The sequence below is a fragment of the Furipterus horrens genome, unplaced genomic scaffold, assembly GCF_987537825.1.
Source record: "Furipterus horrens unplaced genomic scaffold, mFurHor1.1.pri manual_scaffold_12, whole genome shotgun sequence".
NCBI classification, from domain to species: domain Eukaryota; kingdom Metazoa; phylum Chordata; class Mammalia; order Chiroptera; family Furipteridae; genus Furipterus; species Furipterus horrens.
The window spans coordinates 5,445,236-5,517,043 of record NW_028327182.1 but is presented as its reverse complement, the minus strand read 5'-3'; the positions used below and the strand labels follow the sequence as shown (position 1 = coordinate 5,517,043).

At 46.3% G+C, this 71,808-nt stretch overlaps 1 protein-coding gene across 1 annotated transcript; it reads left to right on the top strand.

The window, feature by feature from the left end:
• The first annotated feature begins 31,991 nt into the window (after window positions 1–31,991).
• FAM124A (family with sequence similarity 124 member A) lies at window positions 31,992–71,577 on the top strand. The gene is made up of 4 exons (XM_090258120.1): window positions 31,992–32,181; window positions 45,336–45,367; window positions 55,645–56,378; window positions 69,900–71,577. Exons 1-4 carry the CDS (start codon window positions 32,117–32,119, stop codon window positions 70,701–70,703), a joined length of 1,635 nt encoding a protein of 544 aa, XP_090114246.1. The 5' UTR covers window positions 31,992–32,116; the 3' UTR covers window positions 70,704–71,577.
• Window positions 71,578–71,808: the final 231 nt, after the last annotated feature.

The following is a 71,808-nucleotide window of genomic DNA, read 5'->3' as shown; positions in this document are numbered from 1 at the left end:
CCAGGCTTCCCTACACAGCCTCCTATGAGCTGCCTTGGTCATCAGTAATCACTGTGGCAGTTCCAGCTCATTCCCAGCGTCTCTCTCTGTCCTGAGAACTCTAAACCTATACTGGTCCAGCAGTACCTTCTGCTGAACAACATTAGATGAAATTGGAAAGACTGGTCTCCAAGTCCCTTGCCCGTGTGACTCATTTTGGCTACTGGAACACAAGAGGAGATTTGAAAAGTGCCTACTCATGGGGGCTTGGGTCCTCATGTTGCTTCTGGGCCGCGGTCCCCAAGTGCAAAAGCCTGGAATTGCCTGCTAGACGGTGCACAACTGTGACTCAGTGGCCCGCATTACCAGAGCCAACCACCAGATGTGCGAGTGAGGCCGTCTGGAACCAACAGTCCCCAGGTGATTTATCAGGGGACCCGGGTGTGCAGCCGTATGAGTGAGGCCATACGGACCAGTAGAGGAAACACCCAGTTGAGGTCAGGCCCAAGTGGCAGCCCAGAGAATCAGGAAATAAGTTTGGGGGTGTTCTGTGTGGAGCGATAACTGATACTGAGCCATAACAAGACAATGTGGTAGGTACCCTTCTACAACCACAGCATTACCTGACTTGGGCTACCACTCACCTCTGACGGCAACCAGAGGAGCAATGCAGAAGCCCAAGTACCAAATCAGCCAGGACTTCCATATAAATTGGCAGTTCCCAAGTGACAGATGCTTTGCGTGCCAGTTTTCCTTCGCAGAGCCCACGCTAGTGCTTATACCTCCCCGCTCAGGACACCGCCCCCCCTTCTCCCTCCCTCACTCTAGACGGCCTTCATCCCGTTAGCCCTGTCTCAGCTGAAGCCACTGGGTTCCCATGGCCTGTCCTGAAACGGGCCTTAAACAGAGCCACTCTGGCCTACACCGATATCTTCCCCATAACTCTGGGTCCCAGGGTGTTACGAGTTAAATGGTGTACCCCCCAAATTCATGTGTTGAAGTGCTAACCCCCGGGGCTGCAGAGAGTGACCTCAGTTGGAACTAGGCTCTTGTTCACATATGTAATTCGCTAAGATGAGGCCACACTAAAGTGAGCCCCTAATCCAATGTGACTGACACGGTCACACACAGGGAGAACGCCTTGTGAAGGTGAAGTCAGAGGTCAGGGTGATGCCTCCGTAGGCCAAGGGGCATGGAAGATTGCCAACAGTTCAAAGTCATGGAGAGACCCGGCGCAGATCCTTGCCCAGAGCCCTGAGACACGACGTGGCCCTGCTGCCAGCTTGACATCCGACGACATCAGACTTCTGGCCTTCAGAAAAGTGAGACAGCAGACTTCTGTTGTTTAAGATCCCTAGTTTGTGGTCCATGGTCACAGCAGCCCTGGCAAACTAATGCATAGAAAGAACCCTCCCCACCTAGAAAAACCTTGATTTCTCTACACAAATGGCTGCTGTCTCTGTCCCAGATCCTCAATTTGTAAGCAATGTCAAACAAGGGGCCACGTGGGACACAGGCCTCGGGTCATGGCAATGAACGAGCCACTCATGTAACTTCTTTTTCCTACGAAAAAAAAAAGCTGATGGATCTGAAAGACATATGCTAAGTGACATAAGTCAGTCTCAGAAGGACAAATACTGTGTGATGCCACTTATATGCAGTATCTAAAATAATCACATGCACAGAAGCAGAGACACAGTGGTGTTATTCAATAGGTATAAAATCTCAGTTAGGCAAAGTGAGTAAGTTGTAGAGGTCTGCCGTGTGGCATAGTGTCTGTAGTTAGAGATTTGTGCATTTAAAGCTTTCTTGAGAAGATAGATGTCATATAAAGAGTTCTTACTACAAAAAGGTGGGACACATGAAAAGCTTGATAGAGGTAGTGGATATGGTTATTATTTCGATAGTGGTGATAATATCACAGGTATATGCATACGTCTAAACCCATCGAATTGAATATATTAATCATGCAGGGTTTTTCTGTGTATCGATTTTACCTCAATAAGCTGTTTTTAGAAAAAATAATTCCTTCAAGTCAGCTAAAAATCTCTTATATAAAGAAACAATGGCATAACTTTTCTTAATTTTTATAGCAACAACTGTCACTTTACATATATTATCAATGAAAGTAATATGCATCATAGGTTTGCCTGTGTACAGATTCTTTCATTCTGGGTACCATGGAGAAACAAATCTTACATATGCATTTATTTATGACGAATCCGAGTCGCACTTTTGACAAATCAGAATTTCTTTAAGAAAATTATTTCCTGTTTCAGCACTTGCTTACACCATGTACATATTGATATTTGAAATACTTCCCTGCTAAACAAAAAAAGAATATAAATGAATTAAGGATTTGACTCCAGAAGTTAGAAGAAAAAATAACAAAGCAAGCCAAGTCAAAGTATAAGAAAGGAAATAATAAGAAGAAAGGAAATAATATAAACAAAGGAATGAATTAATAACTTATTTTTAAGATGCAGTATAATTCATAAATACATGTGAGAGCTACTATTTTCTTTAGGGAAAAAATAAAGCATGAATTTGGCCAATTTTAAGGAGAAAAGGGGAAGAAAGAAATAGAAGCAGAAATGGGGAAAGTACTAGAGATAGAGAGGAAATTAAAGACTTCAGAGTCTTAATTCTGTCTCTAGCTCTCTAAATACATTTGAAAACACGCGTGAGATGGACCTTCTTCCGAGAAAACAGAAATTACCAAAACTTGCCAGCCTTGACATTTCCCAAGGTGAGTTTTTTCAAACCTTCAAGTTTTGAGTTCTAATGATGCTTATACTTTCCCAGAGATTAGAGAAAGCAAAAATATTTTTAAATTATCTTTTAAAAAGCAAGAAAAAGACGTTCACTTCTGCTGAAATTGGAGTACTCAGGAGCAGATTTACTGTCCTGCCTGAAACAGCACCAAAATAAAAATTAAAAAACAGACAAAATATATGAATCGATAGTTTTCAAGACACTGAACATCAGGTAATAAAGCCCAGTGATCCCAGAGAGACAGAAAATCAATTAAATGCACTGAGTTGAGAAAGTTTCCAGGTTACAGTACAGGGAGGAATAGACCAGGTGGAGCCGAGCATCCGAAATGCAGGCGAAAATTCCAAGAGCACAGGAAGACCAAGGCAGTCAGCCTGGCAAGAGCTGGAGTACTACGGATGGAAATTACCATTGTTTTCACTCCATAGGACGTACTTTTTTATCCCCCAAAAGTGGGGGGAAATGTCTGTGTGTCTTATGGAGTGAATATTGCATCACAGACTGTGATGTATATGACCTGACCTGTCAGTGAAGGAGGAAACCGTTGTACAGTCATTAAAAAACTATGGCATTAGCAATGCCTTAGATGGAACTGAAGATGGTGTCACATATGAAGAGAGTGAAGAAAATGATATCAGTGATTGTGAGCACCTGAGCTTCATAAATTCTGACGCTAGCGATGATGAGTTCTTGGGGTTCCCAGAAAACTAGACGAGCACTTGAACCTTAAAGTCTCTCCTCATTTGTTAATGACAGTGACGATGGTTCTTAATACCACTGTTGACTGCTATTCGCTTTACATGGCTGAAATATTATTCTGTTACATTTTATTAAATATTTTAGTACACCATTTTGTTCAGATTTTTTCCCCCTTATTTTCCTCCTCTAAACTTTGGTGTGTCTTATGGTCAGGTGCATCTCATAGTGCAAAAAACACGGTAAGTGTTTTACATATAGATATCCAATAGTTGATCCCTAGCTCACTGACACTCTGTTCAGTTCTTCAATGGTTTTTGTCTGTTGTCTTACTTTGTCTAGTTCCTACTGTTATGTCTTCAACATCGTTAGTATTTTCTGCAATGCATAAAGGGTGGGGCAAGAGTAGGTGTAAAGTTACGGATACAAGAAACACAGTTTATTCTTGAATTATTATTTATTAATTACTGTATTATTTTCTGTATACACAGCTGTAAGCCTCCTTTTGCCTTACCCTGTATGATGTTAATCTCATTCAGTCTTTTTTTATTTTAAAGACTGCAATTTTTATCTCAGTGTATACGGATCTTTTTAATATTTTACATGTCTCTGTTTAACATGTTTGATCTTTCCTTCAGCTCTTTGAGCATATGGCATACAGTTCCAACTATTTCATGGCCTTGTCTGCTAAATTTAATATCTATGTCAATTCTGACTCCGTTTCAATTAATCGATTTTTTTCTCCTCTTTATGGGCCCTATTTTCTTGCTTGTTTGCCTTATAACTTTGCAATTTAATCTCATCTGTGTAAAAGGATATTCACTGAATTCTTATTTAGAGTAGTAAATAATGGAAGTGACATATATCAAGCAATGGATTCAATAGTTATAAAAGTGAAATACTGATATAATGAACTACCAGAAAATGAGAATAAGGTGGTGGCTCTGTGTTTGCAAATATGGAGATCTCTCCTAAATTTAGATTACAAAAAAGCAAGGTTCAAAGAATGGGTGATTAAAATGTAAAGGGTTTTAAGACATGACACATATTGCTCTGGTGTATTCATTTCTTAATTCAAACGCAGAAAATATACTAGTTACGTCTAAGGACAGGAAGTGTAAGGATCCAGAGCAGGGTTAAAGGTTTTTATCCTTAGTTTTCACTGCGTGTTTGCATGGTCTTACCATGGGCATGGTAGTCTTTTTGCTTCTTTGTTTTGTTTTTTAATGTTAATGGCGGTTTTCTGAAAAAATTGAGTAATGGCCCATGTCTGTTTTCTTCCTATTTCTTTTCTGAATGTAAATAAAGAATGAACAGATTAACCACCTAATAATAGGAATAGATCCAAATTCCATGGGGATGGGGTATTGACATTTGAACAATCTGGGTAGTTCTCTTTAAGAGAAAAACAAGAACAAAAACTTTCATTTTTGCAAAGTTTTCAAAAAAAAAAAAAGACCCTGCTCGGGCTCCTCTCTTGGAAGAGGCCATCAAGTGAGGCCTAGAAGCTCTGATTCAGGCACTTCCTGTAGAGCTGGTGCCTCTGAAGGGACCACTGAGATGGTGGCTGAGCTTCTGTAAAGATGAGAAAGGAGGAGGAGGGGAAAGAATTAGAGAGAGAGGAAGGGAGAAAGGACCCCAGAGAGAGAAAGAATAATAAAGGAGTGTTCTCTAATGCAGGCTCTCTGGCGTATTTATGTGATTTTCAAAACACTCTGAACTGTAGTAAAAAAACAATTTATCATGTATGGTGTGTACCAGGGCACGAGGTTCCTCCCACAAAGAAGGTAGAATTGTCCTCATTATTATGGTCCTTTTAATACAGGGGAACTGAGGCGGGAAGGAGCTACAGCTTGCTCAAGTTGGTCAGTGGCAAAACTGGAATCGAATCCAGGCAGTGTGGCCGTAGAGCTTGTGACCTTACTCAGGTTGCTACGCAGACCCTGTGCTACATTATTCAACGACCTTGGAACCGAGAATCCCATTCCAAAAAAAAAAAGAAAGCACATTTAACTCAATACATGAAAAAGACTTCTAGGAAAGCATTTCAAAAAAATTGAAGAGGCTCCCTTACGCGGTAGTGAGTTCCCTGACACAAGCATTCAACAATTGTTACGTAACCCTTTTTATGTTACCCGATTTAAAATGGCAGCACTCACCAGGTCCACCAGGCTAGCCCTAGCTCCCTTCCCTATTTCATTTTTTTCTGCAGCACGTACCACTTTCTACCACATTACATAACTGAACTGTGCAGGTGTTTATTATCAGTCTTCCTCTACTAGAATGGAAGCCCCACGGGGGCCATGTTTCTTATCTAATTCTTTGACTATTGTACCCCAGAACCTAGCGCGTGGTAAACGCTGCGTAAATATTAGTTGAATGAACCAATCAACCAGAAGAACGTTGGCCTCTGTGGGCTCTAAGGCCCCCTACGGTGCTGAAATAAAATGTTGGTGAGCCTATATTTGAGGACTTCCTTCTTCTCCCTCCTCCCAGTCCTCACCGGCACACGATAAAGTCACCTACTCAAGGTTCACTTTCCATAACTCTTACGAGAGAACGTGTGTGTCCTTTGTCATATATCTCAGGCCAGCGCCACACATCCAGCTAACCTCGGCCAGCCCAGCATCTGCTGGCAAGGAACTCTCTAGCCATGATTGACAATTAGATTTTAATCATAGCCTTCTCTTGCTATAAAGAGCCTTGATTAAGTCCATTCACAGCCCTGCAAGGTCAGAAATAATGCGGCGGAAAGAGTAGAGAAATCAGAGGGTCCCGATCATTGACAGAGCCATAACGTAACCTGAGCAACTATTGCTCATTATCCCCTCAATGATTACAGCCCAGGATTGTCACTCTCCTGTCACATGCCCTTCCTCTCGGAGACTGTTCTGCTGTGAGCCTCACGGCCAACCACTGTTCCCAGGAGAGCAGCTGTTGTGAAGACAGGATCGAATTCAGAAAAGGCAAGCCAGGAGTGTACCTGGTCAGGCCGGAGGGAGTGCTTCTCAGTGAAACACCTTTGTGATGAACCAGGGGAATCGGCAGGTTCAGGGCCAACCCATAAGGAAACTAAAGCCGTCCTGCCTGAAGCCTTTACATCGAAACATTTCATTGTTACTCAGCCTTCTGTGATCTAAATAGTTCTCACTGAGTTCCTACCATCTACACAGCACTCTGAGGATAACATGTCTTGAAAGAAATGTAGAACCTGGGACAAAGTAGTGCTTTAAACGAGGTCCCCCCTCCCCCCCCCCCGGTACGTGGTCATGGAGCCTAAGGACAGTGAACCCCATCAGACAGGCACCCGGAGAGTCTTCAGGGAAAAGTAGCTTTGGAGATAAGTCTAAAAGCACTATTTCAACAAGTGGAGATAGAGTGTGAATATATAATGTTCATCTGAACTCAAATGTTCACACCTTAAACTTTTCCACTGCAGTGCGTTGGGCCTCGTTAGTTCCGCCCCAGGCCCTCCTTTGCCTCTTCCCTCCCTGTTTCAGTTTCAGAGGAGGGGGACAGGGGGGACAGTGTGTTCCTGCTCACTCCCTCTGGCTCCGGGAAGTGGAATGCCTGCGCACAGAGGGCGACCTGCAGAGGGCTAGTCACAAACTCCGTGCTTGACACGTGGCCCTGAGAGTGGAGCGCTGCTCTTCAGCCCCAGATGGCAGGGCTGCCGCAGTCTGATGTGTTTAAACCAAAAATAGGCTTCAGTGACATAAGTTTTGCAAGACTATTCAGGCAGGACACCCCTATTTAGATGAGTCCAAAAGGCCCTTTTTTTTTTTTTTTAAATTACCTGCAGCTCCTTGCACCTGAAGCACAGATCACACACAGCATCTGGGTGGAGCCATGGCTTCCTCCATAATCCGTTCCCCAGCAAGGTCCAAACAAGCGGCCTATCACAGGCAACAGAGCCTGCACATCGAGCCGTCCACAGACCCAGCCTTCTGCCCCGACGGCCCACGTTCCCCCACGCCTACCTGTCATCTGTGTCACCCAAGGAAAGACGGGCCGACGCTTGTGTTCTCTAGGCATTCCTTCACCGGCGCTACAATTGAGACATTACCGTCGCCAACTAAACAAATGTGAGGGGCCCTGGTTGTTTTGCTTTTAATTAAGGTAACTCTTGATAATAGGCTGACGCCTAGAACGTGCTCCCAGGACTAAAAACAAATGCACTCTGCAACATCTCTTCTAATTCCAGCAGGAGGGCACCCTAGGGTTTGTGGACATCTTTTGAGGGAACTGCAACTTCTCCGATATTTTTGAGTGCGTTTTTATTTCAATGCTCATATTAATATAAATATAACCTTGGGGTAACCACCTTATAGCTAATTATCTCCCCAGATTTTCTTGCTTATATTTGCATTTCTGTTTCGAGTTATGTTGGAGACAAGTAGAACCATCAAGGCTAATGAATAAAGGAGTGAGATTAATCCGTAAATGAAGCATTATCACTAAGTGAGAAAAAAAAAAATCAATGCTAAAACGAGCTACTATACAAACGAAGGTTTGTCACAGTCTAAATAGAAAAAGGAGAGGTGGGGAAATTGATTAGCCACCCAGCCTATCGGGGGATGGGCACAGCAAACTTATTACCAAATTCAGGTTGTGGGTAGCAGTTTCATTTCGGCTAAGTTCAAAGAATAGCAGCATATTTCACATCCAATTAATGTTGTTAACTTAGTTTTTAAACTTTTATTTGTACTCACTCTATGAATCTGATTTTAACGACTCCTCTTACAAGAGCTCTGAATATAAGAACTTTAGCCTTGTTTTATGTTTATATGCTTTAGGTAAAACAATGGAGAGATGATTTAAGTCAAAAATAAAAATCTCGGAAGTTTTATTATACAAATTTGAGAAGTAATGAAGTATGCCTAATCCTTTCCCTTTGCCTGAAATGCGATGAGCCATTTTTCAAGCAATTCTAATGAAAAGTGAAGAGCTTATATAATAAAAGGTAAGACGCTCAAGGAGCTAGTTCAAATTCCAGCTACGCCACTTGAAGGCTAAAGAGTCCTTGAAAAGCTGCTTTCTCCTCTCTGGGCCTCAGTTTTATCATCCATGAAATAAGAAGATGATTATTTTCAGGTTCCTTCCAACTCTGAAATATTATGTTTCTATTTGTCTTTTATTCTGAAGACGTTAGTCACTGGCTCCCAGAAGCTCGCCCCCTGCTGGGCATGGCCCCTTGCGGCAATCCTCACGTCCACCAAACATGGAGGTAAAGGTGCCTCCGTTGGCCGAGCTTCAGAGGAAAGGTCAGGCAGGCTCAGTTAGCTTCTCTTCTCCACCCCCTTCCTCTTCCTGTCTCCCTTCTTGGTTTCTTCTCTTAAAATCAGTGAATCCTGCAGATGTGCTTCACGGGTGGCCTCCTCTCTACTCTCTTCTTAGAAAAGATCCCTGCCACATCCCATCCGTGACCAACAATTAGGTTCATGCCATGAGATGCAGCCCACGGCTCACCTCATCACAGCTGACTGGTAAATCAAGGGCAACCCACCTTCAAACTCTTCAGCACCCCCGGGATGACCTGGAGAGAAAGGAAGAGCTGGGCCGCAGAGCCTGGGTCCTTGCTCACTCGCGTGCACTGCGCTCCGCCCGTGTCAGAGTCCAGTACACAGGAAGTGTTCCATAAAGGCAGTTCCTCACCCTCTTACGACCTTGATGGACTTCCCTAAGATGGCCTGCCTTCTTGGCAGGTCTCTGAGTGAGTGCCCTCCGCTCCTGGGGTCCTCGTTTCCCGCGAGGAATCTCTTATTTTCCTGAACAGTCTCTGCAGTGCAGAAGGCCTGTGCATCGTCACAGCCATGTGGCCTGGGGCAAGCCACATGCTCACTTGTGAACTGGGTGGCATCATGGTGCTGGACTGCACTACTGGTGGGCGTGGAAGAGCGAGTCCCTGGGAGCCATTTCTTCTGGAATGCCTTCTGGAACCCGACTTTTACCTTCCTGGCTGGCCCCTCCCTGGCAGCTTCATTCCGGAGGGGCGGAGGGGGGCAGATTCTTACTCCTTCCTATCTCCTCAGGAATCCTTCTCCTCATTGGCCATGGCACCAGCTATGACAAAAACATCTGCTTTCTAAAACAAGCCTGTATATGCTAATCCTTTTAATGTTTTAGACACAGATGTGTAAGAAAGGGCAACAAGGTCCATTGGGGCCAATTTAGGCTGTTTATGTACCTACAGTTTTCCTAGAATTCAAATGCTGGAAGTAAAAGTTTACTAATTGTTACAATTTAGAACACAGTTTCTATTCAGAAAGATTAGTATAAACAAGGCTGCGTGTCCACAGCTTCAGGAGGCATCACTCACGTGTTAGCACACGTGGAACCATGGGAAGGGGATGGGGTGTGGGGTGGAGAGGACAGAGCATGCCCTTCTTTGTACCTGGGAGTGTCAGCTGCTGCCTTCTCTGGAGAATCGTCCCGGCCAAAGGCAGCCTGAGTCAGGCCCAGGTGGTCAACGAGAGGAGAAAATAGACAACGTATAGAAACATTCGGTGAATGTCAGCAACTGTCTTTTGTTAGCAGTGCTGTTCTTCCTGAGTGGCTGCCCTGGGCCCTGAAGCTACGGCTCCGGGTCCTAACTCAGGACTCTTCCACTGGGTGACATTATAAGTCTAATCCGAGTTTCAGTCTCAAGTCCATGATTTTGACCTTGCCCACCTTTTCAATCAAAATTCAGATCTACCTTCCCAAGTTGGCATTCTTTCCAGGTTGAACAAAAGTTCTGAGTCATGGGGGGGGGGGGGGCAAGAAGAGTCCCAGGTTTCCAAATCTAAACCTCAGGAACACAGCAGCACCCCACATCCCTACTCTGAAACAAACAAACAAACAAAAATCTCAAATGTCAACACTCACAGCATAACCTGTCAAAACAGCCAGCCTGGGCTGCGGCTATTGCGGCTCTGACAACCCTCACTGTGCTCCCCAGATGGACCAGCCCTGTAGCAATAAGCATCCACTTGTGTGTCAGTCTGTCTCTATGTCAACAAAAAAAGAGAAAAGAAAAGAAAAAGACCCACCAGAGAATTTCATTCAGAACTAGCTGAACTGATTTAGTTCCGCAACTGGGACGCCCCCAGTTTCAGTACGTTGGCCACTTCCTGTAGAAATTGTCTTAGAGCATTGAAGGATCTTAGACGATGATAATGCTTATTTGCTTATTAAGGCATGATCCTATCTCAGGCAAATTCTCTTACTTTTCAGTCACAGAATCAAAGGAATATTACAGCCCCATCTGCTGGATCTGATGCTTATTCAGGAGACAAAATGAAAATTTTCACCTAGCCAGTTACTGTGCTCTTAGAATATGCAGTTCATTTGTCTCTTCATTTCACATGTGGTGTATATTTCCTGTTGTCTGAACGGCCAGACTCTTCCCTCCAGCAGCTACCCGCCCTCCTCTCTCTCTTGCCCTTCGGGAACAGAGTGGTTTGCACAGTTCTCTGTCCACTAAACATTTATTTAGAGGATAACATTCCAAAAGAATAGAGTATAACTAAGTAGACAGATTACATAATTTAATCACATGATTATATCACAACATCAGTTAGGTATTGTGTATATGTGATATGTATATATTATTAATTATTGAATTTTAGAATATTAAAATATATATATTTAACTTCATGTACAGGGTGGGCAAAAGTAGGCTTACAGTTTTCATGGAAAAATATATACTATATGAATAAATAATAATACAGGAATAAACTCTGTGTTTCACATACTCACAACTGTAAACCTGTTTTTTTCTACCCCGTATGCTATACATATATATATATATATATATATATATATATGTATAGCCCTGGCTGGTTTGGCTCAGTGGATTGAGCGTCGGCCTGCGAGCTAAGTGTCGCTGGTTCGATCTTCCAGTCAGGGCACATCAGAGAAGGAAAACTCTGACTCCAAAAAACCTCCGCTGCCTTGCGGCATACCTCTTCAGGGGAAAGGCTAAGGGAGTAAACCCCGACAGAAAATCCGGAGCCAGAGTCCCTAAGGCGGTTTGACGTTGTAGTCAACACCGGCAACTCCTGCGGCGCACCTGAACCCAAGCTGTATTGACTCCGTCTTTCCCTTGGACCCTTCAGCTGCGAAGAGAGGGGGGGTCTGCTGCATGGGCAACAGCAGACCCTCCATATCACCCTGCCCAGGCTCTGTAGCTTCAGCTTCACTGGAGAGGACACTCCAGCGTCATCGCAAGATGTCGATTCAACACGGGAGGAGACAGATACCATGTCACTCCCGAGTCGGACTGCACAGCCATTCTCAGCGGTGCAGATAGACTCTTAAGAAGCTACACCATCGTCTCTCGAGACGGACGGCTGCCGACGACGATATATATATGTGTATATATATATATTATACTACCAAAAACAGACAAGTTTCAGAAATGGAGTTACTAACAGCCTCCATTTTTTCAACAAAAGAAGATGAGCTGACCTACCAAGATAAAAAAGGTGGCAGTTGGTCAAGGGGTCAGGAAAATTGCCAAGAATGAGAGAGAGGGGAGCTACTCTAGGAAAAGTAAAGTGAGTCTCAAATAAGACACCTTCTTCATCGTCTATGGACAGGGTCAAAAACCTTAACTTCAGAACCTGAAATCTCTTACTTGTGCTGTGTCACTGCTTGGGGAAAGTAATAATAACAGTAATAATGAACTTTAAAAGTCAGAACGTACGAAGGACGCAGCTAGGACTGAAGGGAGAGAGCGTGAGAAAACCAGGCATGACACTTATCTCGTTCCCATTAAGGATCAGCGGTTTACCAGGATTTGACATTGAAGTTCCGCCAAGCGCACACTCATATTTATAGCAGGTGTAACACACGACTCCATCAACAGGCGATCAGTTTTCAGGTAGGCTCTGATTCTTGGGGTCTCTACGTGGCTCCGAAGAACATTGTACGTACCTGCCCCTGTTCCCTCTGGCCACTGGCTGGTTCCTCCTGTTACCCCTGGGTGGCCTTTCTCTGCCACTCAACTCCTACTAGCTTGTTTCTACCACTTCCTCTTAACTTCAGCCCAAACACAGCCCATCCTAAGTTTCTCCCCCCACTATTTTCATAATGACCTTTGAGGCTTAGCAATTTTTCTCTATGCTTTAAATCCAAATTTTCAAAAAAGAAAAAAAAGAGAGAAACCAATTAGTCAAGCTGGGGGTGGGGACAGGGGAAGACTGCTTATAGGATGGGGCCCTTGGTCCAAATTTCTATTCCAAGTATGGGATTGTGTCGTGCCCTCTGGCCTCTCCTTTCCTTAATAAGCGTGAGCAGAGCGACTCCCTCCAAAGGGGACTGTGTACCTGGCGGACGCCGAGACTTGCCTGTCTGATACTTTTCTCCCAGTAGCTCACAGACTGGCACTGTGCATTATTCATAAGTTTCTTGGGAAGCTTGTTAGTGTGAGTCAAATCCTTACTCCCTTTAGACACATGCAATAAAACACAGAACACAGCAGGTATTATCCAGAGCATATTGTGACTTCCGTCAAGCCACAAACGTGATGAGGCTCAAGCCAAAACACCATTGAACTTCTCTAGACTAACGAGTCTTTGAAAAAATAACATGTACTTAGCAAAAATGGGAACAGACAAAATTCTCTCACTTCGACCAGCATCTTCTGAGTACACAGATGGCCGTGACACTGAGCTGCGTGACTCTCCAAATAAAAAGATAAAAATGATCTAGGTTCTGCCTTCAAAGTCTCCCCTCTAGGTGGCAGAGACTGACTGGCATCTCCAATTCTGTACTGGGCCATATGTTCTTCTCTACTGACATGTTCTAGGCAAATGAGCTCAGAGAAGGTACTGGGTTTTCCCAAAAGTTCATGGAAACAGATCTGACTTGGGGAGGTTCAGGCATGCCTCATATTAATGAGTTCGGTTCCAGAAATCATACTGTGACACAGATATAAGCAGAATAAAGCCCATTCCCGAAGGAGACAGGACTATAAAAAAGGAACGTCTCGTTAAAAGCTTTTATAGAGACAGGAGAATCTTGGAGATCACACGTTCAAACGTTTCATTTTGCGAACATGGAATCTGGGTTTCAAAGAAGTGAGCAGTTTTGACCGAAGTCACAAAGTTGATAGCCAGCAGTCCAGGCCCATGTCTTCTACAGGTGCCATTAGTATTAACAAAAGCTGGACTACCTGACGTGGAGAAAAGGAGGCTGGGAGACCCAGAAATCGTCCATGAGTTGAAAGGTGGCCGAGGGTGAGCGACCTGCATTCACATGGCTAATGAGGCCCTGGAACATAGCCAGAGTGTGGTGCCCCTCTCCCAGAGCCCTCCAGAGGTTCCCACTGAGTCACAGGAAGAGCACAAGTCCTTACTTGGGCCCTGTACTTGACCTTTGTCATCTCGGTGACCTCATTCCCCCACCTTTCCCCTCACTCGCCTGGCTCTGACCACACACGTCCCATCACTGTTCCTTAAACACCCCTCAGTGCTCTCAGCTCTGGGCCTTTGTCCTAACTGTTCCCTCTGTCTGGACACTCCTGCACATTATCCTAATGGAAGTTCATCTGGCTGTGGGTCAGCTTCTAGTCTCTTCTTCCGTGACAGGGGCCAGTCTTCTCTGGTTGATGAAATTCGCTGGGAAGGGGTCATCAACAACTGAGTCCCTTTTGTAGGATCTGTCTTAGGAAAGCTCAGAGAAAGCCATTTGCAGTTGTTCAAGTGCCAATGGCTCAAAACTAATACACAAAGTAGCATATTTGGGGAAGGCATGTCCTAAACTCTTACAGTCATATTTGGGGACAGCATATTCTGCAACCCTCCATACCATCCAATACATGTTTTTTAAGTGATTATTAAAAACCAACGATTGTTTCTTTCCTGAAATAATACATGTTTGTTTTTTAAAAATGTATTTCTGAATCCTTCAAGAGCAGCCAAGTCATTGGGCTCTACAGCGTGTATACTAACGTTTTTTGAGAAAGAAACAAACAGAAGCCCTTACCTCTAAGAGTTTCATTCAGTCTGCACTGCATTTCCCTTTTCATCATCAGCTTATAGCCCATCTGGATGTACCCGTTGCTTGAAAAATGATTGTCATCTTCCTCAATAATTCTGATGAGGAGCCTTATTTTTAACTCCAATCTAAAACACATTAGGGGAGCCATCTAGTGTTTTGAAGTTGGCATTCGGGAGTTATATAGAGCATCCCTCCTCCCTACATTTGATTTATCATGTGTGCTCATTCTCGGTGTTCCCAAGCACCAACACAGGGCATATACTTCATTTTGGAAAGAAATAAGATTAAAAATGAAAGCTCTTTACGCTCCGTCTCACCTGAGTCCCTGGCATTTGGAACAAGGAGCTCGGCTCCATGGTTACTGCCAGTTCTTTCTTGAGGACTGGCTGCAGCAGGGTACCTCGGAAACAGGTGGTCCTTCTGCAGTAAATACATTGTATGTTCAGAAGCCTCTCAAACAGGAAACCTGGATTAAAACGAGCTGTTTTTCCTACACCAAACTAGGGCCAAACCTGGAGAGAGGCAGCTCAGGTAAGAGTCCCCTTGATGAAATGCCAGCAGCACCAGAGAAGCCCCCAGACACCATCCTCCACCTTCTGCTCTCTGCTTGCTAATTTTGTAACAGCTTTATTGAGATGTAACTGACTTTGCATAAACTGCAAACATTTAATAAATTGCATGATTCTAAGACTCTCAGCATATACACACACAAAACCATCACCTCAGTCAAACAAATGAGTATTTCCTTACTCCCAAAAGTCTATCAAGCCCCTTTGAAATCTCCCATCTTCTCCTTCCCTCCCAGCTCCAGGTAACCACTGCTCTGCTTTCTGCCAATGTTCATGGGTTAGTTTGCATTTTCTAGAATTTTAAAAAACTGAAATTATATAATATGTACTCTTGTCTGACTTCCTTCACTCAGCATAGTGATTTTGAAATTCCTCCATGTCGTGACATGTACCAAAATTGTGTTGCTCTTTATTGATGAGTAGCTTCCCACTGTAGAAATAGGCCGTAATTTGATGATCCTTCCATCTCCTAGTGGCTATTTGGGTTGTTTTTAGTATTTGGCTGTTACCAATAAAGCTGCTACAAATATACATGCATAAGTCTTTGCATAGACACTTACTTTCATTTCTCTTAGGTAAATTCCTAGGAGTGGAATTAACTGGATTGTGTGGAAGAGTTACCCACAAAGGAGTTCCCATAAGACTGTCAACTGATTTCTCAAAAGAAACTTTGCAGGCAAGAAGGGACTGGCAAGAGGTATTCAAGGTGATGAAAAGCGATGATTTACAACCAAGATTACTCTATTCAGGAAAGCTATCATTTAGAATGGAAGGGCAGATAAAGTGCTTCCCAGACAAGGTAAAACCAAAGGAGTTCATCATCACCAAGCTATTATTATATGAAATGTTAAAGGGACTTACTCAAGAAAAAGAAGATTAAAACTCAGAACATTCATATGGCAACAAAAGCACAACTATCAACAAGTGAATCTAAAATACACACTAAGCAGACAACCAGAGCAAGAACAGAATCATAGGTGCGGGGATCATTTGGCGGTTATCAGCTGGGAGGGGGATGGGGGAGAAATGAGGAAAATGGTGCAGGGATTAAGAAGTACAAACTGGTAGATACAGAATAGACAGGGGGATGTTAAGAACAGTATAGGAAACAGAGAAGCCAAAGAACTTATATGCACGACCCACGGACATGAACTAAGGGAGGGGATTGCTGGAGGGAAGGCGGGTACCAGGCAGAGGTGGGCAAAGAGGGAAAAATTGGGTCAACTGTCATAGCATAATCAATAAAATATATTTTTTAAAAAGAAACATTAAAATAAACTCTTTTGGCTATAAAGCGTAAAAATTTGCAAAGAGGCTCAATAAATACAAAGCCTCCCTCTCTCTTATTGCCCTTTATATCCACGCCCACTCTCCCACCTGCCCAGACTTGACACGCCGAACAAGACGAGATTGGAAACCCACCAACTCTGTGGTCTTGGCAAGACTTCAGGAGCCTTAGGTTCCAGGCTAGGACCAGTATTCCTGTAACTTGATGGCATCGTAACACACGACTAAGAATCCGGGGCATAAAGAAGCCACTGTACAAAGAAAGTCTTGGGGATATGATTCTACAAAAAGCTGTTTGCCAAAAAGAAACTAGAGACGTTTTCTTTAGATCAGCTCGTTTCTGGAAAGAGGCACGTATGTTCTCGGGTACACACCTCTATCAGCCTCGCTCTCCCTTTCCCTCCCCCGTCCCGTTCCTGGTTACTTTCTTTCTATTTCCCTTTCTTCCTACCATCCTCCTCCTTCTTTGTCTCTCTCTTTTTCCCCTCCTCTTTTTAAAATAGTCTAGTGGTTAAGAATGTGGGCTCTTGGTCCAACTCTAAGTTCAAATCCTCACTTTGTCACTTTTCAGTAGAGTGACTTGGGCCTCCTGCCTATTTCTCTGTACCTCAGTTTCCTCACCTGTGAGGACAATAATCGTTCTTACCTCAGAGAGATGGAAAGCAGATCCGGGTACTATATAAAAACCTTTGAAATAAGCCCTGGCACTTAGTAAGTTCTCCATAAAAATTAGCCATCATCCTCCTGGTCACCATCGGCAACATCATCATTACAGTTGTCATTATCTAAGTGGAAAATGTGTACTCCCCTGAACGGTGTGAAACAAAGGAGTCCTCAACTTTGCTCTGCTCGCCTGCTCAGCTTCCGCTCGGACCCCTCCCAGGTGTTAGGTACTAACGGGCAGTCCCCTGAGCGGCCTTGAGAAGCCAGCTAGGTCTCCAAGGACAGGACACAGCACAGCCAGCCTGCCACAGTGTCCACAGGGTTAACCCAGATTGGCTGCAAACACTGTACGTCTCCTTGGGCAGTCATTTCACTTCTCCAGCTCTCAAACTTCTTCATCTGTGACTTGAGGTATTTGGATTAAAATGATCCCTTAACCACCCCACACCCCCGTACCCCCCCCCCCCGCCCCTGGCTACCTCAAATCCTCAAACCTATGACATGTAATCTTTGTACAGTACTTACAAAATGCAAAATACACAAGACATAAAAAAAATGTTTGGTTCTGCTTCTATAGGGGAGTTGGTAAGGAAGGGGAGACTGTCACCTTCTTGTGGGGATGGTCACATCAGGCACGACCAGTCAGTCATGTTCCTGAGAGCTCAACGTCACCTACAGAAAGGGGAATGCAATTGACAGCGTTCTGGATGTTTGCTGGGGCAGCACAATCTTCCCATATAACGATCTTTCTAACTGTATGAAAAGAAGAATCAGGAACTCATCGCAAGAGTCGGGAAGCGAGGGCCCTTCTATCATCCTGTGGACCCCTATTTTTTTTTCTTCTCCTCTTCCTTTTCCATCCTCATTTTCTTTGCCCTTTCTTGCTGCACAGCTAAGAGCCCAGGAGCAGTAAGCCATACCATATAGCCCAGGTGTGTAAGCGGTGATACCATCTAGCTTTAGTGATGTTTGCACAATGACCCACCTCTCAGGGGGCATCCCACCATTAAGTGACACGTCCCTGTAGCCATACTTCATGTTTAATAGCAATATACTTCTACAAAGAAAAATGTCAGCTTATTTGACTTACGCATTACATATATTTGCAGATTCCATGAAGAGAGAACCTCGCACTACTTCACAAAAAGTGCTTCTACCCTTCAGGGCTGCTGACACCAAGTGGGGCCCAGAGAGAAGGGGTGAAGCAAGCTCTGGCCGGGGCTCTGTTACCAGTGCTCTTGGATCATCACCTTTCCCCTTCCTTCAGAATCTGCTGCAGCTGCGCTGTGACCTCCGTTCACCTTCCTTGCCTTCTGTCCCTTTCACTGCCTCTCCTCCCCAGCCTTCCGCAAGACTGAGGTTTTCTCTTCCACCAGAGCACGTGGGGAAGGTGCCTGGCACAGAGGCAGGACTTCATAGATATCGATCAAAGGCACCCCACCGTTCTTAGAACACATTTCTCCCCTCTAATCTTTAACTCACCCAGCTGCCCAAAATATGCAACTAACACTAGGAGATGTCATATTTTTGTGTGTGACATAAAATAAGCATAGCCTTCCTGCTACTGATTTAAGATCTGGCTTATTCCTGTGACCCAGTGCAAGTCAAATGAAGACCAGAGAGCCAAATTCCCTAAAAACCTAGACTCCATCTCCCCAGTGTCCCTTATTGTTACCTCTTTCCAAAAACAGAACGACCGCAGAGCTTTCTGAGCAGGTTCCTGGACACTGTCCCCTTCTGCTCCTCCAGTCTCTCCTCCTGCTCACCTTCTGCCCTTTCACGGGCAATTCAATTCCAGCTTCACAAATCATTTACCAGTTTTCCAGATCCTCTCTCCACTTCCCCCCCCCCCCCCCATCAGCACCATCAGGGCATGGGAGTCAGGGGCAGGGAAAGTCGTAGAATAGTTCTGCCTTGGTATCTGCCACATTGGATTTGTTGCGCTTCGGTTCCATCCAGGTGCATCGTATTATCTGGAGGGTGGCAGGGTGTCACTGGAGAGGACACTCCAGCGTCATCGCAAGATGTCGATTTAACACGGGAGGAGACAGATACCGTGTCACTCCCGAGTCGGACTGCACAGCCATTCTCGGCGGTGCAGATAGACTCTTAAGAAGCTACACCATCGTCTCTCGAGACGGACGGCTGCCGACGACGACGGCAGGGACAATCACTGAGCCCATCTGCGCGCTGGAGGTGGTGCATTTACCACGAGGTGGCGCTAGACTATCACTGTCGGAGCCCAGGAAAGACACTTGGTGTGCTCAGGGACACCATTGCCACCTTTCTTGTGTCGGAAGTCTCTGAACCTTCAGTCACGTGGCAAAGCAAGCCAGGCAACAGGCTTCTAAGGGGCGTTCAAGGTCATGATTGATTGATCTTGTTGGCTGGTGTTTTCACGAAATCCTTGATTGGATTTAAATGAGCTTCGGTCGTTTTTGTTTGTTTGTTTGTTTGTTTGAACGCTCTTAAACTTAATTCATTCCAAGTGGAATTTTTGCAAACTTTTTTCCATAGACGATAAAAATCCCAAAATGCAACCTCTCTCATTATGTAATGAATATTTGTGACTTCAGACATAATAAAACCTATAATAATAAGTTTTTTTTAATATTAAAAGATACTAGCTAGTGTCTTCTTCAAATCTGATCAATTTAGTGGTATATTCAAGGTTAAGGTTTAGGTCTAGGGTTCGCTTCACGTTAGAGAATAGGTTTGAGTCGCAGTTACAGTCCAGGTTAGTTCTAGTCATGAGAACGTTTTTAGACAGAAAAAGCTAGGGATGGTGTTAGTCTTAGGTTTAAGCCTTGGGCCAGACATAGAGTTAACTTATGTTTTAGAATCAGATTAGGGTTATCGCTTGTTGTACTGTGGGGAACTAAAAAGTTCCTCAGCTGAAGTCTTACTAACTGACATCCTAAAGTTCTGCTTGGCATGGCCTCACCATCCCATAATAGTTGTTTACTCCTTACTAGGGCAACGACCCTCTTTCTGTTCCTGGGATTGCTGTCCTGCAGTTTAACTCATATCTACCAGATAACGCCCAAGCTGCAGCTGCGTTCCCCCCGAATGAAAAATTCCTCTTCTCCTGAGCTATAAGAATGCTGTTTTGACTAAGAATAAATGAGACTTGATCAGAGCACTGTCTTGTCTCCTCTCCTTGTGTCTCTTGTCCCTTCTTCATCCTCACTCCCCCTCTAGGGTCCTCGTTGCTCGACCTGCGGGACGGGTCATTGTACCACTAGAATTGCAGTTATACTTAGCTTTCTGGTTCATTTGCGTTTGAAATTAAGATTGGGATGAACATTACGGTCGGAAGGAAAAGTAGTGCTTATGCAATGATCACGCTTTGCTCTAATGTTTGGTGTGAGCTCCATATTGAAGTTCAGCTGGTGGCAGAGTGAGTGGACAGACTTGAAGTTAGTGTTTGGTATGAAATTAAAATAGGCTTAGCATTAAGTTTCTTTAGCAGTGACTTGCAAACCAACTTCAACACTGTGTTCTTCAGTGAGTGCACATGTGTGATGAGTAATTTTTTGAAGGAGCTACAGGGAAACTATGTTTGCCACAATATTAACACTGTAAATGGCATTATATTATAATGGTATTTTTTAAAAAGAACAAGATTTTTTCCCATTGTATTCAGCAATGTATTCTTTCACATAGAGAAACATACTCAAACTAAGAAATGCATGCACAGTCTCTTACATGACGTGTAATCTACAAGTTTCTGAAATCTACAAGGAAAGTGTGCCTAGAACTGTCTATTTTTTGTCTTCAACTTGCTTTTTCTTGTGTAAACCCTATAGTGAGATATGTGAACACTCTTAAGTTTCATTCGTACCAAACAGGATGTTTGAAAACTTTTTTCAGCAGCATATATAATTCCTTAATGCAACTTCTTCTCATTATGTCACAAATATTTGGACCTGGAGAGTGTGATGCTAAGTGAAGTGAGCCAGTCAGTGAAGGACAAGTACCACATGATCTCACTTATCTGTGGAATCTAAGGAACAAAATAAACTAACCAACAAGGATACATGGAACAGACTGGCAGCCGTCAGAGGGGAGGGGGGTGGGACTGGCTGAAAGAAAGGGGAGGGATCAGCCAAAGAACGTTCATGCGTGACCCACTGACGCACACACAATGGACCACGATAGGGGGATTGACTGAGGGAGGGGAGAGGGTAGGGCTGGGTGGAGGTGGGCAAAGGGAGAAACAGCTGGGACAACTGTAACACTAAACAGTAAAATTTTAAAAAGAAAAAAGAGAAGGCAGTGACATCCCAGCATCCACCTCAGCCCCTTCCCCCACCCTGATCCTCAGGCAGAACCTGGCTCTAGGCCTATGTCTCTTCAAGTTGATGGTGGCCTACCACCGTCACGATGCTACTGGCTCTTTTGGGACCATGAATCACCACCTTGGGACTCTCTCGCTCACTTCCAGGGAGAGCAAAAGGAAGAGGTTAGGATCTTAAGAGTGTGGATTCAAGGAATCAAGCCACCTGGGCCACTTACCGGCTCTGTGCTTTTAGCAAGGTACCTGCCTCACTGTGCCTCAGTTTTCTTATCTACAGAATGGACATAAATAGAGCATCTACCTCCTAGAGGTTAAGGACTCAATGAGGTAATACATTTCCGGAGTGTAGAAGAGTGCCTGGCTCTGAGTTAAATTTTCACTGTCATCCTAATAATGGGGGGGGGGGGGGGATCGGCTCTCAGCCGTCTGGCCTCAGGACCCTCATCTGGCCTCTCCCGATTTCTGCTCATTAGAGCAGCGATTGCTTCTCACTGATTCTTTTCCCCCAGAGGCAATTACGTCAGAAACATGGGGCTGATCCATCCATAGAGATGGTTTGTTCGTTTTTTTCCTAAGACTCGTGGACAAGAGAGGAATCAAATGACTATTCTCTCGATTGCTTTATATTCCTCAGGGCAAAAAGTTTAATAAAGTAGAACATTCTTCCAACTGGCTCCTCTTGAGAGTACAAAGTTATCTTTAGAATTATGATACATCTTGAACTAAATATTTCTAACTAAATGCTGGACATTTCCATAGCCTCTGGGCTTGGTTTTTGTTTTTTTGCTTGTTTGTTTGTTTCTGGTTCTGTTTTTGGTTGTTTGCTGTTGTTCTGTTTTGTTTTTATAAGGGAGAAAACCCATGTGTAGAAAAAAAGTTTTTCGTATATAAGTAAAAACTGCTCCACTGTTTCTATCCCAGCTTCAAGTCGAGCTAAGCACAGAGAACCTCAAGACACAGGAGCAACAGTTCCTAGAAACACGTATACGAATATTCTGGGCCAACAATTCAATAAGAACCATTCTCACTTCTCTAGCCTGGATATTATGTTCACCGAGCAGCCTCCTGATTATCATTTGTCTTATGCTCATTTGTGTTTAGAACAAAAAATGTATTGAGCAGGGAACTCAGCACATTCTTTGGGAGGAACGGATAGTTACGTTTCTCGCCCTAAATTAATGAACTGACACCATTGCACATCCGTGATCAAAACTGCCGTGAAAACGCGGGGCGCGTCAGCAAATTAGACTTCCCCATCCTCTGAAGCCTCTACACTGCTGCGGCCACCCCCGCGAGCCCCGAGGGAACATCCAGTTTCTCTTCATAGCATCTCCATTGGTTTTTTTTTTTAATTATTTATTTATTTGTTTGTTTGTTTGTTTATTTTCAGAGAGAGGGTAAAGGAGAAGGAGAGGGAGAGAAACATCACTGTGTGGTTGCTTCTCACTCGCGCCCCCAACTGGGGAGCTGACGTGCAACCTAGTCATGTGCCCTGACTGGGAATCGAACCAGAGACACTTGGTTCACAGGCCGACGCTCAATCCACTGAGCCACAGCAGCCAGGGCTTCCATTGGTTCTTGGTGACAGCAGCAAGTACTCTGGTCACATCTCCTACTACGACCTCTATGTGCATCTGCACAGTGGACCCTAACTGAATGTCCCACAGGCATTTAAAGCTCCACATTCCTAAGACGGAGATCATAGTCTTGCCCTGCAGCGCAGTGACATGACCTGGTTTGCACTGCAATAAAATGTCTCCACCTGGGGGACAGAATAGACAGTAAGAAGGCAGGAGTGGATACGGGGTGTCTGAAGGCTAGTGCGGTCATCTAGGTCCGCAACGATGTTGGCCTTGACCAAGGGGGTGATATTGGAGATGGAGAGGAGAGGACAACTGGGTGACTGCATGTGAACGGTGGGACAGATAAGAGATATCAAAGATGACTCCTTGGTTTCTGGTAGATAGTAGGATCGTTTACTAAGAAACATGGAGGAAAAGCAGCAGCTTTGGGGAGGAAGATCACCATTTCTGTTTTGGACATTTGGAATTTGACACACCTCTGAGAAAATCCAAGGGAACTGCCATGTAGGGAACTGGACTCATGGAGAAGTGCGGCTGGGAGAAATGTTCAAAGACACAAATTTAGAGGTCATTGGCATAATGACAGTCCTTGCAGTCGTGAGTAGGCCTAGAATCACCGAGGGAATGAGTAGAGGATAAATCGGGTCGCGGGTGAGAGTGAAGGACAGAACAGGCGGGACAGTGACCTCCAACACAACAAGTCAGAGTGATCTGTGGGATCTGGCAAAAGAATCTGAGAAGCAGCAGCATCTGGAGATGTGGGGGGAAACCCAGCAGGGGTGATGTCAAAGGGGAGGGAGTGCTCTAGGGAGCAGGGCGTGGCTGCCTGCGGGGCCGCTGCTGACAGGTCAAGTTGAAGTGTCTATAATCTTCCTCTTGGGAAACATTCCATGATAGAATTGGAAAATGTTTTGTTATTTAAAAAAAAAGAAAGAAAGAAAGAAAACACAGCTCTTCACATAGCCAAAGGTTACATTTTGAAATGCAATGTGAATCCTAGTCACATATTATAAAGAAACATTTCAAAAATGACTTATGCGACACCATAATAAAGAATTGAAAAAACACACACACGTAATTCCTTATCCAAAAAGTCTGTTATTGTAATGCCAGACGTTTGAATGTTTTCAAATATCTTAATGTTTGGCAACAGTGTGGGCCAAATGTGCAGATGTTTCGCAGTCCTTTCTTTTCCTTTTTTCCTTGAATCATTCTGATATTTAGTATCCCATGCAAAGCAAGCAAAAGGGCTCCACAGCTCACTGGCCCCCTTCTGCCTTTTTTACCAGAGCCAGCGCTGGTGCCTCAGTCTTTTGGTTTATGGACTCTTGGTCTCTGAAACCACTTCGAACACCATTTGTCAGTGTTCCCGGACTCCCAGATAAAATATCATGTGTGCTCCCACCATGTAGCCAAATGCAGATGAAGTCTGAGTCAGTATTCCGACATCCTCCGCTCGGGCTTGGCTTGTTTCCTAGGTGACCAAGCTGTGCATCTAGTTGCTATTCCAAAGCACACGGCCAGGTGCCCATCACGACGCATGCCATTTTCTATTCCATCTCATCCCCGGGATAAAACTCAGAGGTTATGTGGCATCGCACATTTAGACTCTCCCTCCGTCAGACATTAATAGGTTCATGGGATCATCACGCGGGTGGAGACCCGTGGAACTCATGGGCTCAATCCACTTCCTTTCAGCAGGAAGACGTTTAACCTCACCCCAAGGAAGTAAGGAGTCCTTGTGTTTAAAAGGCAGCTTCTTTCCCCTCTGGAAGGGAAGATTCTACAGCCTTTGACAACAAAATAAAATTCTCAGTGCTTAGCAACCCCTACCCTGTGAGAGCCCTGGGTGACAACAACAACAGCCATCACAGTAGGACACCGCTAGTCACACACAGACTGGGAAGGAAATTATCTCGGTCCCCTAGAGACGATGCAGATGTCCTACGCTGAATTCCGGAAAATTCTGTGGAAACGTGGAAGCATTAAAACACAGCCAGTCCACAATACGAGGTTTTCCGCACTAAGTTACTCATGCCTGGCAGACCCCAGGGGCCACTTGGGTCCATTCCTGAGGGGTTGTGGCCTTTTCCATACTTCTTCCAGGAAACAAATTTCCCAGCAGAGGGAAACCATTATTTGGACCGCGTCTGCTCTGTTGCATATTCTGTCTTGCCCTTAAAGAACGCTTTCAGAAAACCGTAAGTCTTTTTTAAAAAGAGTAAACCCCTTTGAGATGTTTTCTAGTTTCTTCTAAGGCGTTAGAAAAGGCAACAGATCATTCACCACCCGTGTGCTCAGTCACGCTTGCAGAAGCATTTGAAGAACACCTACTGTGTGCTCGGCTCAGTATCAACTGCTAAGCATAGAAGCATCTGCTGCAATGACACCACATGTCCGGCACTGTCAGTGAGGGTACCGTGGCGAACAGAATCCTCTGGCCTTCACGACGCTTCTAAGTTAGAGGTGAAAAGACAAAATGATCAAAGACCCACACAAATATCAAATGACCACTTTGGCCCTGACTGGAGTGGTTCAGTTGGTTGGGCATCATTCCATAGACCGAAAAGGTTGCCAGTTCGATTCCCAGTCAGGGCATATGCCTGAGTTGAGGGCCAGGTCCCCAGCTGGGGGTGTGCGAGAGGCACCTAATCGATGTACCTCTTACATATCAATGTCTCTCTCTCTCTCTCTCTCTCTCTCTCTCTCTCTCTCTCTCTCTCTCTTTCAAAAAATAAGTAAATAAAACCTTTAAAAAATAAAAACCTAAAACAAAAGGACCACTTTGTTAAGGTCCCCTGGATGCATAAATAGGGGATACATCTAGTCAGGGAGGCACTAACGATGGCGAGGCGGTGTGACAACCAAGTAGCAGTCAGCCAGGTGACGGTCAGCGGGAAGAGCCTCCCGAGAGAGGAACAGGCATGAGCAGAGGGCTGTGCCTGAGGGGGAGCCGCAGCCGGCCGCGGGGGTACTAAGGAAGCCTCGTGTGACTGGACGCAGACCCGGCGGCGAGGAAGGAGGACTGCGATGCTACGGGGCGTGGCATAATTCTGGTCTCCATCCTAAGGGCAACGGAAGTTGCCGCAATTGTTTAGGCTGTTGAGGGGACAACATGGGCAGATCTGCCTTTCGGGGAGGACGCTCTGGCTGAATAAGAAGGCAGGACTGGGGGTGGGGAGCCATTTGAAAGACTAGTGTAACAAGAGAGCCTAGAGAGGGGGGAAGAGTGGACCAAGCTCATGACAGCGGGGGGCAGGCAAGAGACATGTTTCAGGGCACATGGACCGGGCAGATGTGGCAGGACGCGTTGACAAACTGGCAAGTGGCGAAGGGAGAGAGATTGTTTAAGGATCATAGCTACTCCCTGTCTTGATGCTAAGACCAATAATGGCATCACTCACTGAGAGACTCATGGCAGAGTGCGAGCGGCGATCACTAGTTCCGTTTGTAGGGCTTTTGCTGGCCATGCCTTTGAGACATCCCAGAAAGGCTGTCAAGGGGACGGTAAGGTTAACAGCGGGCTTCTCATGGGGAGCCATATGAGCATCGGTTGAATCGTGGGCCGGGTGGCAGGGTGCCAAGATGGGAAGAGAGCTTAGGAACAGACTTGGAGGACTCCAGTCGATAAAGCTCATCGAGGAAGCCGCGCAGGAGACAAAGCAGGAAAGACCGGAGTGGTGGGGAGAAGACACGGAGCCATCAAACTGTGAAAACCCAGGGAACAGGCTGTTCCAAGAATGGACGAGTGAACAGGGTCCAAGGAAACTGAAACCTACCTCCGACGGACAGGAAATGGAGAGTGCAAATACGGACAATGCTTTCCGGAACTTTGCTGCGGGGAGGGCTGGAGGGCCATGAAAGAAGAGATGGGCTTACAAGGATTTTTTTTCTTTTTCAACATGCGAGAGATGAGTGTGTTTAAATGTTGACGGGGGAGATCCCAGGAGAGGTTAAAGATAGAGCAGAGAGAAGGAGCAAGCTGCAGGCTAGTGTCTGAGTGGGCTAGAGGGGCAGGAGCTTCACGTTTTATTTTGAAGGTACTCATGGTGGGTGTTGAGGAGCTCAGCTTCTAGACTCGTCGTCGTCGGCAGCCGTCCGTCTCGAAAGACGATGGTGTAGCTTCTTAAGAGTCTATCTGCACCGCCGAGAATGGCTGTGCAGTCCGACTCGGGAGTGACGTGGTATCTGTCTCCTCCCGTGTTGAATCGACATCTTGTGATGACGCTGGAGTGTCCTCTCCAGTGAAGCTGAAGCTACAGAGCCTGGGCAGGGTGATATGGAGGGTCTGCTGTTGCCCATGCAGCTTCTAGACTACGTAGTAGTAAAAACAACAACCCCATTTCCAGAGCGAGCAGCATTGTTGCCAGTATCAGAGAGCCCCAGAGAGGCTGAGCCACGCGCCCCAGACTCCACACCCAGTGTTGGAAGAAGGGTTTGCCCTCAGGCAGTCCGGCCAGCATCAACGTTTGGTCTTACCCACGACGCATACCACCCTGCCTCCTAGTGAGACTTCTTCAAAGGCAGTGTTTGGGGCTCACTTGTGTGTCGCAAATTCACATATTGACTCCTCAACCCCCAGTACCTCAGAACGTGACTGGAGTTGAAGGTAAGTTCTTACAGTCGATAACTAAGTTAAAATGAGACATTTAGGGCGGGCCCTCATCCAATATTATGGTATAAAAAGAGGTAATCTGGAAACACAGAGAGACTCCAGGGTGTGTGCACACAGAGGAGAGACAAGGAGCGTATCCTCAGGAGCGAACAAACCTGCCAACACCTTGATCTTGGACTTCCAGCCTCCCGAACGGTGGAGAAAGTGAATTTCTATTGTCGGAGCCACCTGGTCTGCGATGTTTTGTTACAGCAGCCCAACCTGACCGATACAGACAGAGCTGTGGAAGACTGGCCACTGAAGGAAGGTGTGAGAACGAGACAACAGAGGGCCAAGCCTTTCCAAGTCTAGATGAATAATATGATGAGAAGCAGGTGACCAGACCCCAGTTCCCAGGCGGCTCGGTAGCATCCCAGTGGCCTAGAGGGCAGTGTCCCGGGTGTAGGATTTCACTGTATTCTTGAATTTCCACAGCACTTTTCCAGAGGTCCTTCCCACCCCTTTTCCTCTTTCCCCCGCCCCCAGCAGCTGCAGAGGTAACCGCAGGCTCATTGTCGGATAGATGTCTGTTCTTGGTCTCCGGAGCTCAGCCATAAACTACAGGCTGAGCGTTCTTGGACAGGTTCCAAGGCAGGACCACTGTCTCTGCACTCCCTTCTCGCGAAGCCCAGTCATTTATATTTTAATGAGATTATTTTCCAACTCAACAGTTTATCTTTAGCTTCACGTTCCCCTTGCCATCTGGTCCCCTTATGCTTGCATGGAAGGCTAGTGGCTTTCTTTGTGTGAGTAGATTTGTCAATAGTTTATAATTTTTCTTGTCATGATCATAATATTTATTTTTCACATCAGACAAGCTCTTCTGGAGACTTGGAAGAAAGAGGGTTTTGTGTTTTGTTTTTTTGGGAGGGGTTGGTTTGGTTTTTGGTTTTGTTTGTTTGTTTGTTTGTTTTCTTGTTGGTCACATCTCTCTTTAACCTGATTTTGTTTTTTCTTGGAAATGTGTTTTTTAAAACAAAGTATTAAATAATAATAAATGAACAAAATCTCCCAAGCCAAGAAATCTTCGAGCTCTAATTACTGCTGGATATCCTAAACTAGCACTTCATTCAACGAATTGTGTTAGAGCCGGCCCGCCAGCAAATGGCCCAGAAGGTTTAAACTCAAGCAATGGAAGGGGTCTGCCTTCCCTCTAACTTTTAACTCAAATCCAGGAAAATCGCACACCTAGATTTTTATTATTATCTGTTTCTCAGTCTCTAGCTCTTAAAGTTCTTATCTTAAAATTGCTTATCATCTGTTGTTCAAAACCCTTGGCCCTCTCCCAGTGGCTTTGGCCTTCTTGATTGCTAATCTTTTTCATCATCAAAATTGATGCTCTTTATTTACTGTCAGATTATCATAAGGTGATTTTTTTGTTTGTTTGTTTGTTTTCCTCCAGGAAAGGGCTTTGATATTTTAGGCTGACCCTAATGGCTGATGGTACTGTACACCTGGCAGCGGGGGGACTGGGGGGGCCTGAGGAGCCCTCTAAGGAAGGTTAGACTTGGTGGGAAGGCTGGGCCTGCCCCAGGGGCCTGGAGCATGATAAACGGACCTCCAAAGCCCCGTGTGGCCGGCGCTCCCTCTGGCCTGTTCCCCAGTGCGTCCCTGGCGCCCGGCCACTGCCAGGCATGCTGAGCACTCAATAAGGAAATGAATGAATGGCCTTGTGTCCTAACACCAACACGTGCAATGACATCAATGAAGACTGACAAAAGCATTATGGGCGGAATAAAACATGAACGTGTTGTTCGGACGCATTGGAGAAAGTGTTTAAAACATCACTGACGTCTGATATTTCCGTGCTTCAGAGTTTCTGGAGAGCTTCAAGTCTTTGTAAGATTTATACAACGACTCCATTTTAAGGATGATGGGAACCTCCAGGTTTGTTTGTTTTTTGGTTTTTGTTTTTTGGGTTTCTTTTTGTTTTGTTTTTTTTTGTGTTTGATTAAAGAGATCATGCCTGTAAAGCCCCTACCGCAATACCAGACAGGTAGCAAGAGCTTTGAAAGCAGCTGGTCTACCCCTTCCCTCTACCACACAACGGGGTCAGGTCCCGAAGCCAGGTGTCACATTTCCTAGACTCTCACCATTCCCGCCACGGGTCTGTGTTCCTCCCACACTGTCCTCAGGCTCTGACAGGGACATCTTTGGAACAGGAGGCCGGGCACCCTAAGCAGATGGTGACACTCCTCTGCTCCCATCTTTCAGGGGTGAGGAAAGAGGGCATGACACCCTCCATGACGGAAGTGATAGATGCTAAAGAGCCAGTAACAGAGCCTGGGAACCACACATGTTTGCGGATAAGAGACTCTACGGTGTTCACTCCCACATCCCCACTGACAGCTGTAGTTTCCAAAAAGAACAAATGAAGTAGGGCTCCTAAGAGCCCACGACTAAAGGGGGAGCCGTCCCCCCCCCCAGATCCACAACATGTCTGCTTAGAGGGACAGAAAGAGTAGAGAGGCGGAAGAAGATTCTATGATGTAGAATTAGTTGGGAAGGGCTCGCCCATGAGAGGCCATTTGCAAAGAGTCCTGAAGGGCATGTAGCAGAAGTCTTGCAGAGAATCTGGAAGAAAATATTCCAGGGAGAAGGAACAGCAAGTGCAAAGGCCCTGATGCAGCAGAAGACTAAAATATCCCTTCCTGAGAGAGCTTTCCCGGACACTCAAATTTAAATTATGGTCTTCTTTTTCTCGGGGCACACTATTCCTTTCCTTCATAGATTTCTCTCCATTTATGTTTTATGTATAATTTACTTACTTAGTCTCCCCCTCTGGATTACAAGCTCCCTGAGGTTGGGCACTGCATTCTCTTATTTCTATATTCAGAATTAACCCTGCTCTCTGGTTAAACAGTCATTGAATACACTGATAAATTTCAAATGGTCATTAACTCACAAAGTTTCTTTTGCCTCATGCGTGAACTTTCTTTTAGAAATCAGTACATTGGGGTGGGGGGAATCACTCGGGAAGAACTGGAACAATCCTTTCTTTCACCTAATGAGCACAAGTTGAGTAGAATATATCTGTGTCTCTTTTGGGCAAAAGGAATTCTATGCTCAGTAGGAAAATTCAGTTAAGATTTGGGGTTGGCATATTTATATGTTTGTTGTTGGTTTTTTTCCTTGATGATGAGGTTGCATTTCTACTCTTTTGCTAATTGGTTTCTCTTTTGTGTAATTTAAGAGCCAGAAAGGAGTGATGTTTAGTTAGGTAAGTGGGAAGGAAGAAATAAAGGGAAGGGGGAGGCAGAGGGGAAAGAAAACATATTCCTCTTCACCGTATCACTTGTCACCCAGAGTGGCACTGCTTTGCAAGTTGAGGTTGGGATTGAATAATTGCCGGTGACTAGTGCTTGGCATGAGTCGGGACTGAGGCTAAGTATGTTACATATGTAAACTCATTACGTTCACAACAGGCTATAGGGCATACAAACAGCCCTGACTTACAGATAAGTAAATCAGGTCTCATAGAGGTTGACTAGCCTGCCTTGACACAGAAGAAAGTAGAAATGAGTGCCTTCCAATGGTCTGGACAGGGCTGTCAGAATTCAGTCCAAATTGGTCTGATTGCCCCCCACCCCAGCTTCCCTCTGGCCTCCCCTAAGGGGGGGAAGTGAGCCCCTCCACTAGTGGTCACTAACTCTCCCTGAGGCTTGAGGAGTGACCTTGACAAGCACCCATTTTCTCCTTACTGCTGCAACTCCCGACTGATGGTATAGCCAATGGTCTTTAAATTACTTTTAAAGAAACTTTGTTCAAAAAAAAAAGGCAAAAGAATGCATGACGCCGATTGTAAACTGGAGAGTGGGAAGCCACTCAGATCTGTGCTAAGAAAGCTGATAATGAACCCAATGTTGGCAATTCTGGGGAGACTGTGAAAAAGTACCTGCATGTTCTAACTGGCCCCAGAAGTGAGACAGATCCCCCCTGGCTTTCACAGCGCGGTCAGCGGTTTCTCCAGGTCCTTGCCGGGCAGGGCTCGGAAACAGCGGGGCAGTCCCTGGGACTCTGATTCACACCCCGATTCTCTGCTGTGGGCCCCGGGAACGGCGCGGTCTCCTGCACACACACACACTCACACACACCGCCCACGCTTACAAAGCACAGGCGGGCGCAGGCACCCAACACACACACAGACGTGTGCACCTACGAGTCCATATTTCAGTCGCCCGCCCACAGCACAGCACAAACACGGGCGCACGCGACCTCACGCAGCTCTCCAGCTCATGCACGCACACCGCGCACAGGCGCGCGACACGCGAACTCACACCTGCTCGCGCACACGCGGTGCACACACCCTCCTGCACAGGCACAGGGCGCGCGCGCGCTCACACCGCGGCACCCACCCTCCTGCGCGCGCGCGCGTACACCCTCGCGCACACGCTTACTCGCCAAGCGGCGAGGGGCGGGGCGGGGTGCAAGCGGACAGCGGTGCCAGGCCACGCGTGGCCAGGAGAGGGCGCGGTGCAGGGGACCGCGGGCGGCGCCAGCCGAGACCGGGAGACGCTGGCGGGGACGCCTGCCGGCTGGGGCTGCACTGAGCTGGGCGGCCCGGAGGGAGCGCGCCCCAGATCCACGCCAGCGCCCCTGATCAGAGCGCGGCTGGGTGCGCGCCATGGACCCCAAGGCGGGCGGCGGCGAGGAGGATGACTGTGTGGACTCGGGCGCCGAGACCGGAGGGTAAGGCGGACCGGGCTATGGGCGGGGGGCGCTCTCCGAGTTGCCCAGTGAGTGGCTCCCTTCTGGGTCGGACCTTCCTGGACCCCGCGGAGGAGCCGGAGCCGCTGCGGCTTAACGGGGCGGCTGGGGCTGCCAGTCCCGCTGGGCCCCCGGAGGAAGCCGGAGGGACTGTGGTCGGCGCGCCCCTCCCAGGCAGGCTCGGGGGCAGAGCCGCGTGGTCCATGGCTACCGCGGGCAGGACGGGCCCACCCCGGGGTGGGAGTGGAAAGACTGAAGATTCGGGGTACCCCCCCCAAACACCCACAGCCCGTCACACCAGTCCCCTCCTGCCCTGCGTTATCACTGAGACGCTGTGGCGTGCCCGGCAGATGCAATGCCCCCCAGAGATCATTGTCACAGAGACAAGAGGTGCTCTTGCACCTGTTTCTACCTTCCGCGAGGACTTTCTGCGGGCGGCCCCGGAGCCCCCTGCAGTCCGGGATCGCGGATCTGGGATGGGGAAAGAGGGTAGGGCTCCCGGTACCTGAAAGTCTTTCAAAAGTGGTCTAAGAAGATGGCATTTTTCATTTTATGGCTTCTCTGTGCTTGCTGAGACATTCCTTCCTCCCCGCAACTCCCCCCTCCCCCCCGGCCCCGCCGCCAAACTTCCTCGCCCCTGGGTGTACCTGCCCCACGCGGAGCCATTGGCCTTGGGTACAGATGGCATGAAGACACATGTAAAGTCCTGTCCTTTTCACTCCAACGACATAGTTATCCCAAACCTTCGCAGACTAATTAGCCCTCTGCCAACAAAACCTGGTGCCTGAATGTCTTTTAGGAAATGAAAGTCATTGTAACGGCTTCCATGCAGTCCCTATCTCCCGAGAATTTCCCGGGCCGAGTCAGCGCCACATCCAGGGTATGTCCAGGATGCGGGTACAGACCCAGGAGGAAAGGGTGGCTTTTCCTATCCGGAGACACCCTGGGGCAGGGCTGGAGCTGCCCAGACAGGAAGCCTTCATCCTGGAAGGTTGGGAGGTTTAGGCCAATCTCAGGGGTTGGCGAATAGGGTGAGGGAGGGAAGAGAGTCCAGCCCCAGAAGGGACCCAGGGTTCTGACCCGACCCCAACAAGAGCTCCCTGCAGCCCCTCCTGCCAGCCCAAACCCGCTCTTCTTGCAGCTCCACTGCCCGTGTCAGCCCACATCTGGACATTATGCCCTAAAGCATGGCCCTGCAATGGCCTTTCCCTCTGACCCAAACTTGTGAGCATCTGTGGGTCCCTACAGAGCCCAGGGACATTCCAGTGGGATTCCCTGGTTCCAAATATACGCATTCCCCGCTTTTCCCCACACTTTGTAGGTGTGGCATTTATCAACTTTAATGGAAGATCCTTGGCATTTCCCCTCCTGCCTTAGGTTGGATGGACCATGAATAGAATAAAGCAAACAGAATCAACCAGCTCATTTTTCAGCTATGTTAAATAAAGCACTGACTAGTCATTTCTTTTCCCGATGTGCAAAGCTCACCTAAAACAAATACTTTTTTTTCCCCCCGAGGCCTCTCTCTTGGAGAAGTGGGTGGGGAGGAACTGGTGACCCTCTCTGAGTACTTGGCATCACCCCCAGGATCCCAAAGAGCAGCTTTATAGCTGCCAGGGCTCCTGGGAAAGACTTGCTGAACACACTGATACCACAGCTTCTGTTCTCTGCCTGCCACAGAAGTGTGCCGTTGTAACAGGACAGGACTGGTTCAAGAATCTTTATGGCCTCGGTAGCAGCCCTGAATTAAAGATACAGGTCTAGGGGCCTGCATTTAAATAAAATAGTTTCTGTGTCTGCTTATTAACCTGGTATCTGCCACATAGTCACATATCTTTGGAAGTTTAGTTTTAGTTCTCAGAAAGTTCTTCAGAGTTTCCCTGCTTTTCCAGAGCTTGTCCTCTCTCACCCTATCCAGCTTTCATATAGCTCGCCTGTTGAGATTGTGTATAAAAAGCAGAGAAAGCTCTCAATACATGTTTGCTATCATCTTTAAAGCACAAATCTGACCACGTCTCTCTCCCATTCAGACATTTAGAGGCTCTGTCCTCCATAAAAGGCAAAGAACTCAGTGTGGCCTATAAGCCCTGATGTTACCGCTTTCTTCTCCCTCTGGCCTTGTTTCTTGGCAGGTCTGCGCTTGCCCCCTGCGTGTAGCCACACCAGCAGGGTGTTTCTAACTGCTTGTCACGCTGGCCTCTCTGCCAGCTATGCCCTTCACCTTGCCTGCCTGTCCACCAGGTGAAACTCTACTCTTCTCTGAAGACTCAGCTCAAGGGATAGCATTCACCAAGGCAGGGATACTTAATTTGGGCTCCGTGAACTGCACCAAGTTGCGTGCAAAATGGTGTCACTTGTGAATTTTTAGGAGAAGAGACTGATTTTTCATCAGATTCTCAAAGTAGCCTGTGACACCCCCCCCCCCCCTATTTAAACCAAGTTTGGGCAGTAGGGGAAGAAGTTTCGTTTTCAACATGTTGCATTTTAGGTATTGGGAGATGCCCAGGTAGAGATGATGAGCCAGAGCTTAAAGGTCAGCATGATGACATTGCATTAGGGAACTATCAGCCTACAAAGAGCAATCAAAGGCACGGGAGTGGCGTAAGTTAACTAGAGGCGACCTAGCATTTACTATGTGCCAGGTACTGTTCTGAGCCTTCACATATTTTATGAACTCAATTAATCTTTCCACAACCTTATAAAACAGGTGTTATTTAAGGCCAGCCTTGAACATTTAAATGTCAGGCAAAGGGGATTAAAACTATAAAAGAGCCTGAGGAAAAGGATGTATGGAAGAAAAAAATTTTAAAAATAAAGAACATGGTATCCCAGAAGCCAAGGGAAGAAAGGAAACAGATCAACTGTGCTACTGAGAATCCAAGATGAGGAACGTGAAGTGTGATCTTTTTAAATGGAGATAATGAAGGGAAGGGAAGGTAGTATTTCACAGTGGAGTGGTGCAGGTGGGCTTACTGAGCTACTCTGCTTGGTTATGCTGTCTGAATCAAATACAAGGAAGCTCCTGGTTTCCTCTGTGACCAATGTACTAACACCTGCCCTGTCCGTCCAATCAGAACTGCTCCATAGTGACCAATCAGCATGCATCATGTCAGCCAATTGGGTCTGCGTGATTCAGATCATGGTGGGAGAGTGGGGTGAGGGAAGGATTTCCTAAACAGAGGCAATAATTGGGCAATAAATACGCACAGAAAAGATTCTGGAAAAGGGAAAGGGTAAAGATACCCTGATGGTCTATAACTCAGCTGTCTGAAGAGGTGGAGGCAGGTAGACTCCAGACCACCTGTGTGGATGGATTGGCTTTGGATAAGAGGGGGGACTTCTCCCCTCTTACAATGAGTAGGAGAGAAGGGAACATGGGTTTCCATTGAATAAAAGTGCAGCGCTTCTTCCCCAGGAGAATGGAGATTTGATGTAGTTGTTTGGGCGGCGCTGAGTGAGAACCCAGTTAAGTTTAGCGTCTGTACATTTATGGTGGTCCCAGGCCACCTACAGCAGTGCTCAAGTCCCAAGGCACAGGCAGGCCAAGGACAGGTGGTAGGTATTCAGGATCAGCAAGGCTTGGGGGAGAGGGACTATTTCTAGTGGAAACCAAAATTAATTTTAGACTATAATAAAGAATAAAAGCATTTATTTGAGCAAAAGGACGCTGTGGCCTGGCAGAAACAGATTCAGGTAGCAACTTAAATTGTGTTCCTCTGAGACAGAGGGGAAGCTGCCTTTTATAGCAGAAGTTCCTGCCCCTTCCTTATTAGGTCCATTTTTTTGTAAAGGAGCTATCCAAATGTATACGCTGATGGTTGACCCAAATCATGCAGACCCAGTTGGTTGACATTTTGCATCCTGATTGGTCCTTCTGGAGCAGCTCTGATTGAACAGACAGGGCAGGTATTAGTACATTGGTCACAGAGGAAACCAGGAACTTCCTTATAATATTTGACTCAGACAACATACCCAAGCAGAGTAGTTCAGTAAACCTGTTGCCCAACCAAAGTGGAGTTGAGCTGCCTGCCACCACCAAAAGGCAAACTCTAGAAGCAGAGATTGGTGAGAAATAAAAAAGGTTTTATTCAAATATTGCATGATCTGGGAGAACGGTGGGCTCTTGTCTCCAAGCCCGTCTCCTCTGCAAAACCCAGACAGAACCCAGCTGCCTTCAGCAAGACCGAAACCAAAGACAGAGCGCAGAGCTCCTGTTGCCATTTAAGGTGCCGTCCTTGGGACCCGCAGGCAGCTGCTGAGCAGTCAGCCCTCCAAGTCGCTGAGCTTGCCCCTGGCTGCTCTCTGACTTCAGGCTGTTTCCTGGAACCTGTGTGGGGGACTGGCACCGCCATGGGCCCGTGTGTTCGCCAGGTGGGCCAGAGAGCATCTCTTTCTTCCCCAGGGTTTGTATTCATTTGGGGCATGGAGTGGACCAGAATGCCTGATTCTCTGGGTGGGTCCACCTCCCAACCAGCCCCTTTTCCCCCCTGGCTAGACTGACAGGCATCTGGTCCAGCACCTCCCCTACTGCCATTCTGATCGGAAAAAAACGGATAAGTTAGCTACCAACCATGGGAAGCTATCTTTAAAATATAGAATCTCTTGAGCAAGGGGGGAAAAGTGGGACAACTGTAATAGAAAAACAATTAAAAAAACAAAAAACAGACTCTCTGAATAGTGGGACAGGCAATGTGGTAAATCCAAACAAGAGACATAGAATAAGTAAGATAATGTTTTATATTAATATTTGGCCTGTAAGCCACTCTTTCAAATATGACTACACTTGATGGATTATTTTCATTCAAAAGTTTGATCTGGCATTAATGGACCTCCGTGCAGAGTCCGTGGTCCCTGAGCTTCTGAAAATATAGGGTCTGTCAAAAAAAGAATGTCCAGCTTGAGAGAAGTCTTGTAAAAGTTTATCTGAGCCACCTGATGACAACTGCCAGGACACCAACTCTCAACAGATTGAAAAAACGCTCCGGAGAACGGATGTTTTGCAGCTTATTTTATGCATTAGAATCAAAGGAGGAGACGTGAGGAGGGTTAGGTGACACCCACTGGTGGGAGATGAAGGGGGCAGGAGGAAGCAGAGCGGGGAACTCTCTGGGGTTGGATAAAGAGCAAAATGGAGAAGCGCAGACTTGTTTTCACCGGCGGGCACAGGGCAGTGAGCGGTTACAGCACCCAGAGGCGGGATGCGGGGAATAAGGTAACAGCAGGGCTCCTGCTGGCGGTTGTACCTTCCCGGGGTCTGGGAAAGAAACTGACCTTTTAAAGGTATGTTATCTTAGATGCACAAAGGCAACAGACAGTTTCAAAGGTAAAGACTGACCTTTGTCAAGGAAACTGCAAGCCTGGGACCTGACTGCCCTCCGTGACTTGCTTTGTGTTAGGAATTTTACGTTCCGCCCATCCTGTGAGGTTGCTTCGGTCCCTGAGTGTGGACGTCTGCCACATGCGCCTCCTCTAAGCTGGTCAGGGTTGGCCTATGGTTCCTTCGTCATCCACAGGTCACATAGTGCCCTTTATCTTTGTGATACTGATACTTAAGCGTGACTTACGGGGTAACAAACAATTCACAAGTCTGGAGTTTATCAACAGGTGGACGGGAAAAATAGGGGAATACATTTTAAAATGGGATGGGCTTAAAGAAGATAAAAGGAGAAATCTTGTATAGAAGGCGAGCTGATCTATCGGGTACTCCATTATCGTCATGTTCAAGATGGAGCTAGTTAACTCTTAAGTCACCAAGGCATCTAATTCAATGGTCAGAGTTAACAATTAGGTCCATGAGGCACTGGGCTGCTGTTCTACAGAAATGTCAAGATCAATTTTACTGAAATGCCAAAATCAATTCCTATGCCAAGATTTTCCTGGAATAGACCATTTAGGAAGGTATTTGTTACAGACATATGGCTACTGACAGTGGTATATTTCAACTATCTTAAGTGCAGGTCTTTTTATATATTGTATGATCCCTATATGTATAATTACAATTAAAATATAGTAAAGGGACTTCATCTGACATTCTGTTTATCATTGGCACAGATACTAAATGTAATATTTGGAAATCTGTCCACTCCATGTGTCAGGTGTGTGAAAATATATAATCCTTGTATTATTCTGCTCATCTGCATTATGTGTCCATAATATTTTCATCCTAAAATTCATGATTCAACTTTCATGCTTTATTCTGGCAGAGTTGAAGGTCTTGTGTAGAGCCAGCTGGGTAAATTCTTAGGAAATGAGACCATCAACAGGTTCCCAAGACAGGTACCTATTGCTGCTCCCTGCTCCTCTAAAAAAGCTGGAGCACATTCCCTGCCAGAGATTGAAATTGGCTGAACCTACTTAGTATGCACAGAGTTGTTTTAAGCTTTCCAATTCTTCACTGGCAGTGCTCCCAGTAAACCACCATTTAGGGTTATTTGAACTGTATTCTGAGAGCTATCAAAGGGTTCATACCTTGTCCCAGTCCCTGCTCCCCCTCATGATAAGTTTTCTAAGGAAAAGAAAATAAGTATCAAGCTGTATATATAAATATCTCATCACCGTGTGCTCTGTAAAACTGAACAATCACATAGCCGGCAAAAGGGAAATGGTTGAATAAATTACAGTAAATCACTTTTTCTCAAATTTTAATGACAGCAACATGTTATGATGGTGTTTAGTGACAAGAGCAGCTTAAAATTGTATCTTTATCATCACGGCAACTGTGTACAAGTTGCATCGGCAGACTCAGAGGCTGGAAAACCCTGTGAGCATTGAGGTGACTCCTGTTGATTTCTGCTTTGAGGGTGGACAGGGATGCAAGGTGGCGTGATGATGAGACCGCAGTGCAGGGCAGGGGCATTGGCAACGGAAAGAGGGGTCCGTGCAGTCTAACATCAAGCTTGGACTCCATCCAGAGAGAGGCATGATCAGATGTGCCCTTTGCAAAGCTGGGCCGCCATCGTGGGAAGGGAACCGGAGCAGGGTAGGAGTGAGAGGCTAACCCGGGCAGTACCTTTAGTCACGAGAAAATGGGCGAGATTCCTGGCGGGAACATTCGTTCTGCCAGCACCCATCCTAAAATACTACCGTTGCACTTTAAGATTCCTGAAATGTGTTTCAAATGTAAATTACATTATAAGTACATTTCCATCTGTATACAGAGCTTCAAAATGTATACATATGTGAAACCATCTGCCTCAGGATTATTTGGAAAGTCCTAGCTGGAAATACTGACAAATGTTTAATAAGAAGGTAAACAGCCCTACGGTGCATTCTTCTTGAACAGTTCATTGGAATTGTCACGAACTTTCTTCAAAGTCTGGCCATCTTGAGATGACCACGTTGTAATGGAATAGTTTCGCTGGTGCATCTACTACATGGGGTGTTTGTTGTGCGTCATTGCATTGATACAGTGTCGTCCTAAAGCTTATTTACATTCTGCCTGATTCCAGAAAACATGCAGTGTGCCAACGCTGGGGTTTCAGATCCTGGCTTTAGAATGTCCTTGACCCTTGACTCTCCTTTCCCTTTCATTTCCCGTAGCTAGCCTGTGGCTATGCCCTCCCAGTTCCTGGCCACCGCCCTGCACACCCCGTGCAAGCTCTTATTTTTCCTCAACCTCCAGTTCTCCTTACCAATCGTATCATTTTAGTTTCCTACTCAGTGATATAAAAAATTGGATTAGCTCCAGGAGACTACGTTGGTGATATAGAAAAGGATATGCAAATGTTACGAGTCTGTTATTCTTTCCAGTTCTAGAACCCAGTGATCCTATGACTACTGAAGTATTTCATTTGAAAAGAGAAAACCACATGCTGTTTTTCTTCAATTTTCTTCCTCTGCTGATAAGTCAGTTCATCATTTTAGGTGAGAGGTGTAGGTTATTTTAACTAATAAGAGGCATGCTTCACATGTTTTTAAAAAGAAGTATGCTTTTCTAATGTGCTAAGAAACTCAGTGGAGAGAAAGGCACTATGAGGCTAGTAAATAAAAGGAGTGCATAGCTCTAAGATTAAATATAATTAATTCTAATTTGCATAACTATGTTCCCTAACTACCACCTTAGCAGATTAAGTCCTGAGAGATTAATTTCCAACTGGCAACAACTTTGAGACACTGGGGGAAGAAAACTAATAGTTTCTACACCAAAAAAGTTGCCAGAAAGGGAAGGCTTCACAGCCACACAAGTAGGGCAGAAGCTTAGCAGATCCTTGGCCAGATGCCCATTCACACAGAGGCTGAATGCCAACAGCTGATTTCTCAGCATAGGAACTGACGGCTAATTTCACCCCAGCCCTAACCCTGCCTTTCCCCGTTCCCAATCACAGCCTACATCCTGTTACTCTCCTGTCCAGCCGGATTTGTTCTTAGATGAAACTGAAGTAATCAGACATCATGTGCTTTTGCGTTTCCTGATGACCAGACAGACCTTGAATTGGGAAGCCCTTATAGCCAGGGTCCTGCTCACACCCCCAGGGGTCCACCATGCCTGTGCACAGAAACATTTGTTCATGATGTGATGACCACATTTGAAGGGTGATTATTTGCAGGGGTTTAAACTTCTGGGGAGTCATGACCCCTTTGAGAATCTGTTGAAAACTTTGAGACTTCTCCCCAGTAACGTAAGTGTCAATTCAAAAATTTGCCAGCAAATTTAGAAGGTCCAGGACCCATCAGATTTCCCGTCTGGTAGAGTCACAGAGCCCATATGAAGGACCCCTGATTTCTTTCTTTCTTTCAATTACAGTTGACATTCAATATTATATTAGTGTCAGGTATAAAGCATAGCAGTTAGACAATTATATAATTTATGAAGTGGTTCACCTGCCCTTACCCACTCCTCCCCGTAAGTCAAGTACTCACTTGACACCGTACATAATTATTACAGTATTATTGACGATAGTCTGGATACTGTAACTGCCAATTTATATTTCTTAATCCCTTCCCCTTTTTCACTTGGCTCCCCTCACCCGCCTCTGATCTGGCAATTATCAGTTTACTCTCTGTATCTGCGAGTGTGTTCCTGTTTTATTTGTTCATTTATCTTGTTCTTTAGATTCCACTTATAGTGAAGTCATATGGTATTTGTCTTTCTCTGACTGACTTATTTCACTTAACATAACACCCTCCAGGTCCATCCACGTTGTTGCAAATGGTAAGATTTGATACTTTTTTTATAGCCAAGTAATATTCCATTGGATAGATGCACTGTATCTTCTTTTTCCAATCATCTATTGATGAGCACTTCAGTTGCTTCCCTATCCTAGCTATTGAATAGCACTGCAATAAACATAGGGATACATATATCTTTTCAAATTAGTGTTTTTGATTTCTTGGAATATATATCCAGAAATGGAATTGCTGGGTCAAAGGTAGTTCTCCTTTTAGTTTTTTGAGATGCCTTCATACTGCTTTCCATAGTGGCTGCACTTCATCATTTTCTTCCTTCAACTCACTCTGAGCTTTGTTTGTTGTTACTTTTTTCTAGTTCCTTTAGGTATAATGCAAGTTGTTTGTTTGGGGGTTTGGGGGAGGTGTTTTGTTGTTGCTCTTGAGGTAGGCCTGTAATGCTATGAATTTCCCTCTTAGGACTGCTTTAGCTGTGTCCCGTACATTTGGGGTAATTTCGTTTCCATTTTCATTTATTTCAAGGTAGCTTTTGATTTCTTCCTTGATCTCCTTGTTAACCCGTTTCTTGTTTAGGAAAATGTTATTTAGACTCCATGTGTCTGTGTGCTTTTTGGTTTTTTTCTAATAACTGATTTCTAGTTTCATAACATTGTGGTTGGAGAAGATGCTTGATATTATTTCAGTCTTCTTACATTTACTGAGACTTATTTTGTGACCTAGCATGTGGTCTATCCTGGAAAATGTTCCACGTCCACTTGAAAACTATGTATATTCTGCTGCTGTAAGGTGAAATGCTCTGAAAATATTAATTAAATCTATCTGGTCTACTCTGTCATTTAAGACGACTGTTTCCTTTTTGATTTTATGTCTAGAAGATCTATCCATTAATGTCAATGGGGGGTAAAAGTCTTCTACTATGATTCTATTACTGTCAGTTTCTTCCTTTATGTTCATCAATATTCGCTACATATATTTAGGTGCTCCTACATTGGGTGCATAAATATTTACAAGGGTTATAACCTCTTGTTGAAATGATCCCTTTATCACTATGTAATGTTCTTCTTTGTCTCTTATTATAGCCTTTGCTTTGAAGTCTTTTTTTTTTTAATGTAAGTATTGCTTTTGCTTTGCTTTTGTTTGCATGAAATACCTTCTTCCACCCCTTCCCTTTCAGTCTCTGTGTGTCTTTCATTCTGAGGTGGGTCTCTTGTCGAGAGCTTATATATGGATCTTTTTTTTAACCCATTGTGCTACCCTGTGTTTTTTGACTGGAGCATTTAAGCCATTTACATTTTAAAGTGATTACTAATAGGTATGTATTTATTGCCATTTTGTTCTATATAATTATGTTTCTCCTTTTTTTCCTTCTTCTTCTCAAAAAGTCTCTTAACATTTCTTGTAATAGTGTTTTGGTGGCCATGAGTTCCTATAGCTTTGTCTTGTCTGGGAAGCTCTTTTCTTCTCCTTTAGTTTTAAATGATAGCCTTGCTGAGTAAAGTAGTGTTGGTTATAGGTCCTTGCTTTTCATTACTTCAAATATTTCATGCCTGTCCCTTCTGGCCCAAAATGTTTCTGGTGAGAAATCAGCAACAGTCTGTGGGAGCTACTTCTAACTGATTGTCTTTCTCTTGCTGCTTTTAAGACTCTCTCTTTGCTCTTAATTAGGATGCATCTTTGTATGGACCTCTTTGGGTTCATCTTGTTCGGGATTCTCTGCACTTTTGGATGTTTGTGTCTTTTGCAGGGGGGCAGGTTAAGAAAAATTTCACTCATTTTTTAAAAAATAGCTTCTCAATTCCTTGCGCTTCCTATTCTTCTTCTGATACCCCTACAGTGCAAATGTTGTTACACTTGATGTTGTCCCTCAGGTTCCTTAAACTATTCTCACTTAAAAAAAATTTTTTTTGCCGTTATAATTGGGGGTTCTATGCTATCCTTTTTTTCCAAATCACTGATTTGATCCTCTGTTTCAACTAATATGCTGTTGATTTCTTCTAGTACATTCTTCATTTCAGTTACTGTAGTCTTCATTGCTGACCTATTCCATTTTCCCTAGCTTTTATGTCCTTTTTCAGGCTTATTTTGTCTTTGTTGAAGTTCTGAGTTCATTAGTTCTTCCCCTAAGTTTTTTGAGCATCATTATAACCAGTGTTGTGAACTCTGTATCTGGTAGATTGCTTGCCTCCATTTTGTTTAGTTCTTTTTCTGACGGTTTGCCCGGTTCTTTCATTTGGGACATGCTTCTTTGTTTCCTCATTTTGGCTGCTTCTCTGTGTTTGTTTTTATATATTAGGTAGATCTTCTATGTCTCCCCATCTCGGCTGGGTGACCTTGTGTAGTAGGTGTTCTGTGGTACAGTCTCCCTGATCACCTGAGCCAGGTGCCCTTGGAGTGTTGCTTGTGTGGGTTGTGTGTAACCTCCTCCTGTAGTTGAGCCTTGATTGTTATTGATGCATTAGTGGGTGGACTTGACCCTCAGGCTGGCTGGCTGGCTGGCCATGAGGAATGGCCATGACCACAGTGTATGAGCTGCTTTTCAGAGGCTGACTCCATGAAACAGGATTTGCCGCAGTGGGGTCTGGTGCCTGCCAAGAAGACTTCCCTTGGGGTGTGTCACTTGGGAAGTTAATTAGGTGGTTCTCTGTTGTTTTCTGAAGCTCTGACCACCTGTGTGTTGGCTCTGGGGCCCCTTGGAAGGGACTTTGGTGTAGAGCAATGTCAGGTGCTGCCTGTGACAGACCCAGGGCTACCTGTTATGAGTTATGATGTTATCTGCAATTGGCAACTGCCTGTGCTGGGTCTGGGTTCATGAGTTAGGGGCCACCAGATCTGAGGCTGGCTGTCACCAGTTCTGGGCCTAGGGCAGGTGATCAAAAGACCCAAGGCACCCCAAAACCTGCCTCCACTTTCCAGATGCCTATAAGACCCAGCCACAGAAAGAGCTTCAGGCAGCACACAAGTAGGGTGAGACAGGGTCCCAGGGAGTCACCAGAATGGAGAGAGTGGCATTTACCAGGCTAACACAGGTTCAGATTTGGCTGAGCACTGGGACAAGCTCTTCAGCAAAAAACTCATGGTATACCAAGGTCTAATGCCACCCACTCATGGCCTGTAGACCCTTGTGGTTGGTGTGGGGTCTCAAGGAATCATCAGTGTGGAGCTCATGGAGTTTACCAGGTTGACATGCGTTCAGATTTGGTCATGGGGAGCATGGGCTCAACACAGGGACAGTCTCGGTCATCCCTCCAGCCCTCCCCCTGAGGCCACAGAACTCAGTTTCCCCCTGTGTGACTCTGGGACTCCCCAAGCCCCTGTTGCTTCACAGAGCTCAAGGTGAGTGCCCTGTAAATGGGTGAGTTTGCGCGGTGGCCCTTTAAGAGCACACCTGGGTTTCCAGCAGCCTTTCTTCTCACCCAGAGGGAGGGAATCCCTGCTGGTTTTCACAACACATGTTGTGTGAGCTCCTCTCCTGGCGGTGATGTTCCAGGCTGGGGACCTGGTGTGGGGCTGTGATGCCTCATCCCTAAGGGGGGAATCTCTGCAGCTGAGTTATCCCTTTGGATCCTCCACCACCACCCATGGGTGCGGCGGGGCCAGCTCCTTTCGCATCTTCACCCTTCCTGGCAGCCTCTCTGTGACTTCTCTATATCCTTAGTAAGAGCTTTTCTGTTCAGCTCTTTTTCAAACGGTTATCCAAATTGATTGTTCTATAATTTGGTTGCAATTTTGAGGTGGTCGTGGGAGAAAGTGAATACAGCATCCACCTACTCCACCATCTTGATCGGAACCCAAAGGACCCCTGATTTCTAAAGTGCCTTTAAGGTTTTGCTTTCAAACTTAAATGTAACTTTACTTTACACAAGCAATGCCCAGTGCTATAGTTTTCATCTGTGGCATTCCTGACCAGTTAAATGCTACTTGCCACTGACTTTAAAATTCTAACTTGGTGAAATCCCTTGGGTAAAGAAGAAGATATTTAATCCCACTAATACTAAGGTTTTGTGTTTCAGGTCTGACTACAGCCACATGTCCTCCACGAGCAGTAAGTATGGTTTAAATGTCCTTCACCATCGCCGTCACGGTCCCCCAGGCGTCATTCCCATCTACGCAGGTAGACAAGGCCATCTGTGTGGCTCATGCTTTAATAGTAAGATTTGCCAAAGGCATCCTTGCCAAAGAATGTAAGGCCCCTCTTCTACCTCTGGAAGAGGAGGCTCTTCCTGAAGACTTTGATTTTACCTTGATTGCAGGACTAGACATGCCATTGCTTCCACTATGGAAATTCGACCTAGAGGAAACCAGCTCAGGCTTTCTTAGCACAAATGCTCTAAAACACCTTCTCTAAAAAATCTGGGGTAACCCATTCATTCAACAAACATCCAACAAATACCTGCTGCCTGAAGGCTATTAGCTCAGAGCACATTAATTGGAGCCATGGGGGGGGGCAGCTCATTTATTGGGCAAATTTCCTCAGATATCATAAGTAATTATTACATATGGTTAAAAAAATGATTGGGAGTATGTTTAGAAACATACGCTGAGTATAGAAAAAGGTGCCTCTATGTTAAACATGAAATTATAAGTGTGCATCTATTCATGGGAAGTTAGACCTTCTATCTAGAAACAATTGACAGCGATTAAGATCCCTGTATAATGGACCAAATTCTTTCACCTGATCAAACACTTACTTTAAAATAACAACAACAACAAAGTCTTATAATAAAGCCCTGATTTTTAAAATCAGGATAAAACCATTCAATATTTACCATCTCACTATCCTGTTAAACTCTCAATTCTAAACGGTTCCCACTTGGAAAGACACTTAATTGGGTTATTTTGTTTACTGATGTTCTGGCTTAGCTTTTCTTTGCAATAAGACTGTGCAGAAAGCCATATATCTGAAATTATAACTTGGTGTCAAATTATATTTCATTCTTAGCATAACTACAAGGAGGAATTTCTGATTATTTCAGCCAACTGGAGACTCGGTATTGCCCCTTAGTTATTAAGAACCATTAGTAGTAATGAGAATAATGCTCCCTGAAGCATCTGCATCCCTAAAATCAGAATGCTCTCTTGAACTCTCTCTCTCTGTGCAGCCATTCTGCTCCACCCAGCTTTGCCCAGAGGCTGTATTTTTTTAAAGAATGATTAATATAAAACAGCTACCAGAAGGCTTTGCTCACTTTGTAGCTCTCATTCATCTCAGTCCTCTGGGTCACAACAAAGCACCCCTCTGGTCAGGGAAACAGGTAATTTGGTTTAGGATGTTTTCCTCTCCATTATTTTTATTGCGATCTCGGAATTGGAATCTTTCTTCATGCCACTGGGATCGAGAGCCTTTTACTGCTCTTTCTTTTCTCTTTAAATATTTGGTGACGTCTGCCTTACTCCTCAGTCTCAGGCCTTCTTGGTAAGTGAGGGTGTGTTTCATATTTCAGTTAGGAAATGTACTTGGCTACAAATAATAGAGAAAAATAAAGACTTGAACAAGTAGAGATTTCTTTTTCTCAAACATTAAAAAAAAAAAAAAACAGTCCAGAGGAGGCAAAGAACAAGAGCAGTGGTAGGGGCTTAGGTGTCCTGGGTCTCAGTCCTGGCCCCGCCCTGAATGAGCGGATGCTTTCTGCACAGCAGGTACCCTCCCTGGGGAACCTTTCTCTCTATAGAATAAGGCCGGCTGGTCCCTAAGGACTTTTTCAGACGCTCTGGGGTGCTAAGGTGTGAATGTCTTAGAAAATCCTCTGAACAAGAGAGAAGGATGGACAGAAAGATGAAGGAGAAGAGGGAAGGAGTCAAGAATCGAGGAGTCAGTACCCTTGTTCTTTGTCCCTGAAGAGAGTCCGGAGGATGCGCACCATGCCAAGTGGCCCACAGCATCAATCTCGAAGCGAGGGCTGTTCACCCTCCACCTGAGCTGCTGCGCTGTGAGCTGCCTGTATGCCGGTGGCGGCAGAGACAGTGTGGTCAGCAGTAGCCGCTGCTTTTTGAGCCCCCTCCGCTAGGAAGAAATGGACAAGGTTCGGGGCTGGGGAGGCACGTGGATAGCCGGACATGCCTGTGTTTTCTTCGACCTCACAAATAGGCTGCATGAGACAATGCGTACATTCTAAGGAAACATGGAAACTTGTACCTGGGATTTGCAAGTGTTGTGTTCACATTGGCAAAGCATTTGAATATTTCATTGAATTTTACACACACACCCCCAAATAAGCCAACAGGTTCCATTTCCTCCATTGCTAGTTTGATCATGAGCACTGATTTTTCTACTCTGTACTCAGGATATGGTTTATAAGCAGGTATGTGGTGTTTTTTCCCTATATCAGTTGTAATAGTGACTCTGATTTCATCTGATTTCTCAACATCCTGCCGGAATAAATCCCATTTTAAAATGCACATTTATTTCTATAAGTGTGAGGATTCCTCCTGCTCGCTCTGATGCAAGGCTGAAAAGTCAGGGGCTCCTTGATGAGCAAGTCGGTCCTCACGATCGGTTGTGGCTAACATCCTCCTCTTGTGTCTCTTTAGCTTTGATAAATGTCCTTTGCTTCTTGAAACAAGATGGATATTCTAATCCTGTTGTCTTGTGTTCAAATCTACGGAATCTTCCTGAAGTCCTGCCTCTCTTAGGATGCTTGGCTGCTGATCAACAGGGCATGTGGCTTAGAAAGACTTGGGAAGTACTGGGTAGGAGAACAGATTCTCTGTAAAATACTAGATACTTCAGTCATTTTGAACCCTTTAGCTTTTATACACAAAGGATCTTAAACATTACTAAGCATTGGACATTGGGGTATGTCAGACCTGAGTTACCTTCCCACACACTTTCAAAATCATTGTGGTCCGAAAGTCTTAAAGAACTACGCTAGGCATGTTTAAGTGTTTCTAGCTGAATTTCTACCTGCTCAGACTGATTCCCTGTCAGCCTCCCGGTCCTCTTGCATAATTCAGGCCAAGCTGCGTTGGAATTTCAAGTGTCTTCTTCGCTGCTCTCTGGTTCATGTCTGGACTCTACTTCCTTCCCCCTCCTCTTCCGACCGGAGGTTTGTTCAGAAGGAAGCTTGGAAATACACTTAAAGGAAAATGGATGTCTCATTTCCAAGTGGAAAAAAACAAATGCAGGGTATCTGAAGTATCTGCCTTCCTTTCTGTGTTATTTCTTTCTTACTGCGGCTCTGCTTTCAGAATGAGCCCCAGAGCCTCCGGGCTGCTGACACTGGGGATGCAGCCCAATCACCAGTTACAGTAAAGCCATACGGCTGCCAAAGGCTCGAGAGAAGGGGGCCAGGGATCAGAAAGATTCTGCGTTCTTCTTCTCTGTCAAAGGAAAATACAAGTTGGGACCAAAGCACCCTTCAGGGAAAGGAACGGTCTGTGAATTCAGGCGGGGAGAGAGAAACCTTCTGACCCACGTGATGAACACCGTTTTCTTGGCTTTTGTTCAAAACTCGGCATGCCACCTCCTTGGCCCCGAGTCCCACTGTTCACAACCCTGCGATTCGTTTTGACCCCCCAGGGACCAGCCTTGCCACCCTCACAGCCCGAAGTCGCAGGCCAACCAAAGGTTTGTCAAAGTCATAAAAACGACTAAGAATTGAGAAAGTCTGAGATTTTATCTTCAGTCCTGGCCGGAGAAAAAGGGATTGCTTTGGGTATTTTTTTCCCCATTAGTCCAGGGGTTCAAGGAACTGGCTTTAAAAAAAAAAAAAAAAAAAAAAAACTGCTTAAAAAGAGATGAAGGCAGGTTATTCGTCACATTGCAGGTGAGGACTCTTGGGACCCCCTCTCAGAGAGCACTGGCTCCGTGCCTTCTGGCCAAGCGGGCAGCTTCATGGGGAGGCTGGCCCGGGATGGCACTTCACAGAGCAGTGGGTTTGTGTGTGTTGTCATTCCAGGCCTCTTTCCGTCCTGCTCGCGAACATAGTCACTCTTCACTGCGTCAGCCTGTGCCCTGAGCATGTCTTTGTTGCTGACCCGACCCAGAATATCACTTGGGTTTCCTGCCACTGTCCTGGTAGGTCCGGTCGGGCTCACAGGCCCAGGATCCAGCGCACAGAGGGGGCCTTTATGAATGCAAATAAAGGCGTTTATTTAGCCTGTGAGGGGTTTCTGAGACCTCATGCATGTGAGCTTTGAGGGTCTCGAGCTGGGCTCCCGGGCCAAATTCCCCAAACCAAGCAGCCTGCGTCAGCTCTGGGTGCTCTTGTTCAGACTCTGTTAGCTTCCTGAGGGGGCTCAGGGGACTCTAAAAGTGCTCACGGTGCTTAATGGCACTGAATGCCACTGGGAATTTGTTCAGTGGATGGTAGATGATTCCAGCTGCCGCCTTGGAAACCTCTTATTACGCCCCATTGGACACGGGTTTGTTCCGAGTAGCGTCTCTTAGCTCCCTGACTTCCTTTTATGTATTTGTGTATTGCCTCCCTCCCCCACTAGATTATAAGTTGTAGGAAGACAGAGATGCTGTCATTCATCACTGTATCCTTCAGTGCCCAGAACATATTAGGGTCACAATTCCTTGATTAAATAAACAACTGAACCTGAATTAATTCAAGAACAAGGTATCTAAGCTGGTTATATCCTGAGCTTGGCGAGGCCTTCCCTTTGGAATGAGAGATTGGACGCTTCATTAGATACACCTGCCGCTGGGAGGGAGGTGCTTTTGGGGACACACCTCCTTGGAGACAGGCCATTCTGGCGGGCACCAGACAGTTGAAGGTAGTGTTGTAGGCAAGGCTGTTGTGAAGCCCTCGGGTGCAGAGAATGACAGGGAGGGGTCCCGGTGCAGGCAGCACTGGGATTGTCCAGCCTCAGGATGGCAACAGGCAGAAGGACCTTCATCTCCCTCCTTCACTGGCCTCAAGCTTAGGAGGCCCGTGCAGGCCAGGGGTTACCGGGAACTGCCCAGGCGGAATGTTAGTCCATTCACAGTAGAAGCTTCCACCGACGTGGCCTGGATCAGCTACCTCAGGTTCTGAGCCCAACGGAGCAGCCTGAGGTTCCGGTCAGGAAACCAACAGGATGAGCAGAAGGAGGACAGACTTGAGAGGCAAGAAAGTTCCTCGTGAGAAGGGAGACCCCGAATGGCCTTTGACAATTCGGATAGCATTTTAGCTGCAAAATGGGAGAACACCTTTATCATAGAGTTGTTTTAAAGATTAAATGAGATACTATATGTAAAGCTTTTAAGACAGTGTCTTGCAGATAATAAGAGCTTAATACATGGTTATTATTGTCTAAACTACTTCCCGTTAAACTTAAGAGACAAAAAGAAAGAAAAGGAAAGGAAAGGGTATATAGCAGAGGTGAAATGTTACAGATACTCAGGTGGAGAGTACCCTTGGTGCACTGGGGCAGGCCTTAGAGTTGTTCCGTTTTGCATTGTGAAAGGAAAAATCTAGTTGTCCACAATACCATGGGAAAGACTCTCTCTTGTCCTCTCAGGAAGCACGAGCTAATTTGAAAGCTTTTAAAACACAGTGTGGACAGTTTCCGTCCTCTAACCCGCCCAGAGGAGGCCTGTCCGCGGCCGGGCCCGTCTGGGGTCTGAGTCTCGTCCTCACGGAACAGGTGCTGCACGGGGGCCTTCGGGACACATGTAACAGATATGATAAAGGCAGAGTCTGTCCCGCTGTCGCTGCGTGTCTGCTGCTCCAGGGAGGCAGAGAGGCTTTTCCTGACAATTAATTATTCACATTTTCTCTCCTCCTCAAATACGTGCCTTTCTATCCAACTCCCCGGAGGCAGATTTTCGCTGGGGCGCGTGTAACCCTAGCCCCGATGATGGCTCGGCGCTGCGCTCCACGGCTCTGAGCCCGTCTGTTTGGGACTTCCGTGCAGCGGCCACGTGCTGGCCGTGGCCAGGGCAGCTGATGCCGCCACTCCTTCTCCCTCCTGTTTCCGGGGCAGGAGTTGGGCCACCGGCATCTCCGCGGTTCTCGCCCAGGCCAGCTGGTGCCTGGGCGGGCACTTGGGCCTTTCAGCCCCGTCCCCTGCTCCGAGGCTGGGCACCTTGCCCTTCTGCCAAGCTGCGCACATTAGCTCAGCCGTGCGGGCTCGGCGTGGCCTTTGTTACTGCCCTCTGGGAAACCTCTGTGCAGCCGATGGCGGGGCCTGGTGCTGAGCACCCCGGCAGCTCTGTCTGGGAGACTCAGAGGCTACCTTACACCCAGGCTGCTCCCCCCACCCCCCTGCAGGCTTTTCCTGTAGCAGGCTACCCCCACCGACGGTGCTGGCCTGTCTAGTGTCCCTGGAGGGCCGTGCTCAGATGTAAAGACCTGGGCGTGTTCCATCGGGGACACAGTTTCTGGGTTACTCTTCCTCAGAAACCCAGGGCCAGGAGAAGGACGTGTAAACGGGTGCCCAAGACACGAAGCTATTGGCTGGCAGTTGAGAAGCCAGCCTGTTAGGAGGAGGCAGGAGAGCTGCAGAGAGAGGTGAGGCGGTAGCAGTGTGGGCAGAGAAGGCTGGAGAGTGACAGCTGCTCGTCCTGCTCTGAGACCCATAGAGGAGGGAGCATGAGTAGGCTGTTCTGCGAGCTATTGGGCGCTGCCCACAAAGGCAGACGCTGGGCGACCGGGGCAGGTCACTTCACCTCTCTGCGCCTCGATTTCCTGCTCTCTGAAATGGAGGCAATAATAGCACCGCCCACCCCACCCCCCAAGGTTGCTTAAGGGTTCAATGGGTTCATGCACATGGAACACCAAGAAGGAGCCACAGAGAACGGCATACAAGTGTTAGCCTACAGTGTCACCACAGGTACATGGCCACGTGCGCACCCTGAAGGCAGGCCAGGACCTTAACAGGATGGCCCGCCGGCTCTGGCAGTTTCTTCTCCCCAACACTCTTTCTGCAAAGAGTGTTCGCCCCCCGCCCCTTCCACCCCCCAACAGAAATCATCTGTGATTTTCTCTAAGTTTTATCCTCAAATTGTTCAAGGCCCTTCTGCCCCTTTTCATCGCTCATGAGCACCTGTGAATGTTTGGCAAAGTCACACGTCTCCACTGGTGGGAGACCACGGCACTGTGAAAAAGCGAAGTACGCATTTTAGGTGATTACGTCATCTTCTCCTGCCTTTACTGGAGTTCCTGCCTGAAGGAAAATTCTAGTGGTTGGCATTTCACTACTTTTGTTTCTACGGCATTTCTGCTGATAGTGATGCTAACAATGTTCAGCGAACCAGAAAGGAGCCAGGTGAGCAGAACGAGCAAGCAAAGAAAAGGAACAGGATAATCCATGAATTGGGATTGTTTTTTAAACCATTGTGATGGATTTTCTCTGATCCCAATGAATATGGGGGCTCACATTTAACATCATTAAAATATCCATACTACCCAAAGCAATCTACAGATTCAGTGCAATTCCTATAAAGATGCCAATGGCATATTTCACAGAACTAGAACAAATATTCCAAAAATAGATATGGAACCATGTAAGACCCTGAATAGTAATAGCAATCTTGAGAAAGAAGAGCAGAGTTGGAGGAATTATGCTGCCTGATATCAAACTATATGACAAGGCTACATAGTAATCAAAACAGCATGATACTGGCATAAAAACAGGCATACGGATCAATGAAACAGAACAGAGAGCCCAGAAATAAACCCACCCCTTTAGAGTCAATTAATACTTGACAAAGGAGGCAAAAACATTCAATGGGCTAAAGACAGTCTATTCAATTAATGGTCTTGGGAAATTGGACGGATATGTGTGAAAAAATGAAACTAGGCCACCTTCTTACGCCACACACAAGAATAAACTCCGAATGGATTAAAGACTTAATTGTTAGACTCAAAACCATAAAAATCCTAGAGAAAAACATAAGACAGTAAGATCTCGTTCCTCATAGCAACATATTTTCTGATCTATCTCTTCAGACAAGGAAAACAAAGGAAAAAATAAACAAATGGGACTACGGTGAACTAAAAAGTTCTAGCACAACAAAGGAAACCCTCAACAAAATGATAAGACATCCCACTGAATCAGAGAATATATTCACTGTTATACCTTACAAGGGTTAATCTCCAAGATTTATAAAGAAATTTTAAAACTCAGCACCAAAATAAGCAAACAATTCAATTAAGAAATGGGCAAAAGACCTGAGTGGGCACCTCTCCAAAGAGGACACACAGATGGCCAATAGACATATGAAAAGATGCTCAATGTCACTAGTCATCAGAGAAATGAAAATAGTAACCAGTGAGACATTACCTCACACCTGTCAGGATGGCTAACATCAGTAAAACAACAAACAAGCGCTGACAAGGATGTGGAGAAAGGGGGAACCATTTGTACTTTTGGTGGGAATGCAGACTGGTGCCGCCACTGGGGAAAGCAGTATGGAAGTACCTGAAAAAATTAAAATTGGAATTGCCTGAAGACCCAGTGATTTCACTTCTGGGAATTTATCTGAAAACCCCAAAACACTAGTTCAAAAGAATATTTGCACCCCTGTGTTCATGGAAGCCTTATTTACAATATTGAAGATTTGGAAGCAGCCCAAGTGTCCATCAGTAGATGAGTGGATAAACAGCTATAGTTCATTTATACAATGGAATACTACTCAGCCATTAAAAAAAATTTACCCTTTGTGACAGCAGGGATGGACCTGGAGAACATTATGCTGAGTGAAATAAGCGGGTCAGAGAAAGACAAGCACCATATGGTTTCACTCGTATGTGGAATCTAATGAACAAACTGAGTTAACAAGCAAAATAGAGACAGAGAAATAAATAGAGAGCAGTGGGAGAAATTTGGGGGTATGGGGACTTGAGGGACGGAGCAGAGAAAAAGAGCTCATTGACCCGGACAACAGTGTGGTGGTTGCATGGGGGGAGGGGGAGGTGGCAGAGGGGGATGGGGATATAAATGGTAATGGGAAAAATAAAATAAAATAAATTTTTCAATATTATAAACTGAAAAAGAAAAGTATGTCATGCAAGTTATATAAAAAAAACAGCTGATTTGAAAATTATCTCATATTATTAAAGGAGGGTGTTGAAATATAATTTTAGAGTCTTATAAATGATTTTTATACCATGATTTCATAAAATATTGGCCTTGACCATAGTTCAGTAAGAGTATAACTGTGTGTATTCCCAGCATTTGCTGCCTAGTAGATGCTCAATAAATGTGCATCTGAGCAAAACATTATTTTGTATACTTATGTAATTTTTGTGGAGTTTAGCAGAGCACACCAAAACTTCATCACACTTCTATCTCATCCATGAGATGAAAATAAAATTAAATAAATCAAATTTCTTGATTGCCCTTGGATGAGCCATAAAGCTTACATAAATGCAAATAGAGTCCATCTTTGAAAAGAACACGACCTCTGTCAGGTTATTTGATAAAATATGCTGAATGTTTGTGAATTATAAATGTGCTCATGTGGCCAGCAAACTGTTTACCCCATTGAAAAGTGTTGCCAAGTTGAATGGTCAACTTCACACTTGGAGTTGGAAGCTTCCAAATGATCTGCCAGAGGACAGAAGGACAGTAACGGACCCATTTAGGATGTGTGGGCTTCTGGGTGGATGTGGCTAGAGGAGAGACACCCAAAAGACAGCATCACACAGGCAGCAGCGGTCCCACCTTGAGCCCCACCACCCCTAGCCATAGCCCCAGGAAGCTCCAACAGCAAGAATTCTGGGCTTGTCCCGGGATTGTTCTTGCCTGTGTTGCCAGCAACCAGGCAGTCATGACCAGGCCACGCCAACACCAGGACGCTGTTGGCAGGACGCCTCAACAGCTGGGGCTTGATCTGTCCATCAGGGTGTGTGCCTAGCACAGCACCAGGCTGGCATAGGGCATGAAGAAAGGATTCCATAAATATTTGTTAAACGAATGAAAAAATAAACCAATGAAATAATAAGCCAACCAAAGGAAGACAGGCATAACAGGGAACATTTGTAGGATAAGGCACTGCAAATACTTCAGGAAATACTGAATGGTGCGCACTTAATGCTACAGCCTTGTCTGCTGGCCCCGTCACCCCTTCCAGATCGCTGGAGACCTGGCTTCCTGCTGCCTAGTAGAAAGTACAGGCAGCATGATGGCACCCATGAAGTGCAGCAGCCAAGGTTCCCCACCGCGCCCGCTGGGAGCCGTCCTTAGCGATGGCTCACCGGCGTATGGCTGCCGGGGTCCTGCCACAGTAGTTCTTGCCCATAAACTTGGGATCAAAAAATCAATGATCGTGGAGTTCAGTTCGGATAGCATTTAGCTTCTCTTCCTGCTGATGCTTTGCATGTCATCCCGGGACCCCCGGACGACACAGGCACCATTTGGGGACTCCCCTGTTTCTCTCTGTGCTCGCAGGTGAGCGCTCCGTGGAGGAGGCGCAGGACCCCTTCCTGGTCAGCATCCACATCATCGCGGACCCCGGGCAGTCGCAGCCCCTGCAGGAGGCCATCGACAAGGTCCTGGCCTGGGTGCACCCGGACCTGCCGCTGTTCCGGGTGTCGGAGCGCAGGGCGGCGCGGCGGCGCAGGAGGGCCCCGCGGGGGACGCAGCCCGCGCTGGCCGTGCTCCTGTTCCTGCAGGAGGACTTCGGCGACGAGCACATCCTGCAGCTGCACCGCACGCTGCGCCGGCCGCCCTGGCGCCACCACCACACGGAGCGCGTGCCCGGCCGGCTCCTGCCCTACCTGCCCGGCAGCCAGGACTTCTTCTCGCTGGCCCCCGGCACGCCGCTGTGGGCCGTGCGCCCCGTGCACTACGGCCGCGAGATCGTGCGCTTCACCGTCTACTGCCGCCACGAGCGCTACGCCGACAGCCTCAAGTTCTACGAGCTGATCCTCAGGCGCAGCCCCAGCCAGAGCAAGAAGGACTTCTGCATCTTCCCCATCTTCTCCAGCCTGGACGTGGACATCCAGTTCTCCCTCAAGAGGCTGCCCTGCGACCAGACCCCGGCCCCCACCGACGCGTCGGTGCTGGAGTTCCGCGTCAAGGACCTGGGCGAGCTCGTGCCTCTCCTCCCCAACCCCTGCAGCCCCATCAGTGAGGGGCGCTGGCAGACGGAGGACCACGACGGGAACAGGATCCTTCTGCAGGTACCCGGGGCGGGGGGACCCCTCCGTGTCCCCTCCCTGTCTGTTTGGGGGGAGCCCCTCCGTGTCTGTCTCCCTGTCTGTTTGGGGGGAGCTCCTCTGTGTCTGTCTCCCTGTCTGTTTGGGGGGAGCCCCTCCGTGTCTGTCTCCCTGTTTGGGGGGAGCCCCTCCGTGTCTGTCTCCCTGTCTGTTTGGGGGTTCCCTAGAGGAAGCCCCTCTGTGTCTGTCTCCCTGTTTGGGGGGAACAGAGAAAAAGTGCCGGAACCCCTAGTGAGTACCTGTTACCAAGCCATGAGTTAAGAAAAAGGAGGGATCTGTGGCCTCAGACTGTGAGTCAAGGTTTCCAGACGAAACCTAAACAGGAGGGCGCTTTCCATGGGTTTCTGTCACTTGACTTTCGTGGCCACGTGCCTCAGGCAAGCCCCTGCCTCCTCCTGCCCTGCTCTCTGCCCACCTGGGTTTGAGCACCCCTAAATGCTGGTGGCTCCCAGAGGTCACTGAGGAGCTTATATCCCAGGAAACCTGCTGTGAAAGATTCCTGAATCTCCTTCTCACTTAGGGAGTTTCACCAACCTGTTCTTCCCTCCCACAAAGGAACTTCAGGAAAACCCATCTATGAAAACTGTAAAATATTTACCATTCAACAGAGAAGACACCTGTTTTCCCTTTCACTCTGGTGCTACCCTTCCGCTGCTGGGCAGGAGGCTGTTAAAATTCAGCAATCACTTGAAAAATTACTTTCTCATGAACATGTGAAGGAGTGGGTGGTGCCTTTGGACCTTCTGGTTTCGTTAAGCTTGGGGTAGGGGACATGAGCAGGTTTTAAGGAATGGGATGCAGTAGACTGTCCTGTTTCTTCCTTGGTTGATGCCTTTGCTCAGTTCCTGAACTCTTTGCTTCTCCCGTCCTTCCAGAAGTTGTCCGGCACTCTTTGAAGATCAGTAATCATACCCGAGAATCCAAAATTCTGCATATTTACTTAAGAACGTCCTGACCTGGCCCTACCTGGTAGATGCTTTCCAAACCTAGGCTGAGTTAATATGTAAATCCATTCCGGGAATATGGGAGTTTGTTTTTCTGAATAACCTAAGTTTTCACTTTTGGCTACCTGAAAGGAGAAAGCCAGTAGCAAATTAGGGGCCGTTGTCTTGGAAGGTGATGGTTGTAGTTACTTGAATCACAGGTAAAGGTTCAGTGTTTGTTGGTTTGGGCATTAAACATCAGAACCGTAATCCACATATCACAAAATAAAGGGGGAACTTGGCACACATCAGGTAACTGGTTAAAACTACAGCCAGGACACATTGCTCAAGTCAGAAGTCACCCTGAGATATTTACTATTTTAGGAACTAGATAATTTTCAGGTTTCCCTTTGAATTGTACAGATAAGTAAATAATATTGCTTTATTATTCCATGGAGTGAATAATAAAAGCTAGCATTTGCTCTGCATTTGAAAATGGCCAATTCTTTATGCAAAATAAGATGCAGTTAAATAAGTAAAAGTTAATGGAAGGTTTTGTTTTTACTGAAAAAGCCAAAATGGATGTGATTGTTTCTGAAGGGACTTCTTCCTTTCTGTAGCAATTAGAATACTTTTTTCTCTTCATCCCTATAATAACGTGAGTGAAAGAACCAAGTGTGAAAGCCTGGCCAGGCTCTGCTCAGAGGAACCATTGAAGGAATATTTCAAAGGGGATTCATGTTTCAATGGTTATAAAGTCTGTTCAGGTGCAGGCTTTTGAAGTGATAGCATCAAAGCATGAAAATAAAGGCCTCAGGAATGCAGGCCTTTATTCAAAATAGTGGTATGTTTAATGTGGGCAGAAATGACTAGTAGCCCCTCATAAATTTTGATGATGGCCATTTGAACAGGTTACTGTTTTTCCATCACTACAGAAAGCAACCTTCCACTCTAGCATGATATATATATACACCCACCTATCTCTTTCAGTTACTTTTTGTTTATTTTTTATATATTTCTATATATACTGATTTTTTAGAGAGAGAAAGAGAGAAACACCTATTTGTTTTTCCACTAATTTATTCATTCATCAGTTGATTCCTGCATGTGCCCTGACTAAGAATCCAACCTGCAACCTTGGTGTACCAGGACGATGCTCTAACCAACTAAGCTACCTGGCCAGGGCTTTAAATTACATTTGAAAGTAAAAATGTATGTTTCAGTCTTTAGCAAAATTAAGATATTTAGGTCATGGAGGGTGTGAACTTGAGAGAACTCGTTTTTATCCACATTTTCTTTAGGAGCATATATTTCTCAAGTTTCATTTTCAACTATAATTTTTAATATATGCTTTTATTCAATTGGGTAGTTTTTAATTACTTTCTTAAATATTCATTGTATTTTATATTCCCATCCTGCTTCTTGATTTAACATCCCATATTTCAGCAAGATCCTGCTCCCACTTAATTCCTCTGGAAGAGAAAAACTGAGAGGTTTTGTTCTGGGGGCTACTCACCCTCTTATAAGAATCTGGAAGTGTTTTTTACTAAGGTCTGATAAGATGGAAAGAAAGCCTTCCTCCTCCTGAAACTCTTCTCTCCTTCCTTCTTGGCATCGCTGTGTTCAGGGTAAAGGCAGGAGGTGGGCAGGGAGCAGGAGAGTTGCTCGGATCAGAAGTTGCCTGAGACCCCTCTGAAAAAGGCATCTTAGAGACGTGCATTAATGCCCCATGGTACTAAACTACAGTTTTCCGGAACCGATGTCTGTGTTCGTGAATCCACACCTGGAACTAAACTAACTAACATTGTGCTTTGAACATAATAGGTTCTCTTTATATGTTTTTCTTTACTTTCCATTGATGTAAAGTATATCCTACAAAAGTACGCACATCATAAATATACAGCGCTGTGAATTTTCACCGATCAAACGTTTTTGTGTGTGAGCGGAGCCCAGATGAAGGAACAGAACAGAGACAGAGAGAAGGCCCTGCTCCTTCATTGAACATATAAATTACTTTCCATTGCATTGAAGGGGGGGAGGAGAAGTTCCTAGTAAAAAAAAAAAAGTGGGGAATGTGGGTATTTATATTTTACTTGTCAGGTGATCTCACATTTTTCAAACAAGACTTAAGATGCCTGGCAAAGATATAAACCACATATAAACCACACAAGAAGTTTAGTGAAAATCATTAGTACCTAAAGAATTTGAACTAGAGGAAAACAGTGATAGGAAAGATAGACCAAGAGCGAGATGCAAAATGCACGTCATTTTCTACGTGCCGTCTAAGGCTGAGCTGTAAGTTGGTAGTCACTAGCCACATGTTGCCACTTAAATTTAAAATTAAATTAATTAAAGTTGAATAAAATTTAAAATTTACTAGACACATTTCAAGGGCCCCGTAGTCGCGTGCAGTCGTGGCCACCCTCTCAGCACAAACACAGAAGATCTCCATCATCCAAGGAAGGTCCCTTGGGCAATGGGGATCCAGGAAGTGGCCGCAGCCTTGACTTTGAGTTTTTTAGCAATGAAAGCAAGATGGAAAATCCTCAGGAATACGATTTCAAGTCCATGAGGTAAAAATAAGCCATGCCTTAACTGCGCCAGTGTTCCTGGTTCTGGGTGCATCCGTGTTCTAGCACATTCTCATGGACACAGTGGTGTCGCAGCCAGCCGGCGCCTGTGACAGCTATGACAGACCTCCTTCCCAGATGGTGCCCGCCAGGCGTGCCACGGGCCAGCCAGGTGTCGGTGTGCAAAAGCCACTGTCCTGAGGGAGGCTGGGCCAAACAAGGTGGTCCTGCCTGCAGCTCCCGGGCTTGGCTCAATCCCAAGGGAGGGATGACCTCTCCCAAACGGTTTCTCTCAGCCAGGCTTTCGGTAGACAGTAAATGACAGTGAGCTCAGCTTTCTTATTCCCAGCCGAGGACCTGGGTGGACCTGCTCCATGGAGCTGCTAAAGAATGGAGTCATATTTCCTGCAACTCAGCCTTGCTGGGTTCTCTACGAACACCTTCTTCGTCCCGAGGAGCCCGACGAGGACACAGGCCTGAACCGAAGGCCACACTCCCCCTTCGGAGACTTGCCGTGGGAGGGTCGCAAGGCAGCTCCATGTTTAATTTTTTGAGGTTTCTCCACACTGCTGTCCACAGTGGCAGCCCCAGTGTGCATTCCCACCAGCAGTGCATGAGGGTTCCCTTCTCTCCGCATCCTCGCCAGCGCTTGTTGGTTATTGATTTATTGATGACGGCCATTCTGACAGGTGATATCGCGTTGTGGTTTAAATTTGCATCTCTCTGATGATTAGCGACATTGAGCATCTTTTCATACGTCTGTTGGCCCCCTGTATGTCATCCTTGGAGAAGTGTCTCTTCGGATCCTTTGCGCATTTTTTAAATTGGATTGTTTGGTGCTTCTGCACACCCTCAGATTTGGGTCAGGTGACTGCCGCCCCCAGTGTTACCAACAGCAAATAATATGTGCATCGGCCTCACGAGCCCTCGCTGGTTCTGCTGCCCTCGGTCCTTTTCCCAGGAACCCAGTATTCCTCTGCCGGTGCTTCTCACATGTCAGCAGGCCTACACGCTGCAGGTTCCCTGACGCACCTTCAGGGACTGACCCAGGGAGTCCAGGCCAGACCTGAGACCCTGCAGGGTAGCCAGCTCCCAGCGGCTGCCACCTGCAGCACCCACTCCGCACGTTCCCCAGGTACAGGACGTGCTGGGGCAGCACTACCCAGTCGTGGTGAAACCGGAAAAGCCAGCATTTGGGCTGCCTGTCACCGCCAGACCCAATTAGCAGAGACAGGGCTTGAGTATTTCTGGGCGCTTTATTCAGACAGTCGGCCGTCTGAGAAGACAGTGGGGTTGGTACCCTAACAGGCTGTCTTCCATTTCCTTTCGTGCAGGTCTTTTTATCAGGAGGAAAACCATGCAGATAAGGGGTTTGGAATTCAGGAAAGAGGTTAATCAGATAAAAGCTGCAGTCCGGCAATTTCCCTACTAGCTCCTTTCATCTGCTGACCGGTGATTCTTTTTTTTTTTTTTTAACCGGTGATTCTTTATCTGTGTCCTGTGTCCTGTGTCCTGGGCGGTAGATGTCTCTCCCTGGAACACAAGGGCTCAGATACCATCTTGATTGTTTGCAGTCCTCCAGGGGCACAAAGGTCACATTGCTTGTGACCTCCTGGGGTCAGGGCGGGCCGTTCTTCCAGTCCCTGAAACCATAGCTCTGTACATGCATTAACTACAAAGCTAATTAACTATTACTGAAAACTAAACTTTCTCACCTCTTGAGTTCCCCTAACAGTGGCTTCGTGTTTTATTACCAATGTATTCTAGCTGTACTTCATTGGAGGCTCAGGGCAGAACATCAAGAGGACAAGTCACACTAGGGTGGCGATCATTTTTATATAAAAATGGGGAAACCAGGAGACTGCAGCAGAAACTTTCTGGAAGCCAGCAGATCCTATAGATCTAGACCAAGTCCTATTTGTCTGGTGACCAAACACCACTTGAGTCAGGGTGCCCTAACCTTCAAACACCAGACCGAAGAAAGCCAACTTTAATTTCCAGTGAATTTGCTTCCCATGTTAATATTTTTATTAGAAAGAAATAAAACCAAACTACCCCCGAAATTTTAGAAATTAGAACTTCTGAAGAAAAAATCACTCTACTACTACGACCATAACAGAAGGTGTCAGGGCCTTTCCTTCCAGGGTTTTTGTCATTTAAGATGTCAATTTTCTTTTCATTTTTTTCCACTTTTTCTAATTCATTTAGCCCCAAAAATGTACAAAAGGAAACGTTTGCTAAATGGGCTTCGGACCTTTGGGTTAGCTTTCTCTTTCCCAGCACTAGCCTTTCCCCTTCCAAATGGAAGGTCAAATGGTAACTTTGACTTCAAGGAGCTTCCACCTGACCTGTGACTTCATGCTGAGAAACTGAGGTCCAGGATCCCCTAGAACACTATTTAAAGGGACTCTGTCTCCCTCTGCATACTCAGATACAGCTTTGTCACCCAGAAAGTCTAGGTTCCCCGAGTTTGGGCTTCTGTCCCCTCAAAAAAATCTCATTCTTCCCAAGGCAGTCTGGAAGGGCACACGCGTGGCAATCCAGTTAATATGTCCTGGTGCCGCTGTCACTGGGCCGACTCACGGCAGGCTCTCGGTAAACACCTGCTCGTAAAACACAGGGCCCCACCTTGCAGGCACCAGCCGGCCTCAGCGTTTAGAGCCATGCCCCAGGTGTGGGGGAGAGGGGAGGGCCCCCAGGCCCTCTGTAGTGGCTGCTGCAGTCAGTGGTCACCTGCAAGTCTTCAGGCCCAGGGCAGGAGCCCTCGCCTTGCCCTCTGGGAGCCCTCTGGCTGTGCCCCTCCCTCTGCTGTGTGGGCCCAGGGATGTGGAAGGCACGAAGGGCCTCAGCCGAGGAGAGGGGCGGGCAGCAGTGGGAGGCAGAGTCTGGACAAACCCCAGGCCTGTCGCACAGGGCGCTCTGCCCACTTGCTGCTGAAAGCTGTTGGCTTGCGTGTGCCATGCCACCCCGGCTCCTAGGAGACCCAGCGGGACTCCACCCACTGGCAGATCTGGCAGAGACTGCTTTCTCTGCGCGCCCTCTCCAGCCGAGGAAGGAAATGGCTGCATTGGCTGGTCCTGCTCCAAGCAGAAAGGACCCAAATGGTTTCCAAACCCTTTGCCTGCATCCCTGCCCCCTTGGGCCTCCCTGCAGCACTGAAGAAGGGCACTTGCCCTGCTAAATACGACAGCCCGTGTAGCCCCTGGCAGAAGTGACCATGACTAACACCTCCATGGTGTCTCACAAAGGGGCTCTCCTGTGGCCAAGGACACTTCCCTAAATGGCCTTCAGGCTCAGTGACTTGTAAGTAGGGGATCCTGCTTAAAACAGACATTCTGCCTGAGCATGCCAGTATCTCTAATCTGCTTAGGGAAGGAAGCAGGCCCACAGCACCGCTCACGCTTACTTCCTGAGAATGTTATGCGGCGCTACTCAGTTTTATTTCTTATTTCTTCGGCACTTTTTGATTTGGCATTTTTAACTTATCTACTGCCTTACTTGCAACAATATTTTAAGTAAATGTATATTTCAGGATAATTGTCCTGATTAAGAGACCAGGAAGCATGTAGAGAAGGGTGGAGAGAAAGGAGTTGGGGATGAAGTGTTGAGCCTCCTGGAGGCCAAAGCAGAAAAGGAAACTCAGTGTTCGTTGTTTGAGTGGGAAAAAAAATCCAGGTGTGAAAACCCAAACATCTCTGAGGGGGTCAGTGGTAATGGATCAAAACAATACAATACATAGAATAAACAAATAAAATAAAATAAATTTTTTAAAATTTTTAAATAAAACAAAATAGAATTTGTTGTGTTTTAGAGAATTTGGTCTATTAAAACAAGAGCTCAACCTGAGCTTCCAATTTAAAGTGTAGTTTAGAGCTGATTGATATTTGCAGCATTAAGCTGAGGAATAGAAGGGTAAATTTTTTAGTAAATTTTTAACATTGAAACATTTAAGAGGATTCAATATTTGCCATGTTTAATTGATGTCTAATTGATTAGATTTATAAACGTTATTTAAGTACATAAAAGGTTTTGTTTATTAATCAGACCACTGAATGAACTTAAAAAAGAAAATCAATATATTAAATATCTAAATGCAGTTTCAGATGTTAAAGGAAATAGGTAAGCTGAAAGAGCCCTTTTAAAAATGTGTTAATTACTAACATTTTGCTAGATTAGTTGGTGGAGTAATGAGATTTGAGAGCTGAACTTAGTAAATTTAAGAAAAACTAGGCTTGACATTGGTAACTTTCATTAGTTGGATATTAATTTTTCGAAAGTAGCTTTTGGATATTGTTCTGTGCACAAAAGCAGATCAGAAAACCTACATTGGTACACCAGAATTTTAACTGAGTAACTACTGGACAGTTCATTTAATCCCATCCAAAACTAGTCCAAGTATAAATCAGATCTGGTCCTCAAGACAAGTGGCATGTCCAAGGACCCGGCTACAGAACTTGGCAAGGCCAGGACCAGGGAGACAGTTCTGGGGGCCCACTTTCCTTGATGGCGTTCCAAGAGAGGTCTTCTTTACTCAGGGCTCAGCCAGGTCCCCTGGAAATGGGGACCTGCTCCATCCCGTCAACGGTCTTTGGCACCTCCAGACTGAACCCAACCTGAGTCAGTGACCCACTCGCCCACACCATGCCCATATTGGTCCTTCTGCCCTAAAGCCACAGCCAGTTAGAGTGGTTGATAATTCTTCAGGCACATGGCCAACTGACCACATGTCAGGGCATTGCCACATCAGAAAAGGCAACTCTGAAATGGCTCATCCTTTACAACGTGGACATTGCATCCAACCTTATCGTCAGTGAAAATGCTTATTTAATTGACATAATCATTGCACATCTGTCAAGTTGTTCCATCTTTAGGTCCTTCTCTTTCTGCATCCACATCTTGAATAGTAAGCACTTCAAAGACAGGATTTTTTTTTTAATTTAATATTTTTACTTTCTTTTCAACCACCCAAGACAGCTCACACACAGTTCTAACCAGGAGAGCACCTAAGGACGAAAGGGGTAGTGATAGTGAGTTCTTGGCATATTCTTGGCATACCTCTTATTAACCCACAAAACTTTGAGGTGCTGCCCTAAATTCTCTGCTAAGTGGAGGCATTGTTATGACAAGAATAATCTCAACAGTTAGCATTTTTCCCCAGTGAGGCCGATTTATAGAGAAGATTAGATGCATCTTTGCTCTTTAGAATCTACAATGACAATGACGTCCGTGTGTTCTGAGGAAGGAGGGCTGGATGGAGATTTTGTTCAGCCTGGGTCTTTGTTCTGCGGGGCAGTTAGCTGATCTCTTCTGATGTAGGCAGCCTTGTTCCTGGCACCAGCATTACAAATATATTCAATAGTTCTCTGTTTTAAATGAGTTAGCAGACAATATTGTAAGAGGAAACTTATGTAGGCCATAGCAGTGGTTATAACTGATGAGAATTCAAGGCTGAAAAGCAAGCTTTATTATTAAAAGAGATTTGCAGATAAAAAAGTAAAAGATTATTAAGAGGGGAATGTGGCAGTGGAAATGCATTCTTCAGAATTTCCATTATCCATATCATTTTCCAGACAAAGGTTAATTGAGAGTGTAAATTCAGCATACTTTGGCCAGAGTAATTGTGCAAAACAAGGGGGGAAAGTGAATGCTAATCTAATTAACACCGTGGGAGGTCAGAGTCAGACAAAGAGAAAATAATTTTCCTGTGTGCTAGCTCTGCCCTTCCCCGTAGTTTTCTCAGTGAACAAGCACAATTTTCTTGAGTCGGTTTCACAGTTTTTTCAGAATCACAGATACTTGGATCTAAATGGTTGCATGAGTTTACATCACAGAGAGTAAGACATTTTTTATTATATTTTTTCTTTCTCTTCCTCTTGGCCTAAATTTTATTTTATTTTTTTTATTGTATTTTTTTCCACTGCCATTTAGCCCCCTTATAATTTTCTCCCTACCCCCCTGTAGTCACCACTCTGTTGTCTATATCAGTGGATTCTTTCTCTCTTCTTCTTTTTTTTTTTTTTTGCTCAATCCCTCAACCCCTAACCCCCACCCGCACCAGAGCTGTCACCCTACTATCTGTGAGTCTGTCTCTATTTTGCTTGTTAATTCAAAGTTTATTAGATTCCACACATGAGTGAAATCATATAGTCCTTGTCTGTCTCTGACTGGCTTATTTCACTTAGCACAGTGCTCTCCAGGAGCGTCCATGCTGTCGCAAAGGGTAACATTTTTTTTTTCTTTTTTTCTTCTTATGGCCAAGTAGTACTCACTCCACTGTATAAATGAACTATAACTGTTTTATCCACTCATCTACTGATGGACACTTCAGTTGCTTCTGAATCTTGGCGATTGTAAATAAGGCTGCAGTGAACATAGGGGTGCATGTGTTCTTTCTGATTGGTGTTCCAGGATGCCTAGGATATATTCCCAGAAGTGGGATCGCTGGGTCAAATGGCAGATCCATTTTTAATTTTTTGAGGTAACTCCATACTGCTTTCCACCGTGGCTGCACCAATCTGAAGCATATGTAGTCGTGGAAAGATATATTATCTAGTCATTCAGAATATCATTTTTAGTAACCGTAAAAATAGCTCCATGCCGCAGGCATAAGAGGAGGTCTGCAACAGCTCTGCCTGCTCTGCCTGCCCATTAACATCACCTGGGAAGCTTTTCCGCTAATGCCTGGGACTTACCCAGAAATTATTCCAGTTGCTCTGGAGTGGGCTATTTTTTTAAAGCTTCCAAGTAGACTTTTATATGCAGCCAGGATTATAAAATACTGGCCTACTTAATACAGTATTGCATATTAAAGTTGATAAGCAGATTAAAAATTCTCATAAGAAAGTATTTTAACTATGTATGGTGAGGGGTTAACTAGACTTATTGTGATGATCATTTCACAATGTATATAAATATCAAATTGTGTTGTACACCTGACGCTGATAAAATGTTATATGTCTACTACAATGTAATTAAATAGTTTTAAATTAAAATCTTTAGAAATATTTTTAAAGACAATGTAGGCTGTGCCCACAGGTGGTACTCTTTGCAGGTATATGAAAACCACCCAGAAGACGGGGAAAGGACACCCAGAATGTGATGTTGGTCTGGTAAACAGAAACCTGATTTCTCATGTGAGCCCACTGCCAAGGGTCCTCGAGGCTGCCCCATACTTTAGTCCCTGGGCGAAAAGGCCCAGTGCTGGCTCTTTGCACAGCAGACGATGCCACACTTGTTCCCAACGAGGACAGAAAAGAGGAAATGACCTTCCTCAAAAAGAGGAGGCATGAAGGTGAGCGAGAATGCCCTGACTGTGCATGGCTGTGAGACCCCATGAATGACACGTGGTGCCCGCCAACGGTACTGGGACAGGGCAGTCACCTTCACTAGGGAGTCTATCCATGGACCAGGGAATGAGCCTGCTGATACCCAGGTCCTTGAAAAAAATGCTTCGGCTCAGACCTCTTAACTTCCTCAGCTGCAATCAGCCTACGCTTGAAGTTGTATGAGAAATCCATGGGTCTCTTCCTGCATTTAAGGGTTCTTTGGGGGCAAGGGGGGCAGTTCAGGGCCATAACCAGGTCTCCCTGGCTGGCTGCCTTCAGCAGATTTATGTATGCAATGCTACCTGTTCTTTAGAAAAAGCTCCATAAATAGCAAAGATGGGGACTGAATTCTGCTGAGTCAGCTCGCCTGCACTGCTTCAAGGAGAAAGAGAGGAAGCCACCCCCCGGGTGCCTTGCTGCTGTCACGTGGCGCAGCTCCGGAGGGCGGCCCCTGACGTCCAGAAGCCAGGGGAGCAGGAACGCTCCTGGGAGGCGGGCAGAGGGTGTTGGTTCACGCGGGGAAACGTCTGCCGGGGAAGTTTCCTGAGACGTTTACCGTCGTTCATTCTCAGCATCTAGTTAGTGTTTCTGGGCAAGTCAGACACGCAGACGGAGAGGCTGGGCACAGCCACCCCCGGGGGGCGACACAGGAAGAAGCTCCAAGCCTTTGCACCTGCCAGTTGTCCTTCTATCTCGGGGCGGCCCTGGAGAGCGCCGCCAGGCCCCGCACAAGCTTTCTCTCCCCTTCCCCATTCCGCCTCGCTCCTCTGCAAAGTCAGCCGCCCCCTCCTTTGTGCCCCAACGTGCGCGCGCGTCTATTGCTGCTCCTGGGACCATCACGGCTCCCCTTCCCGCACTTCAGCGTTGCGGGGTGAGTGGGGGCGGGGCTGAGACCACCCCTTATGGAAAACTATCTGTGCCTCGCCCTCCGGACCTTTTCCACGTTAAAGAGCACACAGAAAACGATAACGGTAATATTTCCGTGGGGCAAGAGGCTGCTAGTTCAAAAGATTAATATCGCGGCACATCTTTAATAACCCATTCAAAGCTTAAACACACCGGTTTGAGAAACTCTGCGTAAAAGACCCCCGGTTAATGTTGGCTGAAAGAATGAGTCAGTCTGTTTATAGGATTAAGAGATACCTGGAATTAGGCAAATAAAGATCTTAGAAATCAATGACCCCGTAGAAGAAACACCAGACTGCAGAGGGCCTGGGCAGAAGGGTAAGAGGTATTCAGATTTCTTAAGCACTGAACTCCCTTCCCAACTTGACCTTTCACCCCTGCTTTCCTGCCAATGGACTCTCTAATCAAGCCACACGGCTCGCTGCCCCCTACGAGTCCCTTGTTCACCGCTCCGCCTCTGTGTTGGCCTCTCCATCCAGCCATGCCATTGCCAGGAGGACAGCTGCCCATCTCGAAGGCTCCCCAAGAGAGCCACCTCCCCTGAAGTCTCCTCTCTGCTCCCGCTGGGTGCGTGTGGCCTCTCCCTCTTAGCCCTATTATTGTGCCTTTTGCCACGTTCCCTTGTCTGAGTTACTTCTTTTTCTCTTCTATCCTTTCAATGAAATGTAAGTTTCATGTGGTCAGAGGCAGCGTCCTCTTCATTGTGGTTTCCCCTCCTTTCCCTGTCATAGGTGCTCAACAAATGTGTATTACATTGAACTAAATTTCCCACGTGGCTGTGGGAAAGCTGGGTTTCTGCTGAACCCGGAGGCAGGGGTGCATGTTATCTCAGCCCGCTGGGTGCCAGGAAATATTCCTCATGGTAAACCGCAGTCAGAGCGCTTTTCCTGTATCCAGGCTTCATAAATCAGACCGGCGGTCCTGTACAAAAGAGAGCCAGACCTACTATCCCCAAATCTATGATTTAATTGAAACTCTACATTGTAAGGTTGTAAGCCCGGAGGCTTGGGCTTCGAGCCGGACCAGAGGAAGGGTCTGAGAGAACAGACCCAGGTGCCCCAGAGGTCCCCACTTTCATACAACAGAAAGAGGCCCCTGCTGAGCTGCAGGGAGGGTGGGGAGAAGAGGACAGGGGTGAAGCATTAAAGGTGCAACTGCTGGTCTGTGCCCTCCGGGGCACCCAAAGTATCAGTCTGCAGTCACAGCTTCCGTGCGTGTGACATCCCTGCAAGGCTTTCTAATAGCCAGTCAGTAAATGCTGGTCTCCTGACGGCCCCTCACTTGTTGAGGATTTGCCCCCTACTCCGAGCTGCGGGCCAGCGCTAGGGCGCATCCTGGTGCTGACACATGTCCCGGAGTCACGTGCAACGTCCGTCTGATCTGAGACTGTGCATCTCCCAGTCCCCTTGCTTCCATCCGCTCCTCAGTAACATTCCCAAATGGTGGGGCTGTGGTTGGAGGGCAAGAACCTCCAAGCATCTTCTTTTTTTCTCTTGTTTGCATTTAAAGATAATTCTAACCTCCTCTCAGCCAGGTCCTCCTTCTTGTGGCTCCTCTGTTGAGCCTGTGCACTTGAAGTGTTATTCACTGTGGTGACAAGGGACCACAGCTGCCCCTAGGTCTGACCGCTATGACCCCAGGCTCTGCAGCCCCCATCTTTGCTTTAGAGTTTGGAGAGGGAAATGTATTGCAACGTTCAACGTGGCGGGATGTTTGCAAGCTCCCAGGTGACCAGCGCGATATGCCCTCTTCCCCCTACAGGCACACAGGGTGCACAGGAAGGGCCCCAAGCCCAGCGGAGGCCACCACCTCTCTGAGCGGAAGCCTCGCTGCGCGCCCTCCGCGCGCTCCAGCACACCGAGCCATGCCCCTGGCAGCGGGCGGCAGCCCCAACGGGACAGTCCCCACCTGGGGCCCAGCCAGCCAGTCCTGCCTGCTGCGCACCGGCAGGAGTTTGCCAGAAGAGCCAGCAGCATCCCCAGCAAGTCCTTGTTTCAGAGAAGCAAGTCCTTGTTTTGTTTGCCGAAAGAGGAGCCCTCCCCGGCCTGCTCGGAGGTACCGCGGTGTTTGTCAAACACAGGTACCCCGGGGCCCTGGGCCTCAGCGTGGAGACCTGGCCACCGCCTCTCCATTGATGACTTAGAGGGGTCCCAGGAGACAGACGTGGACACCGGCCTGCGGCTCTCTTCCTCGGACCTGTCTGTGGTCTCTGCGTACTCGGCACCCAGTGGGCTCTGCAGCACCGTGGAAACAACCCTCCCCTCCGAGAGATGCGGCAGCCACTGCTCCCAGCACACAGGGGCCAGAGGGGGACCGCTACCCACTGGGAGTGGGGTGACCACGGAGACCGCCTGGGCTTCCCTCCCTCTGTTCACCCAAGGGCCTTCCAGCTCCGCGGCCACAGCGGTTGGTGCTCCCCCAGCTTCTGGGGCCTCCTCACTCACAGGGTGGCCCTCCAAGCTCCCTGGCGATGCTCCCAACAGCGAGCGGACTGGCAGGGGCACCGTCCCAGCCCCAGCGCTGGCTGGGCCCGGGGACAGTGACACAGAGGAATTCTATATCTGAACACCCTCTAGTCTGGCTTTTTTTAGACATAAAGCTCAGTCTCCCCAGGTCCGTCTGGAACCTGATTATCTGCTTCCTGGGATCGTTAGCATATCTGCTGTGCTCCCTATTCGGGGGATCTGGTGGGAAAATGCTGGCATTTTTATGCAAATAAGTTCTCAAACTGAAGTCGTAAAATATATTTTTAGAACTAAAATATATTTTAGTTCCATGTGAGAGATGGTTTAGTGCGTTTAGACAATTCAAATGCCTCATACCATTATTTGCAATGAAAAGAAAACCTAGGAAGCCAGAACTGGTTTGGCAATTTTTCCTGCTGTGAAGGAAGCACAGTTAAAGCCAAAATGTTGAATGTGGGAAAGGTGCTGAGTGACTTGTATGAGAAACTCATGCACGGTCACATAATGTGCAACACACGGTTTTCCAGACAGGTTCACGTTACCAGGAACCCTAAGAAATTCCAAGTACTGCGTGTAGTGAAAAAAGCCAGCTTGCTAAAGACAGCTGTAAACATAAATCAGACTACAGTCGTACCTCACCGGGATGCCTTGCAACCCCTGAAAATCTGGGTTTACCCCAAAGTTGGCTAATGTACTTCATAAGGATTTAGCATGAGTAGCACTTCTGGTGCATTTAAAATATGTTTTGAGCTCCAAACACTAGATTTGCATTCACCTTTTAACAAACACATTCACCGAAACACGTGAGGGGCTACAGAAGCCCACGCCCCCACCTGGCTGTATTGGGTCACGGAGGAGGAATCGTTCACTGACGTTCCAGAATGACCCAGGATTTAGATATAGTGGGTAGGTAGCCCTAGGATTCTTCCATTTTACAAACTGCAAGCTAAGGGCTGTGTATTTATCTATATAAATGACGGCCATATTTTATCCCGCTTTCTCCAGTAAATAAGCCCTGCCACTTTGTTTTTTTCACTTTTTAAAAAATACGTAACAGGTTAACCAGCATTCTGGCCGCACACATTCATAAGCGCCCCCTACTCTGCGGGTGGGAAGCTGTGCACGAGATGCTCCCTGGAGCAAACCCCCTAGAGGCGCCTTCATTGAAGCTGAAGCTTCCCCTGACCTTGGCCTTTCCTGCTTGT

Coding starts and splice junctions, on each gene's coding strand:
- FAM124A (XM_090258120.1), top strand. CDS start 32,117: ATGGACCCCAAGGCGGGCGGCGGCGAGGAGGATGACTGTGTGGACTCG. Junction 32,182..45,335: donor TCGGGCGCCGAGACCGGAGG/GTAAGGCGGACC, acceptor TTTGTGTTTCAG/GTCTGACTACAGCCACATGT. Junction 45,368..55,644: donor CCACATGTCCTCCACGAGCA/GTAAGTATGGTT, acceptor CTGTGCTCGCAG/GTGAGCGCTCCGTGGAGGAG.